Genomic DNA, 64,022 nt, shown 5'->3' on the forward strand with positions numbered 1-64,022 from the left:
CCCAAACCATAATGACAGAGGACGTACAGACGTGTTTTGTAATGTACACATGTAGAAACACTGACGAGAACAAGAGATTACTGCTCTCTTCCTCTACAGAAACATCACCTTATGATTAATAATGAGGGTTTATCCTGTAATAGCCTCTGTCGTTTGTGAAAAGGTTAACATTTCAGGTTTATAACCTAAATATAACCAATGGAGGCCTTTTATTTGGCATCTAATTAAACATCACAGAGAATAAAAGTAACTGAAGCAAAGTGAGTTGCCTTTAGTCCTTTTTCATTGTATGAAAATCTTTTATGGTCGGGAACAGTGGTGTAGATGAAGAGCTGTATCTATCTAAAATTTTAATTACATTAAAACCATTAGTCGTCATGTTTATTGCTCTGCCATCTAAACAATACCAATCCAATCAACTCTATTCAATCTGTCCTCCTGAGATGGCAGAGTCTGCCAAGGTTCCCACTCAAATGTCAAATTCCCTGCTTTCACCGACTATAAAGTTGATTTTCCATGAATGAATGGAAAAACAGTCCGCCTTTGTGCTGGTCAGATCAAATCCAGCAACATTATTTTGTTCCCTGCAATTTGCAAGTTTTACTTACTAGTTCACAGGCAACTTAAACGTTTTTTTTAAACTGCTTAAACAATAAACTGAACAAAATATTTCTTCAAGATCAAAAGTTTTACAAACTTTACATCTGGCTTTTCAGTCACACTCACACCTAATCTTTGGAATCATAGTTTTGTGGCCAAAGCTCTTAAAATCGCGATTTCCCTGACATGTTTGCCTTCATTAGCCGATAAAGGAAAATGCACGCGCGGAAAGGAGATAAAAACCACTCAGCAAACAAATTAAATAACATGATATAAAAATATTTTTCGTAGAAAATATACAATTTTGATAAATGGCAACTCAAATTTTAACATGTTAAAAACAAAAGCCCATGATATTCCATTACTTGATCCATAAACATGATCAAATCCATTGACTTTCTATAATTCTACAATATTCCTGAAATTTCATGGCCATGTGGGAGCATCGTTCTACTGAATGATTAACTGAGGCCACCTCATAGTGACAATAACAAGGTTTGAAAAGAAAATTTAGACAAAAGCAAAGCGATGGCATTTGTCCAATTTGATGGTACAACATGTCCTAAAAACGTTCTAAATTAAATATACATTGTGGAGGAAACCTACAACTGACCCAAACAATAATACAAAAAAGAGGACTGGAAGCTGCCTGGAAAAAAAATCACCATCTGTGCGCTCACAGAGCAAAAGACAAACTTATTTAGAGGCAGACAAAATATTTGGTGGAGGGAATTGCTGTCCGTGCATGAAGGGAGCTCTGAGCTCAGTCACTGGCGGCCTAATTTGTTGGTCATTTTAAAGTCATATTTGTTTCAAGGGAGCTATTGTTAATTTGAGGACATACAGTGGGTACAGAAAGTATTCAGACCCCTTTAAATTTTTCACTCTTTGTTTCATTGCAGCCATTTGCTAAAATCAAAAAAGTTCATTTTATTTCTCATTAATGTACACTAAGCACCCCATGTTGACAGAAAAAAACTGAAATTTAGAAATTTGTGCAAATTTATTAAAAAATAAAAACTGAAATATCACATGGTCATAAGTATTCAGACCCTTTGCTGTGACACTCATATTTAACTCACATGCTGTCCATTTCTTCTGATCCTCCTTGAGATGGTTCTACTCCTTCATTGGAGTCCAGCTGTGTTTAATTAAACTGATTGGACTTGATTAGGAAAGGCACACACCTGTCTATATAAGACCTTACAGCTCACAGTGCATGTCAGAGCAAATGAGAATCATGAGGTCGAAGGAACTGTCCAAGGAGCTCAGAGACAGAATTGTGGCAAGGCACAGATCTGGCCAAGGTTACAAAATAATTTCTGCAGCACTCAAGGTTCCTAAGAGCACAGTGGCCTCCATAATCCTTAAATGGAAGAAGTTTGGGACGACCAGAACTCTTCCTAGACCTGGCCGTCCAGCCAAACTGAGCAATCGTGGGAGAAGAGCCTTGGTGAGAGAGGTAAAGAAGAACCCAAAGATCACTGTGGCTGAGCTCCAGAGATGCAGTAGGGAGATGGGAGAAAGTTCCACAAAGTCAACTATCACTGCAGCCCTCCACCAGTCGGGGCTTTATGGCAGAGTGGCCCGACGGAAGCCTCTCCTCAGTCCAAGACATATGAAAGCCCGCATAGAGTTTGCCAAAAAACACATGAAGGACTCCCAGACTATGAGAAATAAGATTCTCTGGTCTGATGAGACCAAGATTGAACTTTTTGGTGTTAATTCTAAGCGGTATGTGTGGAGAAAACCAGGCACTGCTCATCACCTGCCCAATACAATCCCAACAGTGAAACATGGTGGTGGCAGCATCATGCTATGGGGGTGTTTTTCAGCTGCAGGGACAGGACGACTGGTTGCAATTGAAGGAAAGATGAATGCGGCCAAGTACAGAGATATCCTGGAAGAAAACCTCTTCCAGAGTGCTCTGGACCTCAGACTGGGCCGAAGGTTCACCTTCCAACAAGACAATGACCCTAAGCACACAGCTAAAATAACAAAGGAGTGGCTTCGGAACAACTCTGTGACCATTCTTGACGGGCCCAGCCAGAGCCCTGACCTAAACCCAATTGAGCATCTCTGGAGAGACCTGAAAATGGCTGTCCACCAACGTTCACCATCCAACCTGACGGAACTGGAGAGGATCTGCAAGGAAGAATGGCAGAGGATCCCCAAATCCAGGTGTGAAAAGCTTGTTGCATCATTCCCAAGAAGTCTCATGGCTGTACTAGCTCAAAAGGGTGCTTCTACTCAATACTGAGCAAAGGGTCTGAATACTTATGACCATGTGATATTTCAGTTTTTCTTTTTCAATAAATTTGCACAAATTTCTACATTTCTGTTTTTTTCTGTTAAGATGGGGTGCTGAGTGTACATTAATGAGAAATAAAATGAACTTTTTTGATTTTAGCAAATGGCTGCAATGAAACAAAGAGTGAAAAATTTAAAGGGGTCTGAATACTTTCCGTACCCACTGTAAGCTTCAGTAAACCGCTATCGTCAAACAAATGATAAAGAGATTATCATGGTTAACCGCTCAACAGTAAAAACAATAAAAACAACAACAAAAAAGAGTATTTTTGTAAAATATAAAGCACTGTGGAATAAATAAGCTCTAAAAGTAAAGCGAGGGTGCCTTCAAAAATAATGCCAAGAATAGTTTTTATCAGTCACTTAAAAAAAAACAAAAAAAAAAAACAACTCAATCTCAATATTTGGTGTGACTACACTTAAGAGGCGTTTTATAGCAGGTAGGTTGTTCAAAGAATTTAGAAGGACTTCCCACAGTTTGACTCGAGCTGTCTCAGCAGCCTTTGTCTTTTCATGTAACCACAGACTGACTCGGCGATGTTGAGATCAGGGCTCAGTGGGGGCCACACCATCTGTTGAGGCACTGCTTGTTTTTCTTGTCGCTGAACACACTTGGTGTGACTCCAGCTGAGTTTTTGGGGTTGTTGTTGTTTCATGGCCGCATATTGAATTTCAGGGCCTGTGGTGCATCAGAATCTACATATATATATAAAGTGGCTCCAACTTTTGCACAGTTCTGTATGAAGAAATACAGAAATCATTTTATCTCAGGCTAACATGTAACAGCTTTGACAGTGAAAGTCCAAGTTTGGGGCATGGGAGGGATTTTTTTTTTGACTACAGTAGATGCTACATGATGGCAAGGAGATGCAATCACAATTTTCAAAATAAAACGACGAACTACAATACCAGTTACTATTATCAATATAATTATCAACACAACAAGCGTTGTCACCCCAATCATTAAAACAAACATGCTCGCCATTCTTGCGTTTTTATTTTCTGGTCCTCATTTTCGAGAAAAGTTTGAAGCTCGCTACATGAACTACATCCTCCGCACCTCGAAACGACTCGTGACTGTTGAGAAACTCTCGCGAGACTTACCGCTTCGATTTTATGTTGTACTAACTGAAAGTTCATAAAATCTTTATTTTCCAAAAATACTTCTAAAATTATCAAAAAATGTTGATAAAAAAAACAAAAAATGTTTTCTATGTAGCCAATATATTTTTCTTATTTATTTTAACAACAAAAGTATTTGGGCTATTAAGCAATTGTTAGGCCAAATCTCGGGAATTGCTTCAGCAACTCCAAACTACTGCTGCTTGTCTCACGCTGGAAAAAAAAAACAACCTGAAAAAGGTGGCTTGCAGGTAGCATTGAATTTATGCATCACAGCCATAATCTGTTTTCATCAGATATTATCATTATGTACTTTATCTACCTTATGAATAATGGATCCCCATGCTTGAACCTTCTCGCTCTACCGTTGCCAGCTTAAAAGACAATAGGTGGTCGAGTTTTTCTTACATTATATTATTTTCCTTTTTTTTTTATTATTACCTGAGACTTTCTTTTGTGAAGCGTTTCGTAATCACAAATGAAAATATTGTGAAAATATTTCAGGAAGAGCTCTTCAGATTAAACAAATGTTACATATATATATATATATAACACAAAAATAGGGGGGGAAAAAACCCACAAAAGGTCAGTAACAAATAAGAAAACACCTCTACATAAGAGAGGGGTTTTAAAGCGTGTCACTGTTACGCTGCGTTGTAAACGTGCTGCTCTTGAACGCACCCCTGACACGCTCTCTTTAGCGGCACATTTGGATTGGACAGATTACTCTGTGGAGGAAAATGGGAGACGATTTGGGCGACGAGTGGTGGCAACACGAGGGCAAATCAGGTATTTCGCTCAACTCTCGTGATTGTTTTCCAAGAGATGTGTTGCCGTGCCGTGCCGTGCCGAGCGATCCCTTACCGTCGTTAAGCTTCGCAGCTGTTGCCGGAGTTGTCGGTTTTCCTCGCGGCTAAACTGTAGGCTAACGGTGGGTAGCTTAGCATCGGTCGGTTTTGAGTGTCTCGTTTGCTTTAGCAAAGCAAGCCCTGCGACATTTTTGTCAGTTGCCATAACGACGAGTGTTGAAACTCAAAGTACAGGCATGTTTTTTTTTGGTTTTTTTTGTGCGGCTTTACTTCTGGTTTTGTTAGGACTGGGGAGAAGTTAGCCTTGGTGGCATGAGGTGTTACGAGCAGATGGGTGTAAACACGTGTGTTTGTGTGTGTGTCTCCTCGAGTGTGAGTCGTCACAGGAAAGGTGACGTTAAAGATGCCTTGTATCTTTCCTTAAACCCCTAAAAGTTTCCTTCACACACACGCACACAACTTTACTCGGTGGTGGGAGAAGTGTTTAGATATGTACCGAAGTAACATGACAGAAATGCAACAAACAAACAAACAAAAAAAACCCACTTCATTACAAGTAACATTTGCATTACAGAAATCCCACTTGAATTAGAAACCAAACGCAGATGAGTTGTTAAAGTTGGTATGGTCCGCATATGACGTCATTAGATTATGAATACTGGTCTGGTGTTGTTAACGCTGATGGAAGATTGTCAGATTATTTACTGGGAGAGGAAATAAGAAATTCTGATACACGAATCTGATTTCAATTTTATTTTCTCTGATCTTAAATTTTTTTCTATAAAAAATAATAATAATAAAAAAAAAGGTTTAGAGGGAAACAAATCACTATTTGGTCACAGGTTTACAAAATGCGAAACTATACACTGCGTTGTGTAAAGAAAGTAAGAAGACAAACAGGTTGGAAACCACTGGTTTGATCTTTAACAAAGTGTTAAAGCTGTCCAACATATGTAGTGGAGTATGAAGTACAGAAATGTATTGCAGTGGAGGTGTAAAGTAGCATCAAATGGAGACACTCGAGTAAAGTACAAGTACCTTGAAATTACACCTAAGTACAGTACTTGATGAAATGTCCTTAGTTACTCTCCACCACTGCTTTCTGTATTCATTCGTCCATATAACCATGTTCATCCCCATACATCAACAGAGAAAGTTCCCTGAGGCAGTTTCATGCGCTCTGCATACCAATAGAGGGCAGTCATGTCCTTTAGGGATTATTGACCTGATTGTGTTGGATAGCAAAGTGTTGCTGTGTTGCCAGCAGCATTAACTAACATATATTTGATATAAGGCATTAAAAAAAAAAAAAAAAAAAAAAGTATATTTAGGTTGTTCAGACAAAGAAATATTCTCCCATATATTCTACCTTTTTTTTTTTTTTTTTTTTTTTTTTTTACATACGCACACAAATGCACAAATAGCTCAGCACTTGTAAATGTGTATTATGTCAATGTTGCTTTGGCCTTTAACTCCATTAAGTTATACATGCATCATAATATTCAAGCCCTGCTATAAATTGTCTGTCTTTAATGTTAATTGAAGAAACTGTTTGGTAATACTCGTTCTCATACGGATACAGGTAAATGCATGATGTGTATATGACTACAGCTGTTAGAGCTACAGATTAAGCAGCTGCTTAAAATTGACATACGATTGGTAGAGAACAATCAGCTCTTTTGTAACGCATGTTCATTTGATCATGAGGAATATTCATTTAATTTCCAACATACAGAGTCAAGTGTTTGAATGTGCATGAAAAACAGCCTCCGCCACACATGCAGCTAATTAAATGATCATTTATGAGAGCTTGTTCATGTTACAAAATCCCCCTGATAGTGAGTAAACGTTCAAAAACAAAATCACAATTCTTTCATTTAGATGTTTGCATTGTTTCCTTATGAAAGTTATGAGTTCATAAGATGGGCTGCAGTGCTAAATGTGTTGTAGTTTTTGGGCATGTTGGTCACGGTCAGGTCCGTGTTTTCCCTGCGTGCACGGTGAGAGGTTTGCCATTTTTCTGCCTTGTAGTGAGAGCTCTGCCTCTTCTGTTGGCGCCGTGTCCTTTGGTCCTGGGAATCCGTGTTGGACCACGTTTCTGATGCAACCCCGGAGGAATCTGATTGGCGAAGAGAGAAAGAACTGTCTGTTAGGAGGTGTTCACCACATGTTCACTCCTCCAGATTTATTTACTTGTTTATGAAGAATTTGTTTTTTTGTTCTTGTAAAGAAATTGGTGTGTTGCACTTTGGAAAGAGGGACAAATCTTCATTGCTGATATATAAGTCCGTCGTGGAAGTAGGGAAAACTTAGAAAGAAATGTATTTGCTGCACATGTGTAAGACTGAATCCTTTGTGTGGTAACTTAGGAAAGCCTTTGTACTTTTCATACAGAGAGATGTGTGCAACCGCTTCTTTTTGTAGTCGGGCAACTTTACCCTGACTGACATTTCATCCTCACTCGCATTTATATCCCAGAACTGCTTGACAGAAAAAGCTATGAGGCTGACAGAAAATTGACAAGGCAGAAAAGGAGAGTTGAAGTCTGTTAGATAGCGCATGGGATTGACTTTGAAGTCTTAAGAATAAAGCGGAGATTTGCAAGAAGCAGTGTGACTTTTATGGTGATGCATCTCGTGGCCAAATGCTCATTGATGATAAAGATTCTCATGAGGGCCTCTGTCAAGCCGCATTCTGCCCCAAACGGTCATCAGATGCCTCATCTCACCTTGCCAACCGGGGTAGTTAATGTGTTTCCGCATTTGTCATATGCACGTTATGCCGGCTCTCTGCCGGCCTCTTCTACACAGGAGACGTTACGGTGTGCCCCAGTACTGTCAGCTACTTTCTTATTTAGACGACACAACTCATCATGACTTTGGTAACTACATTTAATGTATTAAAGGTATATGACGGCCAATTAGTGTCTTTGGCCGTTTTCCTCCGCCACACTATGGAACTGTACATTTTGTTATGAAGCACTTTTTCACAAAAGAAAAAAACCATGAAGGCCTTCATTACAGTTTTTGGGTTGATATTACTCTCTAGTGCATGAATAAGAATTGGCTAAACGAATTGCAGATAGTAAAATGGTTCCTGTTGACTGACATCATGCAGAAGTCATCGCTTTGCCTCATCTGTTATGGTTACCCATTTTAATGTTTGAGGCTGAGACAGTGTACTCACTGGATTTCTCCAAAAAGAAACTGTTTTTTTTTTTCTTTCTGTTCCTCATCTGAGTGCTCATTTTTAGTGACCCTCACTCATAGTCTCCTTTTAGAAATGAGTTCATTTTCCATTATGTTTTGCAATTGTACCCATACCTTTTTCATTTTCTGGATAGTTCTGCTTCCCCTGTTTTCCTTACAATGCAGTTTGGTCAGGTGAAGGTTAAATAACCGTTTTGACAAGACAATATACATATTGTATGTGTTTGTGTGTGATTAGCATTTAAGTGACATTCAACTGACCAGTTTGGTCTATGGTAGAGTCATGTTTCATGAGCATTTTACAGACTAGACAAGAACAGGACATTTTCTTAAATTAAGCAAATTACCATAACTATGCATGACTTTACCTGCTGTAAAATGGTTCTTCATGAACTTGTTTTTTTTTTATTTCTCTCTTTTGGGAGGTTTGGCAGGCAAGAGAGAATGTGCTGAATACTTTGGGTTGTTTTTTTTTCTCAGTAAATGAGGAACTGCAGATGAACGTGTTCAATAATTAATAAAATGGTGGAAAAAGGATTTAATTGTGTTTTAGTTGTCACTTTCAAATGATTCATACTTAATTGAGTTAGACTCTAATAATTACAATTAAAGTTAATCATTTTTATTCTAAATAGAAAATGCCTATATAAGAACATGTACTATAAAAACTGAAGACCCCCCACCGCCCCCCACTATGTTGTGTTGTGTCGTGTCAATAAAAATATGTTTTCCAGCCTTTGAATCAGCTAATAAGTAAGGCATTTTCCATAATTCAGCAAACAAACATCAAACCTGGCCTCTGTCTCTTTTTTTTTGACACTAACTATCTTGCAACCCAACCCCCTGTCAAAAGAAATGAAGATGAAGAAATGAAAACCAACAAAAACACTTTTAATGAACAGAAAATTACATAAAACATAAACATAAAACATAAACATAACATAAAATTATGAATGGTTTATAATACATTTGGTTCCAATGATGTCTCACTTAGTTCCAGGCACACGTCGTACAGACAAAAGGTTGTTAAAGTCACTAAGTCTAGACACTAACTAGATCAAGTAGGCTTTCCAAAGGCTCTTCTTGGACACTTCAGAGCATTTTTTTTTAATGATTGTTCCTGAATACGCCAGACTCTGTGTTCTCATTAGAGGAAGTGTATTGTTTTAGATGTCTGGTCTTAGAATGAGACTGTGGTTATTTTTTTCTCATTTAATCGCAAAGGCCACTTACTGTAATATTAGAGGAGTGGGATGCTGGAGAGTTAGCAGGGGATATAGTGATGCTACTTGTAATCTTTCCAACGCCTTTTACGTGACAACCGTTGGCCACAATCTGAGTCCTTTGCTCATGTCGAAGATAGTACGGCCCAACAGGTTGTGGGATGCTGTGGGTTGTACCACTCAGGGATTGAATGTATGGGCTCCCCAGGTGGATGTGGATCTTGCTGTCTTCCGTTGCGATGATACTGGGACTTGTGTCGGTGCTGCTGGACTTGTGATGCTGCCAGCTGTTCTGCCGCTCCGGAGTCTTGCAGAAGACGGCCTGATTCGTAACCTCCGTCGGCTCTGGAGAGCAGGTCCTGACCGTTACGATCTGAATGGGGGAGTTGTTGTGGTCGGGCGTGACAGAGCGCGATGAATTGGGACTCAGCACCTGAGGGACGGGTGCTCCGTTTAGTGGGGAGATGGTGCGGTCGGGGCTTAAAGACGGAGATCTGGTATTAACTGTAGGTGGACCTGAGTTCTGGATAATGGTGATTCTCTGCTTGGGTGAGGCTCCGCTTGTCGGGATGACAGCTGTGCTGGTGTAGGACGTGGCTGTGTCCCCGGTGGGGCTGCTGATCTCCAGTGTGGCCGTGTTGAGGATATGATGTGGCGTTACTTTGATGTGCAAGGGCTGCCCTGGTGTGTGTGTTAACATCATAACGTCTCCATTAACGGTTTGGTGCATATCTATTCCTGAATGGCCGCTGTACTGGCCTATGTTGTTGTTTGCACTGTTCAAGCTGTTAAGACTGTTGACGAGAGAGCTTCGTCTCTTTATGATCTCGGTGTTGTGGTTTGGGTCCTTGTCACCGTTGTCTTCATCTGATTTCTCGCCGTGCCCGCTGTAGTCGGGAAGCAGGTTCTCTGCGGGTTCAGTTTGCACCTCCTTAGTGGTCTGACGATGGTCGGAAAAGTGGTTGTCGGCACCAGGCGTCAGATTCTTAATTTGTCGATAGCTGTTCAGCTCACTAGTCAGTTCCTTCATCTCTCTGGCCAGCTCCTGGTTCTTGGCTTCTTGCTGGGTGAGTTTTCTCTGCAGTGTGGATTGATCCGTCTGCACCCTGCAGATGGACTCCTCCGTCCCCATCAGCTTCTGGAGTTTTTCCTTCAGGGCATCCACTTCTCGAGTTAAGAGTCTGGATTTAACCTGCTCCTTCTGAAGACGACAAAGGAGAAGGTGCTCCTGGTTGACCTCCTGCTTCTCTGCATGCTCATACTTGGAAAGCTCCCTCTTTGCCATCTCTAACTCCTCTGTTAGAGCTCGGGATCTCCTCTGTTCATCCCTAAACCTCCTCTCCAGGGCCTCAAAGTCCTCCCCAAATTTCATCAGTTCTCCCTCCAACGACACCTTGTCCTTGAGTCTCTTTTGCAGCTCCTCTAGCTCCTGGGTCAGTTCTTTAACTTTGTTGTCCTCTGTTTGGCAGTGACGGGTAGTGTTGTTTGGAATAGAGTTGTATGTGTACTTCTCCTCTTTTTCTTTCCTGTTTTCCAAGACTTGTAACCTTTTCTTCATCGTGGCCATTTTAGTCTGTAGCTCTCTGTTCCACTCCTCCTCTGTTCTGAGTCTGTCTTGGAGCTCATCCTTTTCCTTTACTATTCCCTTGATCTTTTCCTCAAAATCTGCCTTTGACCTCAGTGCCTCCTGCAAGTCCTCTCTCAGTCTCTCTGTCATTGTTGCCAAATTACCTTGCTCATTTCTTTTGCCGTCCTTCCTATTAAGTTTTTCCTCAGCCTCTCGGAGCCTTTCGGCCATGCTCTTTCTGTCCTCCACCAAAGCTACAGTCAGTGACCTGAGCTTGCCCAGGTCCTGTCTAAAGACCATTTCACTCTTTTCCAGTCGACTTTCAACAGCCTCTAGCTCTCTCACCCTGAGTCTCAGATTATCGAGCTCGCCAGACAGCATCTTGCTCACCTCTCGCTCCCGCTCCAGGCTGCTCCTCAGAATATTGCTGTCCTGTTTGCTTTTGCCTAAAGCCCCTTCCATCCTATCCAATTCACTGATTCTGCTGTTGAGCTTCTCAACCTCAACCTTCAGGCTACGGCAGTGGCTGCTCTCCTTCGCCAGTCTGCGGTCCAGGTCTCGACACTGATCTGCCATGCGTATCAGCTCCTCATCCTTCCCCTCCATTTCCTCCACCCTTCTCCTCAGCACCTCCACCTCTGACAACAGGCTCGGGGCTGTCATGGTGTTCTGGAGGATGGTAACTCGATTGTGGTGCTCCACCCCGAGATGCAGGGATTTGAGCTCCTCTTCCAACTTTGCACCGGGTTTATCAGCACTGACCTGCTGCTTGATATGATCAGTGATGGCAGTCAGTTCTTTGATCCGACGCCTCTGTTCCTCCAGCAGCTGGCTCAGACACTGTTGCTCCCTCACAACTAGCAGTGCAAAAGCCTTCAGCTCGGTCAGCTCTTCTGTTAGAGTTAATACTTCTCTTTCATTCTTCCTCTCCTTTATTTCCTGGTATTCTCTCTCCTTTGTGATCAGTAGCTTGAGTCTGTGGAGGAAATGAAATAACGGTTACGTCAAACAGAACACTGTGGCCAGATTTGATTGTGTAACCAACATGTGTTTTCGTATGTTTACTTAACATTTACAACCTAAATTGTGTATTTGTTGTTGTTGTTTTTTAGAAGAATCTGAGTAACATCTTTTTGCCTCCTAAAACTACTACAGAAGCCACGCAAACTTTGTTTTCCCTCTTGTAGATGTCTCATGTAAAACATGTAGACATGTCTGTATATTTCTGTGTAGTTTTTCATTTCTCTCTAAGGCAGCGTGCAATGATGTTTAGACTGGCGCGGCAGATGCTCGCTCGGCAGGGAGTGTTTGTTAATTAAGAAGTTCCTCTACCCTTGAGTACCCCCAACACCACAGCCAATCACCCTCCTTCTGTGCACCTCGGATGACACCCCGTTTCCAGCTAGGAGAGGCAGGAATTCCCCCCTGTTCTTTAAGTAATTACAGACTGGCTACTTTAACCAACTGCTGTCACTCCTCACATTCCCCCACACGCATACCAGCAATGTACAAACACATTTAATTGATACTGTACATTCTGGGTCACGTCTTATTGCATGTGATGCACTTTTCAGACATGATTTCTCCCCAGTGCATTTTTTTGCTATTTAAATTCCCTGAGTTTGGACTATTTGCGACTACTGTTGTATACTGGTGGTATGAAGTGTGTTCACATTTAGCTCTACTTCTCTATATTTTTAGAGTCTACTTAATGTGTTCCACATTTTGTACTTTAGATGCAGGTTTTCCATTGTGCCCATGTGGGAAATAGTTTTTTTTTGGTTTTTTTTTCTCAACACTTGACAGAAAGCTTGCAGAAGGTGGCTATTCATATGTCATCAAGATCTGCCGGACGGCTAATGTTACATGTCAATTTTAAGACTGTACATCGTGTTTGTTTGTTTTTTTTTCCCGTGAAAAGTACAACATTGACATCATATGTACTTTTGCTTTTAAGACTTGTGTTACTTACAGCTTTAATGATTGCGTGGGTGGGTTAAATTAGTGACATTTTAATGTTTCTTCCGAAATGAATGGCTGTTTGTGACTAATAGGGAGGTGGTAGACTGCAGCTTAACCTCAACATGAGTTCTTGGAAGGTTTTACTCGGTAAGATTGCAATTCCTTACAAAAGAAAAGCGTTGCATAAAATAGTAACTTCAAATTTAAATTCGATGGGTTTCAGAGTGAAACCTGATTTTGTTATCTTTAAATCCACAACTTCGATACCTCTTGAACTGCTCTTTACCCAACATTTGCAGAATTAGCTCATCTTATAGTCATAAAACAAGTTTTTAAGTAACAATTGTTTCTAATTGCACGTTTACATCCTTTCGCTGTTAAACAGTTTTTGTTCCTACCTGTGGGGTTCATCTGTCCTTTTTTAAAATCCTCAGAGAATAAATGATGTCTACTCTTTCACCTCTCCCTTTCCCGGAGATCCCAGTGATGTGGACATTCCATCCGGAAAACCAAACATTATGAGAAGTGCTCTGCACACCGAGTCTCACTCGCAGTCAGTGGCGCCCATTACATCATCAGCAAGTCCTTATATGGGACTGTACAGGCTCTACCGCTCTGTGTGTGCATGTGTGTGTTTTTTCTGGAGTTCAGCCCATTGCAGATGAGGTCATTGTGTAGCCATGCCAAAGGGGCTAATGGGAAGGACAGAGTGTGTGTGTGTGTGTGTGTGTGTGTGTGTGTGTGTGTGTGTGTGTGTGTGTGTGTGTGTGTTCGCTAGAAGACGAAATCTTCTTTTGCAATTGAAACTTGATAACTCTCAGTTTGGAGGATTAGTTTGAGCAAACATGTTAACCAAGTTCCAAACCTGACTTGGCATGTCTGAGGAACCATAGCTCTTCTAGAAACACGTAAACTGCATCATATGCTGTGTGTGTGTGTGTGTGTGTGTGTGTGTGTGTGTGTGTGTGTGTGTGTGTGTGTGTGTGTGTGTGTGTGTGTGTGTGTGTGTGTGTGTGTGTGTGCTGTTCTCATATGTTTTAAGAAGAGAGACATGTTTTGTGAGTTGTAGCTGCTTTGCCTGAGGCCTGATAACCTGACTGGGAGATGACATCATCAGTTCATCGGCCCTCAATTACATCCATATGTCCCTTTTCTCGCTCCCTCTATTCCTCACACTCTGTCTATATCTCTTTCTTTGTCTGTCATTTAGTTAATAGTACTGAAAGTGCTGCAGGAGAAAAACATAAACATAGGTCTGGTCATGTTCCCCTCTGGGAGCACTTATTTGCACTGTAGCTCCCAGCTCTAGCTTTCACTGGGAAATAAACTTCTGGTAGTGTTTCTTTCCGTCAAGCAAACCCACGCAGGCCCCAAATAAAAGAGAACTATTCCCCTGGTGTCATGTTGCCATCACACAAGAATTTACAAAACCAGCAAAAAGTTGCACTTAAATTTCACTTGGTATACATTTACAGTAAACTCACCAGCCTTTTCACCCTAGGCATGAATATCCATGCCCATTTTTCACATTCATCAAAGGCAACAAAAGCTTCCACAGCAGGGCCAAATGTGTGCGGCAGGAAAAACTAACAATGATGACACTCGTCCACTAAAATCATTCAGATGCGTGCGTGACTGCAACAAGGAATCACACTCACGGTTTACATATGCAGAGCAAATGTACAAACAATGTTTATACAGCGCTGGAAAGTTTCTGTCATTTCCATATTAAGCTTCTCTCTAACAGCAAACATTTTATAGCAGCTGCATTTAGGTCTTTAGCCCAGATCAGCTATAGTTTAACATGTAATTTCCTTCTAACAGAGAAACTGCTGCCCTGGTATACAGTTACTAATTATGCCCGTTACATAAGTTAGTGATGTAAGGGCTGTATTATGTGCCTGGTTGGCATCAGCTTTAATCCCTTAATTGATTCAGGACAACTCGGTCGGCCTGTTTCAAACACTGACCGATTAACATTTCATCTCTAATGGATTTGGATTTGGATCGGTGATTACTTGGTATAATGGGTATGGCTATTGTTGAGGATCATTAAAATGTTTTGTTGAAACTGTTTTGGTGGTGGAGATCGGTTTAGTCTCCCCTCATTGAAATAAATTGCAGCCTTTATGAGTGCAGGATTAAAGCAGGTCTGTCGTATTAAGTTTTATTCATTTTGCTGAGGTGTACCCAATAAACTGGAAAGATTAAGATTGAACTCCAGTGTAAAACCATCTCCAGTTCTGGGTGAAGAAGTTAAGCTTCATTTGGTGATTTAGTGGTGCGCAGTGGTCATTATTCATGAGCCCCAGTAATGGGGAACAATGCAATATAAACAACAATTTAATTCAAACTTAAGATAAAAATTGCCACAGGAGTTTACTTTGCCTGCTTCTTGGGAACACCGTTTTCCTTTTTTTACTCTTTCTCTTTGGGAATTTGAGTTGAGTTTGAAACTCAAAAGGCAGAAATTTAGCTCCGATCCAAGTTAAATAAAATTAAAAAAGATTCACACCTCGCTCCCACGTGACTCTTGCACAACACTAGGGATGTCCCAAACTCAATCACAGGATTCAGCCTTTTGTGATTGATTATTATTGGCATTAAAAAAATCCTTTTGGCTGCTCAGAATATGTCAGCCGTCAGAAACCTCCCTGTGCTCTCTTAAAATACTGGAACACGTTTAAAAAAATCTTTACTCTGTTCAAATGAATAAAGTGAACCAAGACCAGGCACAGTCACGTTGCTCGTGTTTGGGATTTATTTCAGCGAAATCTCATTGGTGAACCACATTTCTAAAATACAACTGTTGACTTTAAACTACTCGTTAACTATTTTGCTCGTGTTGAAGATAAAGAGCGGTTGTTTAAAGCCTGTTTAAAACTTCCTGCCACAGCGGACCAACAGTCACTCTCTATGGATAGCATACAAAATACAACAACACGTGGAAATTGTTTATTAGCTACAGTATACCGTAGTTGTTAGCAGATCAGAGGAGTGTATCTCTAATAAATCAACTTTTTTTTTGTTTTGTTTTTTTGCCTTGATCCTTAAGATTCTTTAGAAAGGAAACAGTTATTTTGAGATATTTAGTTTGTTGTGGAATGTGAGGGAGAAATCCTCCTCATTCCTTGCAATAGCTCTCCGCTCCCAAACCAGAGTTCATGAGGTTTTGTTTCCTTCAGGGGGAGGGCCTGGCATCGGCATCACTTGTCCTCAATTACAAGCAAGATCTGACTCCTCAAAAGTTATTTCTAAAAACAAACTCCACTCAAACACTGCCGGTATTTAATATGCCCCTTTTGTGAGTCAAGCACTCTCTCTTCTGTTTTCTGAGAGCTCCTATTTTCATCCAGAGGTATAATTTAAAATCCTGATTGATTTTTTTTTTGGTAGTGTTCTAAGCGTTGCTGTATAGGGTCATAGAAATGGCAAATGGACGATGGAAACCGAGAAGCAGCTGCTCAGATACTCTGTTCTGGCTTTTCTCTCTTCATTTATCAGCATGTTTAATAAAATTGAACGTACGACTAAACTGACCTCATACACTCGGTATTGATAATTAATGGGACCAACAGCTTGTGATCAGAGCAGCGGTTCTGCTCCGAACTGATGCACTGCCAGGCTCCTATGGTAATTTATGAACATCTTCTCCGGACACATTATTGGCTGAAGAAGGCAGAAGAGGGATTCGTATGAATGTGAGGGATGGACAGAACAGCTGTGGGTTTCCGCTAAAGCAAAGCCAAGTTTACTTTATCTTTTTTTTTATTTTTTTTATTATCGGAGTCTTAGAGAACGTGTCCTCCATCGTGTTTAACCGATCAAGTGTTTGTGTTTTTTAAATAGAGTGATTGTTTGTCAGCCATGCTAGCATTGTGTCTCTAGGAATGGCAATGCCACTGTGTCTGTCTGTTGGTCAGTTCACCACTTTGATTCAAGACTTTTCTTATATTAATATTAACTTTTGTGCAGAAGTTCATTTACCTCAGAAGATAAAAGCTTTTGTGATCTCCTGACTTTTCCTCCTGCACCACCAGAAGGTTGATATTTTAGTCGACAGTTTCAACCACTACTGAAGAGCAGAGGATGAGTTCTACTGATGCTGGTGGATTGAAAGTCATGTTTCCCTCAGGGTGAAAATGTAATAACCTGGATTACCTGCCGGATCATAATCAGGTCAAATTTGTCCAATACTTTGGTTTATGAGGAACATGAAAAACATATGCTTACTTTGGAGCAGCACAATGTTAGCATTGTCAATGTTAGCATTGCCAATGTTAAGTGTAATAGCTGACTGTTGTATTTATCCCAAAGCAGAGCTGTGTGCAGCCTCGTAGAGTTTTATATCATGTGCTTTCCCGCATCTGGAGCACTTACAGATGATGTATTGATGAGAAGGCCACATCAGATGGGAAGTGAAAACATGATGGATTTAAAAGTGCTTTCAGGCTGTTGGGTAAAAACTATGAAGAGTTTGTGATTCAGAACTCAAGTGGACAGATGAGAATGTGGACGTCTTTTGTATGTTGAACATGTGTGTGTGTGTTGAACATGTGTGTGTGTGTGTGGTTAATGCTGGGATGCTCTCAGCCCAGTGACAGATCATAGGAAACACACACAGGCTTTGAGCATGTTGTGATCGTTGAGGTTGGAACAACCAGATTGCCACATTGGCATTGTGGTGTGTAGATGTAATCATCCTTTGACACGCAAAGGGAATCACACTATAGCATAAAATGATTACGTTGCGTGACTGGAATTTACTGTATAATTCAGAGCTAAAGCAGGTCATCTGCTCTCCACATGGCACCTGGTGGAGCTTCTTTTTCAGGGAAATGAAAAAGAGAGGGATGCTGATTTTAAGCCAGGCTGAGTGGCTCTTTTGGCTCGGACCGTACACTTTGAAAAGAAACAGATAGGGAGATTGAAAGATATTTGAAGAGGATTTGGAGGGGGAGTGGAAATTCTTTCAGTTAAATATTTAGGCAAAGCAAGAAGCAAGAAAGACGGGATGGAGAGAGAGATGAAAGGCAGCGGCGCATCGCTCTGCGCCTCATGTTGTTTCCCGTGTGGATAAATGCAAGCATTGACTCGACTCAAACCTACTCGAGCCAAACTCAAAGAAGCTGGCGTGCAGTTGGGAATGCAAAGAAAGGGGAAATAAACTCATCTGTTCTTTTGAACAAACATACACATGAATACATTCAAGGGGGATTATGTAATTTATTGGGTTGAAGAGTAGGACAGCAACAAGGGTTTTCTAAATCAAATTTTCTGCAGAGTATTTTGCTTAATATATGTAAAAAAAGTAGTAAAAGTAGTGCAAATAACTATAAAAACTTTCTAAAGCCCAAAGTGAGATGTTAATCCCTTGAAATTAGGAGGGTGTTACTAGGTAATGTTTATCGGGGGGTTTTTTGGGGACAGATTACTGAAACATTCAATCTTGATGGAGGTTAAATGTCTCTGAATTTAACTAATCAAGTGGAATAATGGTTTCAGCTCCAGATAAAAAGTCACCAAAGGAAAGAAGAAGAAAAAAAAAAAAAGCACCTGTTGATATCCTCAACTGTCTAAATTGATGGTCAGCTGATGCTTCGGATTATGTAATAAATGAAATTATGATGTTTTAGATTAGGGCTTTTCAGGGAATACTTAATCCTCAAGAGGGCAGGCAATGAGATGAAAGAACTTTTTGTTTCCAGCTCTGAGGAATGCATGAGCCACACAGGGTTCCCACCACACCACAGACATGCTGTCTACTCATGTATTAATCATCATTAGGCCAAGATGGACCACAAAGCCTTTATGTGTGCATGTTTAAGGTTTCCACATTGTATTTGAACAGACTGAATTCTAGTAAACTTAATCACTCTAGTGGCATGACTATTTTGGGTCTTTAATTGCATGTGTGCTTGTGGTGGTTCAGTAAAGCTTTTTTTTTTTTCTTTTTTTTTCTTTCAGTTTGGCACGCAAATGCAGACAACTAGTCTCCTTCCAAGGTTGCAAGCGCAGTGCGGGTCCAGTCTCTGCACAGATTACAGAGTGGACGTCGGTGGTACATGAGCCGAGACAACCAAGGAGTTCAACCAAAGAGCCTTGTTATGGGCCTTAAATTGCATAGGCAAACCAGTGACCACCTTCACGTTAGACATAGCTATACCCGTAGGCCACATCTAAATGTGCTCTCTGTTTGAGAAGGGAATCTTTCTATCCACCAGCAAACCCTCAGCCTATTTACTTAGTTTAGAAGAAGGCTTCATTCTGCGCCGTGTGGTATTGTTGAACTGGGCAGGAGAGCGCCAATTTAGACTGTACATGTAATTGCATGGGAGTGCATGTTTATGTGTTTACAAGGGAGAGTGAACAGAGCCAAGCTCGCCGCAAAGTCTAACCAAGTCCAGGATGTAATGGACTGTGTCTGAGTGGAGTAACTCTCGGTATCGTCTTGAGGTCACATACACTGTCTAGCAAAGATGCAGCGGCCAAGAGTGCCTTTACTCTCTCACTCAGCCATGAAGAGCTTTACAGACCAACATAGACTGAAAGAATCTAAGCCTGCACAAGTGTGCATCACACAGCTCAGGTCTGGCTTGTTCCAGTGTGCTGAAATACTTAATCCCTTAGCCTCTGGTACGTGAGCTGTAAATCCTCATCTCTTTTACATCAGGAGAGATTCTAAAAGCCATAGATGGATGATTCTACAAGCCTAGCTTCAATACAGGCCACTAATTTAGTGGGAACTGTAAAATATAAAAAAAAAAAAAAAAAAAAAAAAAAAATTCTGGGGCATTTATTTGAGTTTGACGGTTTTGGTGTACAAACCTCTCTCTGTCCTGCTCCAGCAGAGTCACAAGGCAGTTGCTCTTGTGGTTGAAAGCCATGTGGCTCTTCTCTTGCTCCTTGAGCCTTCGGAGGGCCTCATTGTGAGAGCGGGACACCTCCTGAAGCTGCTGCATCATGTGTTTGGAGGAACGTTTCTGGGCCACCAACAGCTGACTGAACTGAGGGACAAAGGGAAAACAAAACAGGGCGCTGAGGGGGAAGATGTCCACGTACTTTAATCTCTTTCAAACATATATTTGCATTTAAATGCATAATCTGTAGGCAAAAAGACACGAAATTGATACCAAAAGCACTCTGGTTTCTGTTTATAGTTCGAGTTGTATTGACCAATCACGTTTGAGCAGGTAAACAGTGGATGTTGAGAGTAAAAGAGGCAAATGGCCAAAATGTAATCTCCAAGCCGTCTGATGACGATTTAACTTTTATTTGCTTTGTTGTAGTGATTTTTAAACTATTAGTGTGTAAACTGACCACTGACTTCGTAGTCATTGTCTTCAACTCCATTTTAGTATCTGAAGTCATCAAGCTAGCAGTCCAGCCCAGAGCTGATGAGCTTTTGTAATTCAAACATTTTTAAGATTTCTTCTGCAACTCAAATACAACCTGCAGCAGTCAAGTTTTACCGAAACACTACTGGTGCCGTAATCGGCCCTTTTATGAAAAGTTATACTGGAAAACTGTTGTCCTGAAGAAATAAAACCATACTGAGCCTAAAATGGAAATCCCTCAGTATACAAATGTGCGATCATTGCAGAAGGATAGAGCCGCCACGTGCAACACCTGTAGTGCAAAATAACAAATGAATGCAACGATGCAGCAGTAATAGATGCTCTTTTGTCAGACAGTAATGCATTCATCTCATTAAATTTGATTATCCGCTCCATATGGTGTCTAGTTTCTTACTATCAGCTGTCGGTACCTCAGCAGTTGGTTTTTCGTACACATCCTGCAAGTGGTCCCACTGGGCCCGCAGGGAGTCTCTCTGCAGGGCACGGAGCACCATCTCCGGTCCGCCACAGCCATAGTGGGCCTTCAGTAGACCTGAATTTGTCTTCTCTGATTTCAGAACAGCAATTACCTCATCTCTGGCCTGGTGCGACAAACATTGCAGTGGCAATTTAAGTGACTTCTGACTTTCGCATGAGCTACGAAAAGAATGTGTACGCAAGAGTGAGCAGGTTATCGTACCTGTAGTTCACCCTCCAGAATACTGAGTAGAAACAACAAGTCATCGCAGGACAGGGCCTCTCTGGTGGGTCTGCCCTTCCACCTCTCTCTCTTGCCTTGCATATTGTTCTTCTGTCTTCTGGGTGGTGGTTTTGTGGGGCTGGACAGGGCGGATGAGAAGCTCCGAGTTGTATTTCTTTATATCATCTTACGTCCAAGAAACGACTTTTCTCCTTTTATCGAGAGGGTGCATGGAGTCGACCTAGGAGGAAGTGGAAAATGAGAAATGATTGGAGGTGGCAGCTGAACATTGTGGCCAAAGAGACCTGTGTGCCAGGTTGAACAAGGTCACTCATTGTGTCTCTACAGTACAAGTGGTTATTGTGTGGCTTTCATAAGGGATGCCGATTATATAAGCCTTTATGGGCTAATCCAATGTCAGAGGGCCTCTTGTCATAACAGTTAGTGTTACTGAAACGGATAGGCCTGCGCCTGGCATTACTTTGTGCGTGGCTTATGTCATCCTATAGTCTTACTCTTAGCACATTAACAGAAATCGGTTACTTTCGCAGACAAAATGGAATAAAGGTTCCCATAAAGTAGGACATTGATTTCTGACCGTGTGTGTGTGTGTGTGTGTGTGTGTGTGTGTGTGTGTGTGTGTGTTAATGAAGAAAACCCCATCAGCTAAACATAGTTTGGTCGTCAACTCTAGTTGGTGTTCTCATCTCCGAGTCAGAAAGCAAGCAGGATCGTATTAGTGAAAGATGATGTCATCGCTCTACTCTTCAGCTCTGCTTTTCTAGTCCAGGCTCTCTCAGTGGCCAAGAACGCCTCTAATTCCCTGGTTGTTGGTCAGGTTTCTTTAGATGAGTACCTAAAGGCCTTTTTTGTTTTGAGAAAAAGCAGTCGGTAGAAATGTGTAAGTGTCCAGAGGTATTTTTTCAGTGGGTCTGAGGGATGGTGTGTAAAACCTCCTCAGACCTTTCGTTGGTTTTAGCAGATCTGTTACTGAACATAAAATCAGTGAGGCTCCCTCCTCTCAGCAGTTCTTTCTCTTACAAAAGCACACAGACACACAGCATCTGCTTGTTGTCATCAAAGCCTGAGAGCAACCCGGAGTCTGTCTAAACATGGTGAACACTTGTACATAAGGGACACGAACATTTTGCAAGAAAAAGCGAACCAAACAGAAAGCCCTTCAGCTGCTTCAGACTGTTGCCAGTAACATCGTTCAGATACTAAATCCTTGTGAGAGTACAGGCTTACTTAAAGGATGGTGTCCACATAGAGGTAATTTTTCTCCTGGCCTTTGTGTGGAAAGAAAGAGTGATGTTCTCAAACTCCTTCCCTTCCTCCTGATACTCTCAGTATCAATCAGGAAGACAGATTAAGCTGTCTTGGCTCGCTGTGTATTCCCTCAGTTCAACTGCTAAAGAGACTTACTCATGGAGGATATTTACAAAACTGACTGCCACAGCGTACAGCTGCACAAAATGATCAAATCTTGTATTGATTAAGTATTGTTTATCCAAAGGTACAGATTTGAAGAGGGTCGCTGGTTGAGTTTGTGGACTAAAGAGAACCGCTATCAGTCGACTTGAATAGGTTAAAGCCAGGGCACGTATCGGATCGAGACGAAGGCTGGCAGGAGGTTTGATGCGAGTGGTTGCGCTGTGGCACATATTTTCTGTGGTGGCCTGGGGTCTGTTTTCCTTGGACATGATGAGTGTTAAGATAGAAGGTTTTTTTTTTCTGCCCATCAGTGCTTTTAATGTGTGCTGTCAAGCCGTGACATGTGCCTCTGTTCTCCTGCCCTTGGCACTCAATTGACTAATGGTGATGGGATCTGAGCACCTCACACGTCTGTCTCTCTCTTACACACACACACACACACACACACACACACACACACACACACACACACACACACACAGATGACACGAGTCAGCCTGTGTTCTTTGTTTAGTACACCCACAGTGTCTAGACAAGCACATGCTTACTGATGCCTCAGCACGCTTCCACACGATGCCAGGCATGTGAAAATACCTCGAAACTTCAGTTCTGGCTCAGAGCCAGAGTCAGCCTTGATAATGGTTGCCAGGGCTGCCCCCACTGAGGACTGTCCTCTGGCAGGTGGGTTGGCAGCATCACATGTAGCTGGCCGCCGCTGTTTATTTATCTGAACAGCACCCAGGGCAGCACGCCTGCATCCATCCTGTCTGCCCCTCACTCTTCTAAAGGGCACCGGCTGCACTCAGAACAAACCATTCCTATTTCCTGGAAATAATCTTTCACACCACACTCTCTCTCTCAGCTAAACCTGGCACACACACACACACACACACACACGCACATGCACACACACACGCAGGTGAGGTGAACAGTGTACGGTCACACCTGTTCTTTGATATTGCCTAACGAGCTGTGTAATCAGGCTCCAAACTAAGTAGAGGTTTGTCACCGTTATGTGCAGCTTCTAATAAAGCACTGAGTCGCCTTATCTCTTTTTAGGTTTTAGTCTCTTGAGCTCCTCAGACATAAACTTCTCTCCATTAATTGAGCAGCAATTTAACATCTCATGTCTGAATAAACACCCAAGTCCCGTTCTTGTAAGTCACAAGACCTAACATTACATTACATATGACATTTTTGTTTCAACACTGACAGATTTGCATGCACAATATTGCGTTGTGTTATTGTTGGAAAGGTTTTATCTACAGTGCACCTACCAATTGCATTAGCTTATATGCCAAAGTGATGCTGTGACCTAATCCCCCTAGCGGCCCTCCGTGGTATTGCAGTTTATGGCACTTCTCCATTGGCCTCATTTTTCAGACCCACAAGCTCTGTCCACTTTTATAGTCAGTGGTTTATAAGCACAAATTTTGGCTGCAAACAGGAATTGTTTGGAATTTATTGGATAACAGCACAAACAAAAATATTTTGCAAAAATAAATTTACATAAAGGTCTCACACTTTATGCAACTTCTTGTACTGTCTCGTTGTGGGTGTTGGATAACAAATATCACACTACCTACTTGATGAAATTAATGTTTTATTAATTAAAAAAAAGTTATTCCACACATTTTTTTCCAAGTCTCACACTTACAGGGATAACAAGCATTGTCATTGCCAGCTCAAGTAAGATATGATGTGTTGGTTCAGCTGTGTGTCCTCTGCTCTGTATATGCAAGGAGCCCTGACTCTTCACAGACGTCTCTTTTGTAATAGTGGCCAACGGTGGAGTTTTTTTTTTTTTTTTTTTTTGATGCAATACAACCTGGCACACGGCTTCCAGGTAATTTAATTTCAAGCCCCCTGCTCCAGCTATTCATTCCTAACAGGCAGCTCATATCCACTTTATATCCACCTGTCATGGGAGGCTGGATCAGTCTGTGCCCCGGAGGCCTCATGGCCTCCAGTTTCCAGGGTCAAGTCGGCACAGCACTCTGTAATTCGCATTGTGTATGGCTGATGTATGTTTTGGCCGGAGCACAGAACTGCAGGCTCGGTTGGTAAGATTGATATAACAGAGAAATTATACAGTTTGCAAGCCAGCTAGAGAGAGCGGGAGAAGTGGAAGAGTCTGTAAATTTATTTTGTCACCAGCAATGCCGCTGTTGTGCTTTATGATTATGAGCTGCAATATTTTTAATGGATTTAGCATACAAACAGACAACCGCCTTCACTGCAGGTGTTATAATCACCCTCTCTAATGACTCCGTGTGCTTTGTTTGAGGTGGTACACTCCTGAAAGACTGTAGCGATTGTATTGGAGAAGAAAATGGTTATTTTATATACATTTTACACGACATTTGTTGCCACATACCATATTGATGACTCTTTATTTACATCAGGTAATTTTATGTTTTCACAAGTCTCACTTAGTGCCAGTTCAACTAAAATAAAACAATGAGAGCGAACTGAACACTTGTAACAGCATGAGGTAATGCTGTGCTGCGAGTTTAGATTTTATGCTCACCCTCTTTAAATAGTGTTATTTGGTTTAGCCTCCTTTCCACATCGTGGTATCGGGTTATTTATTTTGTGGGACTTGTTTCTTCTAGGTGGTCTTTCCTACATTATAGTAAAAGGTTTATAAATCAAACGGTAACCATAACTGTGGAAAGCAAAACAACAACCATTTGGCGGTCAGCGATATCATGAAGTATAGTCGAAATTGTTTTGTTATGATGTCAGTTGTGTCCTCGAGCAGTTTGTTCAACGGGGCTCTTTGGCAGAGGATTGCTCACCGGATAATGACTGTGAAATTGCACCGTTTACCTCCGACTTGTGCGCACTGGTGTTCTGTGGTCCGACATGCAAGTTTAACCCCTACCCTCGCTCCGATGCTGTATCAGATGGTGGAGTCCATGTGTGTTGCATCAGTGTTGAGATTTAGATGCAAAGATTACAAAGAAAAGGAGGAGGGAGACGGATCCACTCCCTGGTTAGAAATTCTTAAAATGACATCAACTCTTCTTCTCTTACTAAAAAAAACAAAAACAAAAAAACAGAATGGATGAATATTTAAATATCTTTCCATGGGTTAAACTGGCAGATGCTAAATTAATGTCTCTTACTTCACTAAAAGTCCGTTCAGAGATTGGGCCGGCTTCATTCGGCTGTGTTGGATCAGAACAGGCTTCCAAACCAGTTGTGATGTCATAAATCTCGCTCGCAGGTTCACGTCTTCAGCTCAGATTTTAGGTGAGCGCCGACAGTAGATACATTTGAAAACGAGCTCTGAACATTCACCATTCTGCGCAGTACAGATGTGAGCGGAGGGACTTTAAGGAGTAGTTTTGCCGCCTGAATTATTTTGGCCAATTAGGCTATCCACAGTACACAGGTTCTTGTAAAAGCTTAAAGGCTTTGGAAGAAACCCAATTCTTCCAAAGCCTTGTATCTCTGATTAGCACCTCCGGTGTGACATCCTCAGGAGCTCCTATCACACTCTGCCAGTCAGGATTGGCTTCACTCAAACACGTGGAGGCTGGATGTACTCGTATAACTTTGGGGATTAAACTACACAGATCACTCAATCAATCAGCAGTGCAGAAAATGAAGGCTGTCACTGAGACAAGGCAGTTTTACTCCCGAGACCGCAGACATTAGAGGTCAGATCATAGATACATTAATAAATCAGACTCTTGCCTATGCTGTAATTAAGATGAGAATCAGCTGAAACATGCAGGTCGTGCTCGTGCTCACCACACCCACATCCAAGGTCTCTGAACATCCAGCCTGGTTTGATGTAGGAGAGCTAAAGGTCAGCTGGAGCTGCCTGCATGCTGATAAACACCCATTCTTTGGGAAGGCAATAAGTAGCTGACGCGGCGTGTAGTTGATCTTGTCCGGGATAAAACGTAAGTTTTTGGCGTGTATTGTTTCAAACTTCATTTTGTGGTCTAGACTTGATGATTTCATGGCTGCACTCTTTCTGCGCACGCCCTCGATCTTTAAGTAACTGTGAGTGGACGTTGGTTTCTCTTCCTCTTCCTAAAAAAGATGACCACATGAGCACAGCTGAGTTGTTGTTTGATACAATCTCTTACTATGCGTTATAATCAAGCTGTTGCTCGATTTAGAGCAACACAATAATGGCAAATACTGCAGCCGATACATATCCACCTCCCCCATTTTTCTTCTGTGAACAATCCCAAATCGTTAATCTGATTGATTTCAATCAGAATGGAAAAAGGTTGACCTCACTGTGTGCTCAATACTCCTCCTGCTGATGCTTTTTTTAATTTATTTTTTTTAACCTCTGCATTTTAACTTGTCAAGACTGTGAGCCTTACTGACAGAAATTTAAATGTACTTACAGGCACATTTAAGAACAAATAATGCAAAACAACAGCTCTCAGCTGTCTGTTGTTTACTGAGCTTGTACAGGGACTCCTCCATCCAATTTTTTTTTTTTTTTTTTTTTTTTTTTTTTAAATCTTATCTTTATATCCAATATAAGCACAACAACTAATAGGGCAACCAGGTGTGAATGGACTGAACATACCGGTGCCTTGTTTTCAGTCGTTCCACTGTAGCCTGCTTGTTAATGTTGAGCATGCAGCCTTAAGTCGCCATTGATCGAACAAGAGCATTAGCTCTAGCTTCAGAGGAAGCTGCAGGCCTCCAAAGCCAATATCTGCTCCACCCGCTCCCCCCACCGCCCCCAACAGCCATCAATACTATATGTCTCGAGATGAGTTATTGATTGTTTAAGCATGCGCTACATTGAATGATTTTGTGGAGAGTATTTGTTTTTTATGGAAGCAGTGCGGGGGAGGGGTGGGGGAGGGTAGAGAGACTATGTCAGTATGTACCGTCTCATGTTTGGGTTGCAGGATGAGAACTGTAATCGGTTCGCCTAATCCCTCCGCATGAGCCGAAGTATTATCTTTGCTCGGACTAATGGAAACCTCATCGGGCTTTCCTTAGGTCACGGTGACACAGTTTGATGGAGTTGCGTAGGCACAGTGCCAGTTTGCTCAAATGAGCACATCACCCTTAAATACTAACAACCAAATCTGAGTGCCATTTGTCTGGAACTGAAACAATCAGCCGTTTCCTGGAACCAATCGATTGATCCTCATTACATCCAGTCGGCGCCATTGACCGTCCATTAAAACCAGTCACTTCTATTGATCGCCCAGTAAACATTAGCGGGCAGCCCCATTTCCCTGCATGCGATTCCTCTCCAGAGCCAACGACTTTCATTGATCTGTGGTTATCTGAGCTGTAACCTCATTGACCCGAATGAGTCTGAAAGCATACACTTTTCCTCCTCGTGACTCCTCCATCTGGAGCCACTGTGGCAGGGAGACACCGGAGATATTGACCCTGTCGTAGGTCCAACAACTGCTCTCTTCAGGCAATGCTCTGGAATAAGTTTGGTTTCCTTACCGTTTATATTTGGAAATGAATATTCTTATATTCTATTTATCTGCATGCATTGAAGCAGCCTGCCATCTTTGTTACAGCCTCTATTAATTCGCTGTATTTTCATTCTGGACTAATATATTCATGAGTTGGTTCTTTTGTGTACGTCCTGGGTTTAAGAATCACTAGAGTCCCTGATAGAAATATTGTTTTATATTATTTCAGATTACATTGCCGTTTACTGTCGTAATTTAGATGAGTGGAGTGTGAGGACTTTTATATTTTCTTTTCTAATTTGTAGTATGTAGCATCAATCTGTGAATGCAATATAATGGAAGGTGGGTTGCTTTTTTTGCCCTCTGACCCGACTACTTCCATACTTCACTGCAATATGAAGTGTTCAAACAAATTATGATGTGATACGATTCTATCGCACCGTGAAAAAAAGAATCAGAAAAAAAAAAAAAAAGAAGAAGCTGGGCGGTCCCGGTTGACCTTTTTTAGGATCAGTGTGTCAAGAAGAGAAATGACTGTAAAGAATACGTTATAAGGTCAGAGATGGACTTTTGATTGCTCATTAGAGCCAAAGTCATCGGTGTACAGATCAAGAAAGGGAAAAGTGGTGCAGTGTAAAGAGCCTTCATAATAAACGGAGGCCTGTGTCCCCAACGTTGCTACGTTTTCCTCCCCTCGCCCATCTTGTTTCAGGCACGCCGCTCTGTTTTACTCCAGCGGTCATCAACAGCCACATTTACGAATCCCTTAACGTCTCATAACCTCAGCTCAGTTTTGCCCGTGATTAGATGTGCAGTTTGTTTGCGATCAATCAGTGAGAACTCCCTCTCATCACGCACTCGAGCATCAAACTCTGATTTGATTAAGACGGACTGCGTGACAGAATCACTTCAGATGAATCGGGTCCTTCTGCGATTCTCTCATTAATGAATTCTGTGTTTGGACAGCATTTTCAAAGACGGAAGAAACCACAGTGAATTTTTAACCCTCTACCATTAATCACTAAATTAAGTATTTCATAAAGGAAACTTTGAGCGTACACGCTAAGCTGTTAAAATCCAATATTGGTGAAACGTAAAAAAAATACTTGGATTGTCCGATATGATCGAGCACAGAGACTTTGTGAGAAAAGCCAATATTACCTTGAGGTTGGCTGAGGTGTTATTAAACAGTAGAAATAGCAACGTCAGATGCATTTTCCAATGCGCATGATGGAACTACTTAGTGTTATTGACAATACTGTCAGCAAGCAGCCTTTAGATATTGACCCACCTTTGTGCTGCTCTCACCATCTCTGTCCTTTTATAATAGTGCCTGCTGTATAGCTTAGCACGTTAGTCTCTTTAAATTATTGTCCCGCAAAAAAAAAATGGTAGTATGTGTGACTATCGTTGTTCCTGATTTCCCCCGTTTTCAGCGGCGACTGGTTGTAATGTCGTTACTCCCATCAAAAAGGGTGGAAGTAATGCAACTGGAAGCTGTCTGCCAGCCGCCATTAAACAACACGAGGAGAAGAATACGTTGCTAGCAGGCTCCAGAGCTTTGCAGGTAAAGGTGTGTGGAGCTGTGAGATTAGATGCAAACAGGTTAATAATCGAGTCTTCAGGGCCAATTTCCGGGAAGCATTTTTTGCTTAAAATGCCTATAATTTACCTTTTTTATTTTTATACAATAAAAAACAAAAACAAAAAAAAACCACAACAACAACATTAAACTGTTGAATTTAAATAATCTAAACCCCTCTCTCTCTCTCTCTCTCTCCAGTGTCCGTTGATCATCCTCAAAATATACAGTATTAAAGGTTTCGTTGTCATTTTGGGTCGTCATCCCTTCACCGGGGGTTTCAGGGGTCCGAGCAGTATTGTGCTGCAGGGAATTCACCTCTGACACCTTCCAGCCTCTGTGATTCTGAATTGCTGACACAAATCCATTAAGAATGTGTTTCCACTGTACTAAGTGCATGGACTCACTGATGTATTATCCTGATAGCCCAACCTAGATAAAAAAAAACAATTTAGAAAATGCCAACTCTACCTCTCGTGAGTAAGTCTTTGACCGGTGTGTTCGGTTTGTCTTTTGTCGTCGGTGACCCGAGAACCGTGTTTAAAGAGTGCCCTGTCAGCACCTTTTGGCTCATCTCAGGGTTTGGTTAACTTGTGAGCCGCCACCTTATTATAGACTACTTCACGGCTCATTGAACACGCAACAGCACGAGCAGGTGATTGCATTTTTTTTTAATTTTTTTTTTTTGGACATCAACTCGAAACACTTCAAATTGCGCCTGTAGATGCTGCAAATCAAAACGGAGAAATAACGGCAGGATTTGTTTTCACAAGATAAACCAATTATCTGGCTGATTTTAAGTCCTGTAAATAAAGCCATCGTGTACCAATAAGAGACACTTACTTTACTAATTGGGGACCATCGTTATCCTCTCAATTCTCCAAGCTGCTTCCTATAGGGATCCCAGTGATAAATAGATTAGTACTAAGCACGTCTCAGATCCTTGCTGTTCATTAGTAAAGACTAGCCTGAAGCCTGATTGGCCACTACCGACAGGGAATAGAAGCACTTACCTGCATTAGGACAGCTGAACCTCTCACTACTCACCTCCGAGCCGGGACTTTGCATTGATTATGGTTGGTTTACGTCCCGCGTCAAAGACACACGAAGTCCTCCTCACCTCTGTAATTAGTCTTGACTTCCCTCTCGTCCTCTCCTCTTTGACGTTTTGGCATTTTTCCTCACCACCGTCCACTGAGCGTGAGGACGGGATGAGAGCCGAGGCGAGGGAGAGGAGGGGTGGGGTGGGGGGGAAAGAGGAACGGTTGCCTCGGCCCGTCGACAGCGGGGGTCGTCTTACAGCAGAGGGAGTGTATGCCTGGACAGACAGACGTTACAAAGATGAAGGTCTTGTGAAGGATGAGATGTAAAAAAAACACACAAAAAAAAACAAATGGGGTGTGGTTATGGAAATAGATAGAAAAATCCCCCTTGGGGAAGAATGAGAGCGGATCAACTTCTTATACTTTGTGCAGTCTTTCTTTTTTTTACTTCTTGACTGCTAACGGCCTCTGAAGAAGAGCTGTAGAGGTACAAAAAAAAAAAAAAAAAAAACACAGGAGAGGAAGCGTGCGGAGATAACCGCTGCAGAATTCACAACGAGGTGGGAAATTGGAGGCAGAAAAAAAAAAAAAAAAAGTTTCTTCAGATGTTCATGTGCGGCGCGTCGACTGGGAGATCTCTTTGTCCCGGAGCAGCAACCCACTGCGGCAGATCAGAGATGCGCTCCGGTGCCTCATCCACATCACACCGGCACCGGCAGCAGACGCACGGAGCTGCTCGCGGTTACGTTTAGGCATAAGACGCCCGTGCGGCTCGCAATCCTTTCAGGTCGCAACGCTTTACGATCGCTAAGCTGGGCGACGAATGCGTTCCGTTTTCGGTGAATTCTTCATCGTAAAAGCCGCCCGGCGACGGCGAAGATGAGGAACTGCGTTTTAAGTTTTAACGGGACGACACGCTGCGTCACTTCCTCCGAGTCCTCTGTGCGCGCGCGACGGCGTGTCACCACCGCTAAAGACTACTGCTAAACTACTGCACTATATGGAGAGGTAATTACTTAATGACAACACGCTGACTGGCTATCGCTGAAGAATAATGCTGATCAAAAACACTTTAAATTGACGCACAAAATATTCTGACTTTGATTGCAGTGAGATCACGGCAGTTGTTTTCTGTTAGTGTTTAATGATATAATGCCTGTTTTTGATGCCGCTGATTGGGATTTGGCAATAAGTGCAACGTGATTGAAACCGCAGCTCACGCGGCCAAACATAAGCACTTTCCTCCGGAGTCTCATAAATGTTAAATGGACACCACCGTGTACAAACTTTGGCTTCTGTCCACCGATTTCAAAACCAAAGAGGTGACATCAGACCGTCGGTCCTTTTGATATCGGAGGCCCCGCGGGACGAAGCGCAAAAAAATATAAAAATAGCGGTTGCCGCACGTGCGGGAAGGACTCCGCAGTTAAAAAACCCGCAGATTTATCGTTTGCGTTGACGCCTGGTAACGTCTGGTTCGAAAGCTTTTGACCAAAGCAGCCGGATATGCCAACGGGTCCGGGCATGAGCTCACAGCATCAGATGAGAGGAATGCGCCGAGAAGTGGTAGCAACAGGGAGGCTAAATATAACCACATGCTCGGTTTCAGATCTGCTGCGTTGTTGTTACTCGAGGTAACGTTTGTGTATTTCGGACTGAAATGTGCTCCGGAGAACACTCGAACCCGATGAATGACCCCCCCCCCGAGACGTAAGGTGCCCGCTGCCAAATCTCTGGTTCAGGGGTCGAAGCCTCGTCTCAATACTTGACTTTATGTTGCGCTGCTGGCAGTTACAAGTTAACCCATGGACCGAGATTTGGATTCATGCGTTCGGACTCTGAATTTCTTCATTATACTCGATGGACACTCGACTCTTTTTTTCCTTTTCTTGCCCCCCCCCCTCCCTTCCCGCCCCCCTGTCACTCACCTGACCTTAATATAATCAGGGTGTTGCACCCACTATCTCTTTTGCAGGTATTAATGAGAAAACTCTCCCTTCTTTTTTTTTCTTTTTTTTCTTTTCTATTTTCCAGATGCATCCGAGGTGGAGGAGGAGACTCGACAAGAGAAACAGCCAAAAGGAAAAACAAAGACAAAACCAGAGAAGAGGAAGAGGGTAACGGAGACGACCGTTAAAGCCAAGAAGAAGAAATCCAATGAGCAGGTTGTTCTGCGGAAACACTCCCCGCTACACCTTTTTACAGATGACAAAGTGATGCTGGTTGATTGAGTATAAATAGAATAACGCATCAGAATCAGCCTGTAACGTGTGCCCGTGTGAAATCCACCAGTGTTGAATGCACCAATGTCACGTGTCAAGAAAATGATCGAATAAACTGAAACTTAATTTGCAATAATTACTGATCACCGACTAATTGTCAGATTATCTCTGGTTGCAGCAGATTCCATTGTAATGTGTTTTTGCTGCTTTTATTTTGGTAAATAAGATATCTCAAAAATAGACTGTTGGTTGGACTGCAAGTTTTGGCATTTTTTTCAGTAAATTTGTATCAATCAAAAATAATATTCATATTAATTGATAGCGTAAATAATCATGAATTGTTTGTGATTTTTTTTTTTGGTTATTATAGCATGTTGACAAACCGAATGGAGGATACGACAATACTTTGTTTTTATGATAAAATAAGCTGTTTTTTTCTGGTTATAATTAAATATTAATGTATTGTTTTCATATTCAAAACACTGGTTTATTAATATCATATGCAAGTACTTGGCCTGAATGTGTGTTATACATGTTTTCACAGAAAGAATCTACAATACCTCCAAAGAAAGAGGCTGAGGATGGAAAGTCAGCTAAACCCAAAAAGAGGAGAAAGGTCAGTGTGGCGACACCTGCTGTTACAAAGAGGGACAACAGCCAGCCGTTGCACAGACTTGCATAGCTTCCTGCGGTGGCAGTGAGTACGACTTGTGTGTATATATATATATATATTTTGTTTTCAGAAGAAGAAAACAATTACAGATGTCTTGGCCACCTCTGAGCCCAAACCCGGCTGCCCGGCTGACCTGCAGGATCTGGTGACGCTGTACTTCTCAGACAAACGCTCCGTTATCGAGCAGGAGGAGCTCAAATTGCAGAGTGAGTTCGGGGCGAATCCCCTTTTTTAAACTCGCGAGTTCAGTCAATATCTGCTGATCTGTCGACTCACCGAGGTCACTGCGTGTCCTCCGGCATCTTCCAGACTCCTGTTTCCTATCCAGCAACGACCTGACTCACAGCCTCTCGTCTTATCTGAAACAGGGTGAGTGCTGCGAGGAAACTTTCCTTCTGATGTTTACTTCTACAAACGCACACACTCACTCACACACACACCACACACACACACACACACACACACACACACACACACACACGCATACACATACACATACACACTTTTCACTTGAATTTCTTGTTGTTTTTCCTCCTTGTTCGTCTTAGTTTGCCCCAAATGGGCAAAGATTCAAAAGCAGCACAAGGAGAAGAGCTGCGTGGCTCTGCTCATCGTCTGCAGCTCGGCGCTCCGAACCATCGAGCTCATCAAGTGAGTGACGTAGCCGCCGTGTTCGTCGGCTCTCCCCACGTTACGACTTTTTAAATCGCAAATGACGTGAGCCCTTATTTGTTTCGTGTCGCTCCCAGGCAGCTGACGACTTTCAAGGGCGAAGCGAAAGTCATGAAGCTTTTTGCAAAACACATCAAGGTAAGAGAAATGGCGGTAGGTCGTCGTGACGGCATCGTGCGGGTTGCGAGGCCGTGGTGAGTTGTAGCGCGACGGCCGTTTGTCTCTCGTCCTGCGCAGGTGGAGGAGCAGGTGAAGCTGCTGCAGAAAGGCGTCACCCACGTTGGAGTGGGAACACCAGGGAGGATCAGTGCTCTCATTGAGAAAGGTGTGCATGCGTGTGTGCGTGTGTGCGTGTGTGCGTGTGCGCGCGTGTGTGTGTGCGTGTGCGTGAAGCTGCTTAATTTCAAAGCTTTTGAAGTCTTCTCACTCTGGCTTTGTTCCCCCAGAGGGTTTGAACTTGGAGGGATTGAGATACCTGGTCCTGGACTGGAACTGGAGGGACCAGAAGCTCAGACGGATGGTGGACATTCCTGAGGTGAGCTACTGCCCCCTGCTGGGCTGAACAGACAGTGAGCTTTGTTTTAACTAAGTATTTAGGTTAGGTTAGGTTAGGTAGTTACTTTATTAATCCCCGAGTGGAAATTTTTTCGCTACAGCAGCATACAGAAGCAATAAGATAATAATAGAATAATAGAAAAGCAATAAAATAGCAGTAAAAAATATAAAATATAAAATCCACAGTATATGCAGTACAGTATATATCTATATATATATATTTGATCTGTGGGGAGAATTTAAAGTCACTCCAAGGCCAAAAATAGGTTTTAAATAATCATTTACTTGACTTGTGTACAAAATTTGTTTTTTGCAATCGTTTTCTGAAGAAGGAAAGTTTATCTGAGGTCAATTCATCACGTGATTAACAGAAAATGATTTTTGTTTTTGGTAAAAAAAAAAAAATTAATTGTTTGTATTTCTAGAAGCAAAAATGACCAAACTTTCTCCAAATCCTGCTTCTGCACAGGGAGGATTTGCCTCTTTTCTTGATTTGATTTGATTGTAAGCTGATTATTTTGGGGTTCTAGCTCTGACAGAACAATAAATAGACGCGTCAGCACGTGTGTGAGGAAACCTTGACATGTCTGACAATGTACTGGCTGTTGTTTTTTTCCTTCCGCTGAAATTGAAAGTATTTTTTTAACTCATGAAATACCAGTGTAAAAAAAAAAAAAAAATCGCATTTGAGAGTATTTCATGTGAAACGTGTGTATAGGTCTAACTTTTTATTTGCCGGTTTCTTTCAGGTCAAACTGGACTTCATGAAGCTGCTGGACAATGGCATCCTGACCGGTTGTAAAGAGGACAAAGTCAAAATTGGACTATTTTAAGCAGCGTCGTCAACATTGCTGGGATGAGGATTTACCGCTTTTTCTTTATCTCGTGATCGTAAACTGATTATCTGGTGCAGCATGCCGATGAACCACGTCAGCTTGATTTTTTTTTTTTTAGCGTACTTGTGTTCCTCACAACACGCCGAGGGGCCTCATCCTGTTTGTTTTCCCTTTTGTGTCAGTGGGAATCTTGCGCTGTGTTTTTAATATTTTTCAGAGTCTGTGAAACGCGCGGTGCTGTTTGTTCGCCCTCGTAGTCCATCGCGGTGTCGGACTGTGATGGATTGAATAAACGGATTCAAACCGAAAGCCCACATCCTTCTGTTTGTTTACTCTGACCTTGGGAAGTCCCTCCTACTGAGAATGTGAGGTCATGAGTTTACTCGCCCACCAGGAACTCCCAGTTATCACAGCATCCTCTGGATAGAGCATTTTAAAGCAACACAAAGAGGCCCTGAACCAACAACCGTATCTTCCACGGCGAATTCGAGTCGAGACATGAAAGAGTCTTCCGCATCGTTTTGATGGCGCGTAAACGGAAACCCGCGTGTTCTCAGGAAGGAACTAGTAGAAAAGGCAGAAATCGGGCACGCATAGAAAAGTGGAAGGAACAGAAAGTTAAGCAAAAGGATCGTGGTTAATGAGTAACAGGCCACAACGCTCTCCCCCCACCCTGCAAAGCCTGCTGGGAAAATCTCTTGGCAAGCAGAGCGCTGTGTGTGTGTGTGTGTGTGTTTAGGGAGATATCGCTGAAATAAAAATAACAGGAAGAGAAGATAGAGCAGCGCCTCGTCGTTCGCACTTTTTCAACTCCAGCTGTGCACCAAGTTCCTCTTCCGTCCCCGGCCGACGGCTCCTCTCATGGGCAAAGCGAAGGGCAAGGTTGGGCCCCTGGCTCGGAGGCCCGACAACTCGGCTTTCAAGCAGCAGCGGCTGCCTGCCTGGTCCCCCATGCTAACGGCTAACACCGTGCTGCCTTTTTTCTACCTCATGGCTTTGATATGCATGCTGCTGGGAGTGTGGCTGCTTCTCACCGTGCAAAGCACGCAGGAAATAAAGGTGAGTGAAAAGTGCACTCGTTTACGAGTGCTCATTTTTGACGTCGGGAAATGATTTGGTGGGAAATACACGAGGCGTGTCTGCCGTTGTGTTTGCGTGTGTCAGAGAGACGGAGAAGAAAAGCTCAAAAGCCCTCAAGGGCAATAAAAAAAAAAGAAAAAAAAAAAAGGGAGTGACGGAGGGGAAAGATCCAAGGTTCCCTTTTGAAAATGGCTAAACAGGAACACTTCACTTGAAATGGACTGCTCTTTAACTCCCTCCGTCTTGTCCTTCCAGCTGGACTACACGGAGGCCGGCACCTGTGATGTGTGTTTTGAAAAGCGTAAAAATGTGAGCAACGCGGCTCAGGCCTGCAGCTGCAAGGTGGTGCTGGGCATCGAGAAAGCCATGAAGGTAAACGAGCCTTTTAAGTTCCCCTCACACAGTTTGACAAAACAATCAACATTTGCGCCCCGCGTGATGACGCGCGTCCCGCTTCTTGTCCCAGGGAGATGTCTTCTTCTACTACGGCCTGAAAAACTTTCATCAGAACCTGCGCAGATACATGGACTCCAGAGATGACGGACAGATGGTTGGCAGGAAGCGCAACTTAAAGGTTTGTCCACAGCGACGTGCACGACGCCGTCAGAGCAACAGCCAGAGGACACGCTGGCGTCGCCGTGGGTGTTTTTCATTTACACGAGTAGAAGTATCAACACTGCAACGTAAAAACACTCCGTTACAAGAACTGCGCTGTTAAGTTTGACACAAAAACGTATTTGAAGACTCGATCTGAAAAACACAGCAGCTTCAGCTTCCAGAAATATGGAGTAGAATTCGGGTGGGAAGCAGCCTGAGACTGAACTGCTCGAGTGTATTCTTAGGAATCTTCTTATTTTACTTGAATATGATATTTAACTCCTTTTTCACTTCCTTCATTAGAACCCCAGTTCATATTGCGTGCCATTTACCAGAGATCAGAATAAACTCCCGATTGCTCCCTGTGGTGCTGTGGCCAACAGTATGTTTAATGGTAAACACCACTCACACTCACTCACACTCACACTCACACTCATCACTTCCTTCCTTCCTCCACATCTCCTCTGACCCGACGTATGCCTTCTCCCAGACACCTTCACTCTGACCTATCACCCTTCCGGCCGCGCTCCAGTTCAGGTTCCTCTACTGCGGAAGGGCATTACTTGGTACACCGACAAAAATGTCAAGTACCGCAACCCAATGCAGGACAACTCGACACTGGCCGAAGTGTTTGAAGGTAAGGAGTGACGTAAACCTGATCACAGGGGGCGGGAGGTGGGGGCGGGAGGACACTTATTTCTGTCACTCATTTGTGATACGTGATGTTGTTAAATATTTGAAACGGCCGTGTCCGCAGGTACGGGACGACCGCTGTACTGGCAGAAGCCCGTCTACGACCTGGACCCCCACGACCCGGGCAACACCGGCTTCATCAACGACGACCTGATTGTCTGGATGAGGGAGGCGGCTTTCCCCGACTTCAAGAAGCTCTACGGGGTTTTATACCGAGCCGACGAGACCTTCACCAAAGGGCTGCCGGCGGGGAACTACAGCATCGACATCTCGTATAGTATCCTTTCGCCGCTGCTCGGGACACCTTCGTTGTGGGAACTTATGCGTGGGTTACAGGACGTTGCACGCGTCCCATTGTCTTTTGTCTTATCTGCTGTCAAACAGTTAAACACGAGCGGGCACTATTTTAAGACTTCACGCTGGGGGGGTAGGGGGTGGGGGGGGTGCTTGTTTTCTCCACGGAGCTTCTCCTCCTGATCTCCAGTCCTGAGCCTTGACCTCGTGCCCTCTCAGACTTTCCTGTGCAATACTTCCGAGGCAGAAAGGAAGTGGTGCTGACCACGCTGACCTGGTTCGGGGGTCAGAACCATTTCCTGCCCGTTGCTTACCTCGTAACCAGCGGCCTGATCCTGCTGATAGCCGTCATCCTCACGGTGGTCTGGTGGAAGTTTGGAAAGAATGGCAGAAACATGGAGCAGTGAAGGGTAAGAGGGTGCCGAGGAGGGAGACGGTGGAAAAACTTACACGCAGATGAGAAGCGATAATCGATGTGCCACTTAGGAGTTTGTTTTTGAGACAACAGGATCCTAAGTGACAACAGCAACACAGATGTGAACAAATGAAGGATAAGGAGAATGGTTTGAAACAAGAATGTTAATTTGGTATAATTTCACAACATGTGCAGGAACACCAATGAAGAAGTCTCGACATCTGGAAAATGACTTTCCTGTCGACTAAATGATCCACATGTGTGACGCCTTTTATTGTGATGATGTTGCTCTGAACACCCACTTGCGAAAGCTGGGTGTGTTAGCTCTGGTTATAAGCTTTCTACACTGGCTGATTTTACTTGATAAACGTTTACTTTCTTCTTCTTTTTTTTTTTTTATTTTTAAAGCACACCATTTTGTTCACATGCTGTTAATAATTTATTGATATAATTCAAGTATTTATTATAATTCGGACATTCGATTTGACTAAAAATCCAATTACAATGGCGTTGAGACCGTACTTCACGTCTCAGGAAAGACAAAGTGGAAAAACGACACTTTTTAAAAGTTTCATGTTTCGAATACAGAAGAACTGTCGAACCCTGCAGTGCCCTTTCTTAAACCTCAAGACAAGTTTTTAATAGTGGCGCCATTGAGGTTAGCCGCGGCAGGAAGTTTTTGTCAATTGTTTTAGATGCTTGAAATCCTGCCATCGTATAACGCGACTGAGAATCTAGAGCCTCTCCAGCTGGGCTTCGTGCTTTGTGCCGAGACGACGTTTTGCGGGTATTTTGTCGTAAACCAAAATTGAAATGTTCATGATGGCACTTTTCACTTAAAGCAATATCATGCAGCAGCAGCAGCAGCAGCAGCCTCTGTGGCCACAAACGGTAATCGCACAAAATCATCGTAAATCAATGCAAACCAGTGTTTGCGCTGTAAAACTCATTCCTAGTCAGAATGCGTGGGACGCAGACAAAGAACAGCTGGTGATCTAAATCGCCCGCTTTGAAGTCATTTCAAGGTAAACTCGCTGCGTAATGTTGCTTTAGGTGAACGCCGGCGTCGCCGCAATTGATCCCAATGAGAACTCGGGACACAAAATGTCCCAATGATCCATCCGTTCGTTTGTTTTGTGGCGTAGTCGAGCAACTTTCTCAGCCCGGTCTACGTAATTTGCGGCGCAATTGTTCGGTTTTGTGTACGTCGGATGCACGCAAGAACAAAGACAAATCGTTTGTAAATAGATGTTTTGATGAACAGCTGAAGATAATAAAACATTTTCTTTTAAAAACTCTTTTTTATTTCTCTATGTACAATCAGTGAGAGCCACATAGACACAACCCCTCTGTGACCCAGGAGAGCCGCAGCGCGGCGGCGGCGGCGGCGCAGCTGTTTGAGCGACACCTTCCCCCAACCCCCGGGGGGGCGGGGCTGCCGTTTCCGTAGAGATATAAAGCGGCTTGTTCTCCGTTCCTCCTCCGTCTGCGCTCCCGCCACCGAGTGATTGGTCGGATCAGTACCGCACGTGGGCAGGAGAGGAATGCAGTCTACTGGTGCTACACGACTAGAAGCCACGTCATACACAGTCCAGAAACACACACACACACACACGGATATGGACAACAGCTTCCCGCCCCACACACACACACACACACACATTGATGCGCAAGGAAATACAAGGAGGGAACAAGTCACACCCAAAACGCATTAGGACAGATCAAACACCAATTTCAACACTGGACAATCACCAAGTTCGATCCAAAAGTTCAGGACAGACGCGCAAACTATGAAATCATCACAGCTGGAACATATTTCCGATGTACCTTTTCTTCTACCTCTAAAAAGCTGTTTTTCCTACATTAAGACTGCTTTAAGTTTTTTTTTTTTTTTTTTTTTTTTTGGCGACGTTGGCACGATTGTGAAAGTCTGTTGTAAATCATAAACACAGAAAAGGCAGCATTTGGTCTCCGATACCACAAACAGTATTTTCTCTGTGTGGGAGAGGCCTGGGGGGGGGGGGGGTTCACTAGATAGATTCTCCCGTTGAGCCTCTTCAAGTTAAAATACAACATCTGACAGGATTTATGGAGAAAAAAAAAAAAAAACAACGACTTATTTGTCAGTCAGGTGTCCACAACAGTGCAACCCCAATTCTTTGATCTGCTGTCAGTGAGGGTAGCGGTGGTGGGGTATTTATTAGTGAGAGTCTCTCCTTATCAGCAGGATGTGAAATACAAATAAATATCAGTAAATCATTTGAGTTTTAACAGGATTGCAGTAATGGAATCACTAGAACTATACACAATTTCAAGTCATGCTCTTTAAACAAAGTAAGACAAAAACGTACCGTGGAAAGCTCGAGTTTCTCTGCACAGGAGGAACTCTTCGACCTCAGATGAAGGGTACACATGCGATTCATTTCATAAGAAATCCCTTCGATTTGATGGATGTAAATCATCCGGTACATTTCGGTTGAACCTGCTTCGGTATGGAACAGAATACCGACGGCAGAATGGAAATCACAGTTTCACAGGATGCAAGACCTACGAAGAATCACAGAACAGGGACAAAGTCTTTATCAAATAGTAGTCAGCTTTCTCCTTTTTCCATCCCCTCCACCGTCCGTTCATCCGACTCCCGGCACGCACACATTCATCTTTGTGGTTTCAGTGATAGGACTGTAATGGCACTGCACGGGCAGTTTGTGACCATGCAGAAACGTTTAGGCGATACAGACATCTCCAGATGAATCTAAACCTAAGGTAGTGTTCATTCAAGACTCGGAGCGCTCACAGGTTCACACCTCCTCCACCTCCTCCTCCTCCTCCCCCGACAACCCTCTTGTCTTTGTCCTTTGGGTTGCGTCGAGGGGCAGGTTAAGTTCACGTCAATCGCAGCTCTTCAGCTCTGTCCCGTTGACTTTTGAGTGCTGCTCTGAGGCACCTGATAGGTCAGGTCCTCCGTGGGCGTGGCCTGTCCGGTGGCGTTTTTGGGCGTATCGTAGGCCGACCTCCCCGACTGGCTGCTGTCCGTCCGTGCGAGCAGCGAGGAGGCGGGCCCGGCGCCCATGAAACTACTCACTGTGGAGAGCTGCGTCAGAGCGGAGCTCCCCGACAGGTGGCAGCCCATGTCCACCACGATGGGGGTAGCGTATTCGGATCCCGAAGCCGGCAGCGGCTCCGCGTAGGCGTGGTAGACGTCCGGAGAGATGGGGGCGTCGTACAGGTCTGGATCCGAGTATCCGGGTTCGGGCCCCTCGTCTGGTTTAAAGGTGGACCGGGCTCCTAATGTCGTTACGCCACTCACCAGCGGCTGGGCGTATTCTGAACAGAAAGCACATTGTAGAAAATCAATAACCGAGGGCATCTTACCTGATGTCCATATTCTCTGAGAAACAAAACTATTGACTTTCTAAGCAAAAAAAAAAAAAAAAATGCCGCAGTAAATCATCAATATTTCTAGAATAACATGACATCATCATTAGATGCGAGTCTCTCCTCGGGTGTACACGGCGTCGGGGTGTTTCGGATCGTTGTTTAGTCGTCGTTCTACTGCCTTTGTTTTCAAGCAAAGCTGTTTTCAGTCAAAAAGCACTTCAAAACAAAACACTTAAATAAAATCACTTAGGCGCGAAAGAGACGGATGTTAATAAAGGTAAAATAAAGCGATGTAGTAGAGAGAATATTGGACTTGTATCTTCCAGAAACACAGACCCAAATTCTTTGTATCTGCTGCTCGTGTAAAAAATGTTTCCTAGCAACTTGAAATGCGGCGATGTTTCCCTTTGTGGGCAAAAAAAAAAAAAAAAACTAACTAGAATTACAGCCTCGCGACCGTTTGCCTTCGCTGACCACTCGAGTTCTAGTTTACGGTCTGAACTCAAGATAGATGTTGCTGCAGAGACGCTTTAAATTTGAAGGCTTCACCCGCAACAACACAGAAGATCCAGACAGTCGCCACGGTTCCCCCGAGACGCCGCGACACGATTCACGAACACCCGGAGCAGCTCGTACCTGCAGGTTCCGCGTGCAGCCGCGGCACAGCATCTCTCCCCGTCAGCCGGCCCACTTCGCTGCTGCTGTACCGAACCGAATCCTCCGTCTCCACCATCTTGGAGGGCAGCAGCTGCTTCATGCTTTTCCACCAGTCTGCAACAGATGCACAAAGAGATCCACAGAGTTGCACCAACGAACTCGGGAAACTCATCGAGACGCACCGAGCGGCGGCGCTGAGGAGCGATGACGTACCCGTGCGATCCCAGTGAGGAAGATCGTACGTTCCTTCAGAGCTCTTTTTCCTTTTAAAGAGAGAGAGAGAGAGAGAGAGAGAAAAGAAAAGAAAAAAAGTCATGAAGATTTGAAAACTAAAGTTTTCAGAAGCGCTGTGATGAAGAGGAGGAGAAGAATCCAAACCTGTTCCTCCAGTGCCAAGCACAAACCACAGTCACGATGAGAGCGGTCAGGACCATGACCAACACAGGAACCAGAACTGCTGCCAGCGCCACGTCTAAGAGCAAAAACACTACAGTAAACTACAAATGATAAAAAAAAAAAAAAAAAAAAAAAAAAAACCTCCGTTGAGGATCAAACCATCTCTTTTCTTTTGAAAATCAGACGCACCTTTGCCAGAGTGGGGCGGCATAGTGGTGTTTCTGATGTCGGGGGTGTGTGTGGTTTGGCCAAAGTGAGGTGGGCGTTTTGTACCCACTGTGGGGGGATTATTCCGTGATCGAGGTATCATCCTCCCCGTTGTCTCCGTCTTCCGCCTCGCTGTCAAAAAAACAACAAACAAAAAAAACAATTGCATCTTGGATCCTTGAAACTCCAAATACTCTTTTGTTAATTTGCCAATCAGCAGACTTTATTTACCAGGGACTTGGCAGCCGAGCAGCTCCAACTTGAGTGCGATTCTCTGGTGCCACGAGGTGGGATTTACCCTCACAAACCGGGCCTCGATCGGAGGAATGAAGTTATTCCTCACCTCGTGCAGATAGTTGATGTTGCCTTGGAAAATCTAGCATCAAATGAGAACAACAACATGATTGGTGCCAGAGGTTCAAACCCAACTGTGGGCCAGTAGTAGCAGCTGAGAAGGAGAAAAGAAAAGAAAAAGGTTTGTGGACAAATGCATTGCAAGCCATAAGTTGATTATTTTCCAAAGACAATAACTACTTCCCCCGACAGGGTAAGAGCCCGTGAGAATCCCAGCAGAGAGCGGATCATCAACAGCAGCTCCAGCCTAACAACCCGGCCGCTCAATCCATATCCATTCATTATTAAAGCCCAAGTGTCCTGACTTGTCTACCACAGCACTTAACTCAAACCACTGGCTGCTCTCATTTCCTGCCATAAACATCTCTTAGTCAATACCAGTTGCTATGGAAACCATCCATGCAAGTCTCCCTGCAGCCTTCTAAAGTGACATTTTGGTCCATTTGCACTAATTTGAGAGACAAAAAAAAAAAAAACACCCATTAAAGCAAATGATGTAATTGTTGAGCCAGCAGGGTTTATTGATTCGGTGGCTGTTACCTTGTCTTGTGTAGAGTTTGCTTCCCTGTAGCTGTACCACTGCTTGCCATCGTAACTGTACAGGACCCGGTATGCTGAGACGTAGTACTGGTACTCTCTCAGGGTAGAACCGGTGGTGGTGATGACTGGACGGATGGACAGAAGAAAGGAGAAGGTGACGACTGATGACAGCTGACTCGACTGTAAGCGCCAACAAGACTCTCGTCTTTCTGAAATCGCTCCCTATTTACGATGCAGTGAATTGAACCGTGTTTACTGGCTGCCATTTTGAGGTGAGATGATACCGAATCGTAATTCTTCATCAAGGAAATGCCGTCTTCCCATCAGACATCCTAAAAAATACATCCAGAAAATGTTTCATGAGGAATGTGGTTGTTTTGAACAGAAGGTTTAATCTTCCAGCTCCTGTTTTATTGTGCTTTATGTTAACGCATCCATGATGTGTGTTTATATGCAACCATAGGCACTCTCAGGCCAAAGGAACTTTTTAATAGTTCTAACAATTGTTAAAGGAAGCACCCTCCCCCACACCCCACCCGTTTTTTGTTTTTTTTGTTTTTGTTTTTTGTCTGCACTGCAGGAACTGAGAACATTTGTAGTTTCAAAACGCCACCATGAGGCACTTTTCTTTTTCTTTTTTTTCCGCTCCTCCTTCGAGGTTGCACAAGAAGAACTGTAATGTGCGTTGATTGGTTAGGCTTTGGAACAAAACATGGACAAATTAGAGCGTCGTCTTACATCAACTTCCACGGCCATCCAATAGTTGTGATATTTCACAATAATGACATAATGTAAACCTCATGGTGGCTCTAGAGGGAAAAGTCATCACCAAACTCGTTCAGCTTCATCCACCGGAGACAAAACTTTTAACGCAATCCATCCAGTCTGGACCAAAGTGATGGACTGACTGACTGACATCGTCACTGCAACATTTAATCCATCACCATTAATAAAATTTTCACAGGTGTTTTAAGCCTTAGGGCCCATTTTGCTGTAAAGCCTGACAGACAGTGGCTGTAGTATATATTAGTATATATTAGTTTATCATATATATATATATATATATATATATATATATATTTATTTTTATTATTTTTATTTTTATTTTTTTTAGGGTTGTGTTCCTGTAGTTCTGTACCTGTGAGCCGCTTGTCCCTCTTGAGATCCACCTGCAGCCACTGCTGCTGGTCACTGTGCGACGGTGCCCACGGCAGCCCCGCCTTTTTAAGCCGCGCCCCTGACGGCGCCCACACCCGCTGACGGGTGGCGTCGCTCCAGTCCCACACAGACGAAGCGTTGAGCTGAGTGTCCGCAACACCACCAGACTCCAAACCCAGCGTCCCGTAGCAGCCTGAAAACACAGCGAGCCCAGTATCGTCATTATTACATACAACATAAAATATTCAAGACACAATGAGATTTAGTGCACAAAAGAGGTCATATTTTTTTTTTTTTTTTAAAGGATTCACAGATTCATCTGTTTGGATGAAGAATGAGGGATCGCTGCTCATTAACCAAACCAGATGTACTGCAGGTTTTCTGGCTTTACGTTAGAAATGTAGGTACAAACAGCTCAGAGTAAACCAGATTGAACTCTGAGCATTTAAACTGGCAGGTGCGTTAGTTACTCCCAGTTTGTTATGCAGACTTATAAAACATTACAGACGAGGCAAATAAACTGGATTAAAAGTACACATGCAGACGGTGACAATTACATGGACAGGACTCCCCCCCCCCCCCCCCCCCCCAGGAAATACTAAGGAACCAAAACTCACCGTTGGTCCTGAAGGTGAAGAGGCTGTTTGACAAAGTTCCTCTGAGGAGACGGTGTGAGATGAGAAGATAATGTAAGTATCACTTATACACATTCTTCTTTGTTTTTGTTTGTTTTTTTTCACGGAAAATTTACTCAAAAATATAGTAAATATAGTCTCCTGGCAGGAGAAAACCCAGTAGATGAGCAGGGAGGAGTATTTTGTGCGCCAGATCTCTCACCCAGTGGAAGTGACGTTGTTGGCCAGTGTGCCCTCATAGTGAGGGATGCCTTTGCTGCTGACCACGTTGATCCTCCCGCCCCCAGCGTTGGACGCCACACCTGCATGGACAGCCGCCACACACAGAGGGGAGGACTGCGGAAAGAGAGACAATGTAAGAAAGACTCCACTGGGAGATATTTATAGTCACATAAACAGTCCCAGGAAACACATCTGATCAACTGTGAAGAGGATGCTCATGAGACTGAAAACAGATTAGGAGGAACGGCTTCGTTTGGAACGCAAGACAACAGCTGTGTTGTTCTTTGTAATTGTCTGGAAGAGGAAAGAAAAATCACCAAAAAGGTTCAAATAGTTATCTCCCAGCTGCTTGTAGGCTTTTTGAAATAACTAGCAAACCAACACGCCATCATTGATACATTGGCTGATGTTAGATTATTGCGGGTATATCGGTATTGATGTATACAGTATGTCAGCCAATAACTGACAAGAAATTGGTGAACAGAAATCTACAACGTATATATGAAGTAATTCAATTAATACTGATTACGTAGTTTCTCCACCGGAGTACTGACAAGTTGGCTTAAAATGTCCCATTTAATATATGTGTATATATATTGGTTACAATTCTTTAATAAACAAATCTAAAGTAAGTTTTAAGATTAGAAACATTTTAGAGTTTTGCACATTACGAATATTATTATTAATATTCAAAGATTATTGTTGTTATTATTATTATTATTGTTGTTGTTGTTTGTATAATTTTCCGATCATTTTCGAGTCCCATTCCAGACAATGTAATATATCGCCACATGAACCGGGATATTTTGAGGTTAAAATATTTGGCTGAAGTTTTGTGGAAAGAATAGAGACTGCATCGGTTGCTCCTGTAGCAGAAATGCAGGTGAAGCTCAGCAGTTCCTAAAAACACTTCCTGACAACGTCCCTGTGGTGGAAAAGGTTCAACAGGTACTGATTTTCATAAACGCGAACAACCGGTACTTTACAATTGGCAAATGCTGTCCAAGTGGAAGTGAGAGGGAACAGGCAGTACTGTTTCACAGCAGGATCGCTTCACCTTCCGCCCGAGGCAGATAAAAGCTGATGAGTCAGGATGATGTCACCTCTCTGCGCAGAGGATACTGCGAGGCACTGATGGTAATGACTCACTGTCGGCCGCATTCCTGTCCAAACCTGCTGCCACATCACCGAGAAGCTGACAAAACCCGACTCCGCTCTGGCCACAAGCGCCCTCCGACCAGCAGCTGGTCGACTGAGGTGGAATTTCATTACTGGAAAAGTCCCACACTGGAATTCACAGCTGACCCACAGAGTGACAGGCGCACATATACTGCACAAGTATTCACACACACTCACACTCAGAGGCTGCCACAAGCGATCAGCACTTGCCCTGTGACTCTTAAAACTTCCCAAAAACACACACCACATCCTAAAGAGAACCGTACCAAACCACTAACACAAACACAAAGTAGTGCTCCAAACCAACGGAGGAAACCACTCAAACACACATCTGTGATCAGTGTGGAAATAAAAAATAAAATAAATAAATTTAAAAAAAACAGCACAAGGATCACATAAAACACTCAGGCAGAAATAATAATAATAATAAAAAAAAAAGATAAAGTGAGCTGTTGGCTTGTAATCTGGGTGGAGCAACTGATCCCTGTGTGATACAGTCAAGTATGCTTCTACAATTACTATTGTGTTCCAGTCAAGTGTCTCCCAAAGAAGACAAACATGAATGAATCACAAGAAAGATCCAGTCGTGCACGCACAGAGCTTCTCTCTCACACTCACACACACACACACACACACACAGCTCCACACACACACCCACACACAGCTTCACACACACACACACACACAGCTCCACACACAGCTTCACACACACACACACACACAGCTACATACACACACACACACACACACACACACACACACACACACAGGGAGAGCTCTCCTCAGCACCCTCTTGCAGCTGGACTGGATTACAGGGTTATTATTTTCAGCCAAACTATTATCTCACCTCCCTTTCACCCGCTGACCCTGCCCCTCCTCTGTTCCTGTGGGGCGCCTCGCTCCCCGAAGCACACCCCGACGCTCCTCCCTGTCCTCCCATCAGCCAGTAACACCACCCACCCACTCCCTCCCTTCCTTACAAAATCCTCAAGCTCGAAACATGAGGTTATCAGCCAGAGACTCAGCGTCTATGACCTCACACTCTGCAGGGGTGCTGTGAGGTCATCCGTCCAGGACATGCATACCGCAGAGAAGGGGCCCATTTACACAAGAAGTAACACACTAAAAGATATGCAAACATGTGGCTCAGAAATAGATAATAACTCAAGACAAAAGACTAGTGCAAGGCCTTGACAACATGAGTAATAAAGCAGTGATGATGCGGTGGTTCCAGCGAGGATCATGAGCACACAGCAGGAGACCACTCGAGCCGGTGACTCACTCGGGAATGTGACGCAGGCGACAGCGACTGCCACAAAGAATAACACCGCATGTACTCGCCTCTCTATATCCATTAGGTATAGTTCCAGAAATCTCCTCCGTGGATGTCAAGCAGCCCGCTGGACAGTATTTACTGAGAAGAGAGACACACAGTAAACGTCTGAGTGTTCGATTGCGGCACAATTATCCGCACAAAGTAAACAGTACTTACCTGAACTCTGCCTCGGGGAAATCGGTTCCTTTGTCCTGGCAAGTGATCAGATCTGCGAAGGCAAACAAACTGTCAGAACTGGTTCGCCCGCACGTTCCTGCTAAACTACCGCCACCATTTTTTGCTTTCCGTTTCTCTCCCTTTTTTTTTTATACACTGCAGTTCTTCTTCAAGAACAGCAGTGTTTTTCTTTAGGTTTAGGGCTATTTTGAACACCGGTATTGAACATTTCAGAGAGCTGCCAGGGCGAAGCTGCCACACCGTCCTCGGGTTGGGCGTGGTCGGGCCAGAGAGCAATTTTTTTGTTGTTGTTGTTGGGCTGCAACTGACAATTATTTTCCCTGTTAATTAATCTGGCAATGACTTTTTTGATTAAACGTATAGCCTGTAGAATATCTAAAAAACAAATAGTGAAAAATAGCAACTTCCCAAAGCCAAAAGATGTCCAAAAACTAGATGAGTTCAGTTTCAGATGATTTTGAAATGAAGGATTTCCTCAGACGACCTTGAGAGACTGAAACCAGAGAATGCACTATTCTTGCTTGACAAACGATTCGTGGATAATCAAAATAAAACTGACCGTCCCAAATTTCCCAGCACAAGTTTAAGCATTTTACCTGCTTGTTTTGTTCATGCAACAGTCCATCAGTCCCGCAGATATTCAGTTTACCATCATTCGATCAAAGAAGACAGAGAAACCCAGCAGGTACTCGCATTTAAGAAACTGGAATCAGAGGATTTTGGTCAAATTTGTTCGTGAACAAAAAAGTCATTTCACTTCAACTCTGAACACATCAAAGCCCTGCAGCCCAACAATGTGTGTGTTGAGTGTTGACACGAGTGCTTTAGTGATGAGGCAGACCACTGATGTCCGACAGGATGACGTGGGCTGCTGGGAAACTGATGTAAACCTCGTGGCAACGGTCAGGTCTCGGAGATTCTTGACCACAACATCAAACAAATATTTATCCGGTAAACCAACCAGTGAGTCAAACTGACAAATAGCAAGTCGCCACGGTTACTGATTTACTTAGCTGAGCAAACTGTCCTCCCACGCTCATCTGCAGGATCAAGTTACTGTACACTACAGGGAAACCCACGCGTGGACTCTCTGGTGGAAATAGTGTCTGGGTCGGTGCACCGACGGCCTCGTTTCTCTCCCGGTGCGATTCACTCCAAACGAGATGACCACCGAGGCAGATTTGAATACTCTGCTGCACACGTGTCACTGCCTTCCTCTGCTTGTGGCCTCCAATTATCCGTTTATCTGAAGTCACCGCAAATGTTCCACATGACAGAGCACGCCTTCAAAAACTCAACTGACGCGGTACTACCAGTGTTCACATTAAAGAGATGAGCCACCAGTTTTAAGACATCAAAATCCGTGTGAATGGATCATTCACACAAACCAAACCAAATCAAATCAAATCAAATCAAACACACAATAGACAGCATCTGGTGAATCAAGAGCATACCTATGGCATCATTTATCAAGCTGACAAAGACACTTTCTTTGCTGCTGTGATATTTATGCAAAGATACTCTGAGATAATTAACGCTGATGCATTTGAGATATTTGGCTGTATTTGTTTTGTTTAGTCTTAAATGTTTTTGGGTTTGTCATTTTATTTTTAGTACCAAAACTTAAATGAAGTGTTGGCACTTTTTTTTTTATTAAGTTCTGTTCAGGGATCTGAAAAGTCAAAAGTAAAACATGCAAACGAAACGACTAGTGTGAAAGCTATTTTTCAATTAATCACCTCATCGATTAGTCAATCAGAAGAAACGTTTGATACGTGACTATTGATTTCTGTCTAGTGAAACAAAAACAAAAAAAAAGCCATAATTTTCACATTTTAACTTCTTAAATGAGAATATTTGTTGTCTCCCTCTGGTTTATATCTGCAAGTCAAACATATTGGACTGTTTGTTGGATAAAACTGGAATCCTCCGGGTCTCTGGGAGATTGTGATGGTGATTTTTCACCAGTTTGTGGACTGATTCATTAATCAAATTAATAATAACGAACCTTTAAGCAAGATGTTTCATTAAATTTCTTCAGTGCTTTCATCATCTTGGTTTTAGGTCTGTTGGCACATTGAAGGTAAAGACTCGATGCACCAGAAGACACAACACAGTTTGTCTGTGAGTATCTTGAACGCTCTTGTTCATCATCGGGAGGACAAAATGTTTGAGACCCCTCTCGCTATCATGTAGATCACCAACTTCTACTTTGACCTCAGTAATCCTTGAATTTACACTTTTCTGACATTGTCGCCAAAAATGAAACATTATAAACTTCTTAAAAGGGTAAATGTAGAGTTCTTGTATTGGACCACATTCGAGTGTTCCTGGTAAAAGGAGCCACTGAATGTAAAGGCTTTGATGCACTACAGTAATGATGAGCTGACACTTTTATTCCATTTGAGATTATTCGTATACAAGCCGGTGTCAGGAGGGAGAGACAGAGGCACGAGAGCCTATCACACATACTTCAGCAATAAATCCCTTTAGAGAACAGTTTGGCGTTTCTCGCGGCGAGAAGCGTTTTACAGTAAAACCACAAAATATCATTACTTTGTCTATTACTCTGACTTCCTCTCGCCTCTCGTTTCCTCAGCGGGCTTCAAGGTGCCTCTGTATTTCCCCTGCTTTCTTTTACCAGCCACGCTCCGCTGTAAACCATCGCAACCCTCAGAAACGACGCAGAGGATTCACACTTCCTACACGGGGGAAGGCTGTTCAATTTCAGTCTGATTAAGTCGGATTGGAGCCCGTTCGGCAGTGAGCTGGGACCGAGAAACCTTCTTTAAACAGCTTTCCACACATCTGCTCTCTGCTCAGCGCGGTCTGTTCTCTCGTTTAGGCAAGAAAAACAATCATTTGAGACGATGCCCACGAGCACGATCAGGCTACATGCTGCAGATGGAATTCCAGATAAGCGGCTGATCAGGATATACCATTCAGAGCAGAGCAGCGCCTTATCGCTGCTGTGTGTTTAAATACGCTCTGAACAGTCAGCAAACACCACATCCTAAGAGCTTCTATCATTTGAGAGTCAACTGTTACTGGTAAATCATTTTCACAATTTCATGTTTCAACTTGGTGGTGGTGGGGGGAGCCTCCGAGCACAAGGTGAATCCCGGTGTCGGGAATTTCCACAAAGTAGAACCGACGATAAACGGAGAGATGAATGAATGAAGTTTTTACACGACAACGGTTTCCAGGTGTTAGACAAAGCCACATATTAAAGATGTGTGTGCATCAGTGTCCCCCCAGGACAATCTAATTACTTCACAGCCGTTACAAAATAAGGCGAGGGGGAGGGGGGGTGCAGAATAAATAAAACAGATGTGACTTGACACAAACAAACACAATCACCAAGGTAACGCTCAGCTCCAGGGCCAAAACAGACAACTAACCAGGCTGGAAATTGAGATCTCTAAATGACATGATGTGCCTGCAGGCTGCAGGCTGCAGCCCTCAGATGACACACAGGTGAGATGAGACAGCCAGGTGAGTGAGCGGGAGAGCCTGTTACCTGTGTGTTCAGTGGTGGAGAAGGACAGGTAGAACCCACGTCCAGTGTAGTGGGTCCCGCTCATGAACTGGACAGTGACCTGGCTGCCAGTGGACTCGATCAGCTCTTTAACCTTCAGACCCAAACCGCAGTACTTCACTGTAAAACAGCAGGTAGACGCAGATAAAGACACAGACACGACAAAGAGACACTGGGTCGTGACAAAAACCTGTTTGGTTTAACTTTGTAACAAGTTATGTACCAGAAAGCATGAATTACATTGGATGATAATGCAAAAAAAAAAAACTGTCCTTGAACAGAGGTTTCACTGTGGGCTTATACATCATAAGAGCAGCCCATAATGCTGGAAACAGTCTTCAATAGATTCAGTATGCATGAAAACTTTGTATTTAAAATGAATTTCACAAATGTCAATATATTTTTGTCTGGGTTTCTGCAGGATTCTCAGACCTCTTTTACCTGTTTTATGGTCAGACCTCAATATTAGTGTGATGTAAAGCCAGGAGGGCCAACGTGGCTTAGAAATACTTATTATATCACATTTTTCAGTCCTTTAATACTGTAAATCAGTATTGGTAATATGCCTATTGAGATAATAAATTAACATGACCTGGGCCCTGATAACCAACAGGAAATTGGAGGAAGAATTTAGCAATTAAAAAGCTTAATTAAGCTCAGTTTTTGCTCAAATTGACACTTTCCCATTAGCAAAGTCCAATGTTGAAATTATGAAAGAAACATTACCAGGCTTCTTATTCACAGTGTGCACTGACTGTTGCTTTCACCAGGTAAGAAGACCTAAGTCGCCTGCTGTATATTAAATCAGCCACTCCAGGATAGACCTGCTTACTGGCTTACATTATGAAATGCAGGTCTCACAGTGTTACGAAAGTGAAAGCTAATCGACTCCCCTACTTTCATCTAATAACCAAGTTTTGTCTGTGTATGTAAACACAAGACAGTGATGGAGATGATGGGATGCATACAGATCAGGGAAGGGCCAACGGCCGCTGTCTGTTCAAACGAGACTCGCTCATCCGACAATGTCTGACAACGTCTGAAGGAAAAATTGCATCGTCATTTTAAACAGCTGCACTGAAGGTCAAAGTGAAAAGCCACTCGGCATAAAGAAGGAGCAGGTGGGACGACACTTATTTAAGGGGCTATCGGCACACATCATTCAGTCAGTCTCTCGGTGGTACTCAATTACTCAAAATACTATTTCGTTATCAGCGTAGCAGCAGGTCAACATATCATAAAATGTGTACAATTGCAATAATAGTCTGTTGACTTGCGTGTCATGATACGATACCATGACGATGGTCTCTGGTGGCCTCTGCTGATTCCCACGCAATAAAACAAACAGTAACTCCTTATTGCGAACTGGCTGCACGGACGTATTTAAATTGACTTCTGTAGGCGGGTGACCACTTTTTCCATTTTCCACTCTCACCAATCTCGCTCCTCTCCGGTCCGATGCCGTTGTAGAGGCGCAGGTAGTTGACCTGGCAGTCGCTGTTTTCTATGTCCAACGAGGCAAAGCGAAAGTGAATCCTCTTGCCACGAGGCACGCTGATCTCCCACTCGCACACCGTGTTGTTGGGGTATGTCCTCGGGTACCCCAGAGAGGACAGCGTCCCGCTGCTGGGGCCGAGCACACTGGGGCCACAGCCATCACCTGCAGGACGGCACAAACACACCGTTTCAGAAAACACACCGAGGGCAGGAGGCAACGAGGACGAGCGCACGGCCAGAGCTTTTGTTGATTCAACCGAAGACCGCATTTCATAAGAATTATGTAAATTAGGAAACAAAACAACAGTTATTTACAAATGCATGGAAACCCCTGGGCATATTCTATATTATGTTGATTTTTGAAGTGAAAACAACTAAATACAATCCCTTTAGCAAGCAAACATTAATATTATAATCATCAATGCACTGTTAGTTTTCATCTTATGAACCTAAAAATTGTGCAACAGTTTGGTCCCCGACTAAGTCAGTATTTAGAAACCCCCCCCCTATTTCCAAATCAACCTTTTTTTCTCTCTTTGTATTCTTGGTTTATAACATTTCACACGCTCTCCCTTGCATACTAATTCAGGTTTAAAGATATTTTTAGGCCGTCTAGCAGCCTGTTTAATATCTGACCACAGATTTTTGAATGATCTTGAAGTTAGCGGACTCTGACGGCCGCTCCAAAAGCTTCAGCTTGTGTTTCTTGAAGTGGTTTGTGGTGGATTTTGAGGTCTACTTTGGATCATCATTCAGTTGTCGAGGCCAGCCTGTTTTCAGTTATGGGTCTCTTGCAGAAGTGGAAGAAAATAATTAATAGTTTACATGCAAAGATTTATGGCAGACAGTGGTTCATTTTGTGTGCTGCAAACCGTCTCCAGCTATTTGACTGAAACATAACAACATAAGCTGAGACAGGAAGTAGCGTATACGAGTTTTCCTAAAATTAGATTAAAAATCATCTCATTACCAAAAACCTAATCATAACCCCTGTATTGTGATTTGTATCGTATTACACGCCATAGTCTCTTGACTGAGTGCATGAGATTTGCTTGAGCTGATAATTCACTCATCCGTGCGATGTTTCCTGTGCCACCAGCTGCTATACAAACTCCAAGTAGAATATTTCCATCTCCATTCTTAACAGTTGTCAAGTTATTCTTGTTAAACGCACCTTTACTGATTCTGACCAAAGAGCTCAATGAGGTTGTTTTTTTTTGCCTTCCTGCTCAGCAGACGTGCAGTTTTGTATTTTATCACTCTTACAGACTTCGTCTCGACTTCCACATTTCCCCTTTATTGCCATTTCTTGGTGATATTTCAGACAGTGGAAATTTCAATCTGGAGGCAGTATTAAAACCTTTTTTAATAGTTTATGGGCATCCGCTAACATCATTTTCACTTCCTTGGTCATTGCATGGAGAAATCAGTGGTTGTTGAGCATTTTCACAAGATTTACAGAGTCTCAGAATTGATCAGGTATGTAACTTTCATCAGGTCACATTTCCTACTGATAAATGAGTCAATTAAGGTCTTACAGGTTTACAAGTAGAACAGTTTCCAAATTTTGCACATACCACACTTTCTGTTCAGTTTTTCCCCCCATTGTTTAGGTTTATGAATTTAAACAGTAACCGTGCATTAACATTTGAATAAATAATAAGGGGATGTTTTATATTTTAAATAAAATATGTGTAATTTGCCTTAAAACAATATCAATGAGCTGTAGCGAGTGCCGTGACTGACATGTCACTTCGTTACAGTGAATGCTAACACTGAAGTGTAGCTGGAGTCAATCCCACTTGCACCGTCCTGCAGCCGTGAACTCTCACAAGCACATGAAGTGTGACTTGATCTGCAGCTCACAATAATCCAACTCAAGTATTTCCTTCAGTTTGCTAAAAAAAAAACAATGCCAATCTGTTATGATTGTACCGAGTCTGTTTTTAAAGGAAAACTATACATCTGTAACACGTTTTATAAGATTTATATCTTCAATACTGAATGCAACAGATAGTAATGAAGTCAGAAACTGAGACAGACTGAAGTATTGATCATCATTTTGTTTTTCAATGGGATTTGTTGAGACTTAGAAAAATACAGACTAATACCACACATATTTTTTTAGTTATCTATTTTATTTTTTTTTTCCTATTGAGACACTGAGATCCTGTTAAAATTACACCATGCTCATTCTAGTGCGTCTACAATCAAACATTAATGACATTGGTGTAATTATTTATCAAAACAAAACATTAGATTTATGCTCTAGTTCAGGACTCTCAAAGTTAAGAAAGCACAGCTTTACTTTGTCTAATGTGATAGTAAACTGAATTGTGTTGGGTTTTTCATCTTTTGGTGAAACCAAACCAAACATTTAAAGCCATCTGATTGGAACCAAGTATCTTGTGATTTCAACAATGAGGTTTTCTCACTACTATCTGAAGCTTTATACACCAAATAATTTCAAGAAAACAATCAACAGATTGACCAATAACCAAAAAAAAAAATCATTGTTAGTTGCTTCCCTAATTTATATAAAAGTATCTGCCAAATGAGTATAATATAATGCAACAATTGGGTTCAGCAGAGTGGTAAGCATTAAGCTGGGTTTAACTTTTTTGGCTGTTCTGCAGAGAACATCGTCGCATTAAACTGAGGAACCAGCCGTCTGATTTATTCCTTTTGTTCGTTTAAGATGGCATAAATCAAATCTGAGACAATTTAAAGACGGTGAAATTCAGTTTACTAAAAAAAAAACCTTGACCTTTTGTCTTTTGAAGGAGAAGTGTGTTTTAGTGTCCGCTGAGCTCTGAGCTGTCAGAGAGCAGACATTGTTGATGTTGTGGGCTCATGGCTCTGAGATAACACTGCAGTCACGCTTCATGGTGCTAAGTGGATGTTCTGTGGGCCCGGAGTTATGCAAGAGCCTCTCAATGGACAAGATCCAGATGAACAGGACAAAAACAAAGCAGCTCCCCTCATTCTGACTCACAAAAGTTCCTGACTTTCCTCAAGTTGTCTCCAAACAACCCAGAAAAACACTTTAATTCAACCCTCAACTTGTATTACCAACACCTCTTAACGTGAAACTGTAATTCATTTGTAATGTACAACATACTGTGTCCACGTGTTTACAGCCCCAATCTCTGGTCACCTGAGGTTAGCTGTCGACTATTAAAAAAAAAAAAAAAAAAAAAAAAAAAAAAAAAAAAAAAAACTTTTATTTGTATTTACACACAATATAGTAAAGCGTCTCCAATCAAAATACATCAAGTCTGTCGCGGCTGTAGCATTAGCTTCAAGGTAGTAGTAGTAGTGGGCTACCTGGAAGGAGAAACAAGGCCACGAGCTCCCAAATGTACTGTTGTCTCGTACACACAGCCCTCAAGAGCCAGACCCCGTGGAAAAAAACGGGCATTTTAAAAGGTAACTCGTTTACTGGAAACGCAACTAAGTAACAGACCGTGACTTTGAACTTTAAACAACTCAGTTAGGGCTACATGTTAATTCAGCCAGCAACAAGTCCACCCAAGCAGCGGTTATTCCTTTACAATCTCACTTTTTTTTTTAGGAACCGGTTTGCCTGGTTTCACTACTACCGTCTTTCACCGCAAAACACCGCGACGGGCAGGCGGCGAGCGTGTATAAACCAAGCGTCCACACGGCCTTGTAAGGTAGCTTTAAGTTTACAATACACCTTTAAAAAAAATTATATATATATATATATATATATATATATACATATATATATATATATATATATTACTAAAACACCTTTACGGTCTGTGTTTACACTTTAAGAGCAGCGTGGCCGCGTGTGTGCGCGGTTCCTGCCGGGCTCCTCCAGTTGTCACCGCAGCTGTGTGGCACCAACCTTTCTGCGCTCGACAGCCTTCCGTGGTGAGAATGATGAGAATCGACAGGACGAGAACCCCTGCCCCTGTCGGTCCCCTGCCCACCATTACCGCTCTGCCCATAGCAGCCTGCAGTCTGAATGCATAATGCTCGCTTCTGGACCGGCTGCACCGCTTCAGCCTGTACCGAGGAAACAAAAAAGAAACACAAATCTTCCAACTCCTCGCGAGCGAGTCCGCGTGCGCTTTACTCCCGAGGCTGTTATTTTTATTTATTTTATTTTTTTTTGGTATTATTATTATTTTTTTTCTCCTCCTCCTCTTCCCTTCTTCTTGTCGTTTAACAATCCAGTGGTTTGCGACACTCTCACTATGGAGGTAACTGATCCATACACACATCCAATCTGTGGAGCTACTTCCTCCACCGAGGCTCCTCCTCCTGATCTGGAACTGGGATACCCGAGTCCCCCAAGTGGTCTGAATGATCCCAGATTTCCCAGCAGCCACCCCCTCAAAGTAACCCCCTCAACACCTGCTGCAATCTCATGATACAAACGCACCCAAAACTCCACCTAGTCACCAAATGCAAACCCTTGGACAAGCAGCCAGCAGATCCAATAATCAATGTTCTGTCCCCATCTGCTAAGAGTTTGTTGTTGTCTGTCTCTTGAACTTGAGGAACATTTTTTATAAAAAAAAAAAAAAAAAAAGTAACATTCTTTGTTATATGACCTATTTAAGAAAAAAACGGTAATAAACAGCCCAATGATTTATTTAAAGGTACACTTCTTATGTGATGTTTTGTTTAGCCTATCATGTGCTATACTAGGCACAGTCCTGTAAATATATAAAAAAAATAAATAAATAAACTTCAATAAATCACATTTGCATTGAACACCAATTTCATTTCATATACGATTTGGCTTTGGCTATATTAATTTAGGACACTTTTGAAATCTATTCTATCCAATTTTTTAAGTCACAGTTCTTTTATAAAAGTAATTTCAGCATTTATTGTGAAATATTTGCTCAAATAAATTATACATGTCATTCAAGACAGAATCTGACATTTAACAAACACAATACACATTTTAAGAAAATATGTAATTTTATATATTTTGGAAATAAAGTTGTATTATTACAGGGGGGGAAAAATGATTTAGAATACGTTTATTACAAGAAAAATTTTACATTTTGTGCTGGATGTGTGAAAATACTTTGGTTTTGTTCATATTATATAAATATTATCTAAATAGGCTAAAAACATTAAGGTTTTCTTGAATCAATCTACATCCTCCTTTTTTCCCACAGTTATTATTCTTGAAATATTTAGACTTTATTCTGGTCATATTAAGAGTTTTTTTTTCTTTAAAATTCAAACTTTTTTCTTGTAATATTACAATTTTCTTTTAAAATATTTGACTTTTATTCTGTGAATCTCAGAATCTGCTCTTATACAGTACAGTATACTGCAGCAGTAAAAATGACTTATTTAATGACTTCTGCAGTTCCTGGAGCTCTACTATTTTATGAGACATAATGATCCATGTGAGCTGATAAACTATAGTGTCTTTTACCCAGCCGCCTTCTCTTTAATAGTCCATTAATGTGTTGTCTGTACATCCAAATCTGACACAAGAGAATAGTGGGAAACCTAAATTATGAAAGTAAGACTGGGACAGAAAGATGCTGATTGTGACTGATTAATGACTGGGTGGCTCACATCTTATGTCCCAGCTTTGGCTGGACATTTCAGAATATCCAAGCAGAGACTTAAGAAATATCCACTTATTGTTGTTCTACAATACACCCTCACTTGGCAGAGAGTCTCGATGTGATGCAACTGTCAGAGTAACCAATAGCAACATGTAGCAACAAACACAGTTTTAGCCTGTAGGCTCTGAGTAATATGTTGGATGATTCAGTGTTTTTTTTTAGTTTTTTTTTTTGCTTTGGATGGATGGGTCAGTGTGTGTGCTTGTGTGCTTGTGTGCTTGTGTGCTTGTGTGCGTGCATGTGTGTTTGTTCAGAACTATAGAAAGATGTTAGTGAGGGTGTAAGAACATATAAACAGCCAGATAATCACTCTTGCTGTAATTGCGTCCTTCTCTCTGCCCCTCGCCTACGTCCTTCTCTTTTACATTCCCCAACTCTTTTTCTTTGACACATTTGCACAAGGGGGACATGCACATTATTTTCAAAATGGCCATTCTACTAAATTCCTCTAAAACCTCAGTATAGATACCATGCACGAAGGTTTGTAAAAAATAATAATATAAACAAATGTTCAGTCTGATTCAACCCAGGAGACTAAATAGCAAACAGCCTAAATAATTTTTCTAAGTATAGCTTTTAAACTCATGTGTTTCACTATAATTTCTTCATTGTTTGGACCCCAATGCCGAACTGCAGTTTTGTCTGTAGGAAGTAGTGACCATCTTTACAAAAATTGGGCTTTAGTGAAGCTGATAAAAAAAACACAAAAAAAACACTCATTAGCCACTTTATTAGGTACACCTGCTCATTCCATTGTCATCCAGTGCACCAGTTCTGGGGAAATGCTTTTATTCATGTGTCACTGCTGAGGTTTGAGACCACAAACATGAGAAATAAATGCATAATTTCGCTTTTATAGCATCTCATTTGTTCAAAATCATGTTTATTTACCAAATATTAGGGAAAGTTTCAACATATCAAGAATTAACCAATGTTTTCTGAGTTACTGGAGAGAACATTTGAGGTATTATTGAATAATTGGGTGTAAACTGTCAGAGAACATTTGATTTTATCAAGCGTCCTTTTCAACAAATATCCAACAGGTAGGAAATGTGGCCACAGTTCTGCCATATCTTCCAACATGCTGCTTCTTTTTTACACTTGACATTGTCATATGTGTAATGCAGATGTAACTTTCAGCTCTGGAGCTTTTTCCTGTATAAAAACTTGTCTTTGAATCAATCTGATGTTGCCTCGAGGTTGGTTGTAATGTGATTTGCTCTACTGGAAGTAATCATCTTATATCAGAGATCTATATCTTGACTAACAACATCCGTATAGTCGTTACTTTTGATGCACTGGGTTTTCTTGTGCCCCAGAGCTACACTGGTGATTTCTGAGCCGATAAGTTTACGACTTCAGAGATACTAAATATTTATACCTTGAAGAGCCATGGCTGGAAAGCTGCATATTTTTTGAGAATGGCTGTTCAGACTCAAACTATTGAAATGAGATTGCGCCACTTGGTGGTCACATTCTGTTAAAACAGTGCTGTCTTCGGATCGTTCACTTGTTCACTATATGGCATACATAGTGGACAAGTGGTCAATCAGAGTGGATTTTGTTAACTATAGAGTTCACTATGTGGTGGACAAGTGGACCATTCAAACGCAGCGCTTCTGATTTCTTTTATGTTGACTTTCTATGTGTGAAAGATAAACTTCCTGTAACTTCCTGGCTTACATCATCTTTTTAAGCTTTATTTGATATCACAGCCTTCAGCATCCACAGTCTACATGTAGTTATATCTGAAAGGAGATACATTTCAAAATATCAGTTTGTTTAATGCAAGTCTAGAACTGAGTGTTGGTTATTTGACGATCAGCATATCTTTATTTTGCCATATTAGACAATCCGATGAGGGCTGATGAGAGACGTTTGAGTAGGAAGACAGTTACGTAGAGATTTCTTATCTCATGTCGGACTGCTGTCTGCACCTGTTGGTCCACATCTGAGAGAACCATAACAGGAGATAGCCATGTAGCATAATTCATGAGCTGAATCATCAATAACTTATTTTTGGATCTTTATATTTATCGATTCAACACAAGTATCAATGTTCAAAGTAAGTCTCGGCACTCGACATTGATCTACTTGTGCTTGTTGTAAAAATCTCTGTAACCACCAAGTAGAAGAGACAAACAGTTTCATATAGATTTAATTACTATCTCTTACATCAGTCCTTATAAAGCTAATATTGTAGGGCTATATATGATTATTTATAAATTTAAGCAAACAGATGCTTTAATTTCTCTCGCATACTTCAAACCTAAGTGTTTACACGTCAGGTCAGGTCAGACAGATACCACCTTTCATCTGCATACACTTTCCACCCTTCATGACTTGACTTTTTGATGACATCTGGAAAAGTAAATAAATGTTACCTTTGATGATGTCCAGGCCAATCGATCAGTATAATTACTGCTCACTGATGGGATCAGATAAGATTAAAAGAAGCATTACTGAAACAGAACGGTGAATAAAACCAGTATAAATGAAATGTTTCAATAATGTATAACACTCTAGTTTTCAGATCCTTCTTGTACATGATGGAAACAGACAAATACAATCTCTAAGAGTTACAAACTACAGATCTCATGGCACAAGGTTATGAATGATATTGATCTGTTGTTGAGGGAAATTAATGGCATTTGCATGTAGCTGTTCCTGCTCAAGAAGGTCAACAGATGCAGGAAAAACCTGCTGGTATTCTACCACACTCAGCTGTAAAGGGAAGATTGGACTTTAAAGAATTCAACCAAGGTCCTGACGGAGACCACAGGGTCAGGAGTTTCCATCGGGCTCCGAAAGCAGAAATCTCGCTGGCTTACATTAGACTTTTATCACGGATCCAGTAAGTGACCTCAAGATCAGATAACGCGCAGATACACAATATTAAATCAGTGAGGAGCAATGCCTTTTATTTGAACTGTTGTAACTTTGCTCCAGGCCATGTGTTTTATCCCCGGACATAACATTTATGCACTGTAGAGCGTCTCCACTGGGAGTCAGTAGAGGGCACAGACCCATGGCAAACCAACCAGTGACCTGTAGAAATAAGTTGGCCTTTTCACCCTCTCACCAGAAGTGTAAATCTATGCAATATTATTATTTATAACAACCACAGGTCCTTAGACATCTCCAGATGGATTTTGCAAAGGAAAAGCAGACAGTTGTCTCATGTTGAACTGTTTGAATTAAAACTGGAGCCAAAATTTATGCTATAATGTCATATTTAATGTGGTCAGTCACACCCAGAGTGACTAATTTATTATTATTTATTTATAATTCCACACTGTTACAATATAAGTGTTATTGTCTGGTATGTGAAAAAAATTGCGTTTGCAGACGGGTAAAAAAATATGGAGATTTTCTTTGATAACTCCAGGATATCTCAGGGTTACAGGATCTATACTTAGGATTAGATTTAGGGTTGTGAGGTGCTGGAAGTAATATCAGTGTATAAAGCATATTGTCTAGTTTCAATCTGGTTTATTTTGGGATTGCATCTGTCGGTTCTGAATCCTTTTTTACAGAAAATTCGACTCGAAATCATGATCATAGAAAACAAATGGATGGGAACAAACATGCACGTGTTTTTACAGAACGCTAAAGTAGTATATACAGTCAGTAATGAATTTAAGTAATAGTTAAGTATTTGTTTAACACTGGAGTGCTTCCACTTCCACTGCAATATCATACTTTCATTATATTATAACATATTTATCTTTTAGATGTAAGTATTAAACATTCATCCACACATTTAACAAAAAGTTACCTTGTAGCTGAAATGTGACATAAAACATAAGATAAACACAATTCATAAAGGATTTTAAACGTGTTCAAACTTAACCTACGACATTAATAACAATTTGCATGTAAAGTAATTCTGAGACATACATATACAAATATTATTTAACTATGTGTGTACATGTATTTGGCAAATAATATTTTTTTAAAATAGCTTTTACTTGAAAGTATTTGCAAAACACAATGCAAAATACATTTTTTAACATAAACCTGTTATAAAATAACATATACCACATACTGCAATGGGAGTTTAAACTTATTTTTCTGAATGTTAACTCTTGCTGCACTGTGGCTTGGTGCAGGTTGGTGTTTAATATAGAGATCTTTTGTGCTTGCATTAGTTTTTCCAGACCCTTTATTAATCTGATCAGGAGTTACTACAACATACACAGTGCTAGAAGACCTCTGCTCGTCTTGAAAAGGCCTTCGGGTGATGTTTTATTGCAGCGCTGCACACGTGTTTCAACTCTCACGTGATCCAAATCATTATTTGTTTCCCTGCAGATTTATGTTTAACTTAATCAATGTAGCTTTGACAGACAGCAGACTCAGGCGGTGTTTTGTTCATGCATGTGTACATTTGTTTGTGTGCATGTGTCCGAGTGTATATATGAGCCCACATGAGTTATGCGTCATCCTTCATCCATCACCACAGACACTGAGCAGAGGAACAATACAGCTTAAGTATCTGCGGGTCTGCATTTCAAGCAATTGTGAAGGAAACGCGGTTTCTAGCTGCCGGTTTGCAGCGTATATTTTCTTCCATTAAATAAACACGTATGACTTGATGAGTCCGGATCCTGCTCGAGGCCTTGAGGGAGAACGTGGCTGGTGGTCTGCCACTGTATGACCATTAACCAATGCCTGTTCACACCACAGCACCCTCCAGTGGGACAGTCAGCATAAACACATACACATATACTCAGCTTCCTATTCCAGCT

General features: G+C 42.2%; 4 protein-coding genes across 6 annotated transcripts; 2 read left to right on the top strand and 2 right to left on the bottom strand.

Moving 5' to 3' along the window:
• Nucleotides 1–4,717: 4,717 nt before the first annotated feature.
• cmss1 (cms1 ribosomal small subunit homolog) lies at nt 4,718–35,596 on the top strand. The gene is made up of 10 exons (XM_069154187.1): nt 4,718–4,821; nt 32,359–32,489; nt 33,091–33,162; nt 33,290–33,425; nt 33,529–33,588; nt 33,768–33,870; nt 33,969–34,029; nt 34,129–34,216; nt 34,338–34,426; nt 35,196–35,596. Exons 1-10 carry the CDS (start codon nt 4,773–4,775, stop codon nt 35,277–35,279), a joined length of 873 nt encoding a protein of 290 aa, XP_069010288.1. The 5' UTR covers nt 4,718–4,772; the 3' UTR covers nt 35,280–35,596.
• On the bottom strand, nt 8,925–30,626 carry LOC138201061 (filamin A-interacting protein 1-like). The gene is made up of 6 exons (XM_069154172.1): nt 30,329–30,626; nt 30,125–30,173; nt 20,840–21,080; nt 20,571–20,741; nt 19,631–19,809; nt 8,925–11,816 (listed from the first exon to the last, which is right to left on the bottom strand). Exons 3-6 carry the CDS (start codon nt 20,939–20,941, stop codon nt 9,263–9,265), a joined length of 3,006 nt encoding a protein of 1,001 aa, XP_069010273.1. The 5' UTR covers nt 20,942–21,080; nt 30,125–30,173; nt 30,329–30,626; the 3' UTR covers nt 8,925–9,262.
• A 90-nt stretch (nt 35,597–35,686) lies between the features above and the next one.
• On the top strand, nt 35,687–40,696 carry tmem30c (transmembrane protein 30C). Of its 2 annotated transcripts, XM_069154182.1 has the most exons (8): nt 35,687–36,341; nt 36,618–36,734; nt 36,829–36,936; nt 37,263–37,353; nt 37,450–37,596; nt 37,717–37,929; nt 38,166–38,356; nt 39,686–40,696. In XM_069154182.1, the coding sequence occupies exons 1-7, from the start codon at nt 36,144–36,146 to the stop codon at nt 38,351–38,353; spliced, it is 1,062 nt and encodes a 353-aa protein (XP_069010283.1). In that variant the 5' UTR covers nt 35,687–36,143; the 3' UTR covers nt 38,354–38,356; nt 39,686–40,696. The 2 variants fall into 2 exon arrangements, with proteins under 2 accessions (XP_069010283.1, XP_069010282.1); XM_069154181.1 differs by lacking the exon at nt 39,686–40,696 and having other exon boundaries at nt 38,166–39,656.
• On the bottom strand, nt 39,658–57,942 carry dcbld2 (discoidin, CUB and LCCL domain containing 2). 2 transcript variants are annotated; one of them, XM_069154175.1, is made up of 15 exons: nt 57,516–57,940; nt 53,577–53,801; nt 52,124–52,261; nt 48,583–48,634; nt 48,432–48,504; nt 45,892–46,025; nt 45,672–45,712; nt 45,035–45,247; nt 43,897–44,021; nt 43,234–43,378; nt 42,985–43,134; nt 42,778–42,871; nt 42,613–42,662; nt 42,379–42,513; nt 39,659–41,688 (listed from the first exon to the last, which is right to left on the bottom strand). In XM_069154175.1, exons 1-15 carry the CDS (start codon nt 57,892–57,894, stop codon nt 41,267–41,269), a joined length of 2,376 nt encoding a protein of 791 aa, XP_069010276.1. In that variant the 5' UTR covers nt 57,895–57,940; the 3' UTR covers nt 39,659–41,266. The 2 variants fall into 2 exon arrangements, with proteins under 2 accessions (XP_069010275.1, XP_069010276.1); XM_069154174.1 differs by having other exon boundaries at nt 39,658–41,688; nt 42,379–42,662; nt 57,516–57,942.
• Between the last annotated feature and the right edge of the window lie 6,080 nt (nt 57,943–64,022).

Source organism: Embiotoca jacksoni, unplaced genomic scaffold (genome assembly GCF_022577435.1).
Source record: "Embiotoca jacksoni isolate LCO1_2020_lvr unplaced genomic scaffold, fEmbJac1.0.p SCAF_2, whole genome shotgun sequence".
NCBI lineage: Eukaryota > Metazoa > Chordata > Actinopteri > Embiotocidae > Embiotoca > Embiotoca jacksoni.

Bases quoted from the DNA above. Each gene is read 5' to 3' on its own strand.
- cmss1 (XM_069154187.1), top strand. From the start codon at position 4,773: ATGGGAGACGATTTGGGCGACGAGTGGTGGCAACACGAGGGCAAATCA. The intron at 32,490-33,090 runs GTTGTTCTGCGG...ATGTTTTCACAG, and splicing joins AGAAGAAATCCAATGAGCAG to AAAGAATCTACAATACCTCC. The intron at 33,871-33,968 runs GTGAGTGACGTA...TGTCGCTCCCAG, and splicing joins CGAACCATCGAGCTCATCAA to GCAGCTGACGACTTTCAAGG.
- LOC138201061 (XM_069154172.1), bottom strand. From the start codon at position 20,941: ATGCAAGGCAAGAGAGAGAGGTGGAAGGGCAGACCCACCAGAGAGGCC. The intron at 20,742-20,839 runs GTACGATAACCT...TTGTCGCACCAG, and splicing joins TTCTGGAGGGTGAACTACAG to GCCAGAGATGAGGTAATTGC. The intron at 11,817-19,630 runs GTTTGTACACCA...TTTCCTCCACAG, and splicing joins CTGGAGCAGGACAGAGAGAG to ACTCAAGCTACTGATCACAA.
- tmem30c (XM_069154182.1), top strand. From the start codon at position 36,144: ATGGGCAAAGCGAAGGGCAAGGTTGGGCCCCTGGCTCGGAGGCCCGAC. The intron at 37,354-37,449 runs GTAAACACCACT...GCCTTCTCCCAG, and splicing joins GGCCAACAGTATGTTTAATG to ACACCTTCACTCTGACCTAT. The intron at 37,930-38,165 runs GTATCCTTTCGC...GTGCCCTCTCAG, and splicing joins CAGCATCGACATCTCGTATA to ACTTTCCTGTGCAATACTTC.
- dcbld2 (XM_069154174.1), bottom strand. From the start codon at position 57,894: ATGTGTGTATGGATCAGTTACCTCCATAGTGAGAGTGTCGCAAACCAC. The intron at 42,663-42,777 runs GTTTGGATTCTT...TCTCTTTAAAAG, and splicing joins GCTTGGCACTGGAGGAACAG to GAAAAAGAGCTCTGAAGGAA. The intron at 41,689-42,378 runs GTACGAGCTGCT...CTTTCTGTTCAG, and splicing joins GCTGCACGCGGAACCTGCAG to AATACGCCCAGCCGCTGGTG.